We start from the raw sequence: 72,089 nt of genomic DNA, 5'->3' as shown, positions 1-72,089 counted from the left end.
AAAATAAATTTCTTTTATTTTCAAAAATAAAGTTCATCTATACAAAAGATTAAAACAAATATAGATTAATCAGAAAAACTTTCTCAAAAATTAAATGCATAATTAAAAAGTAATCATCATTTCAAATAGGTTTTTTAAATAACATAAAAAGGAAAAGGGATATTAATCTAAATAGAAACACAAAAAAAAAAAAAACAATATCATCCACATTAAAACTTGTAAGGTGAATCTGGACCACGAACTCAACCGAGTTTGATATTTTTTCCCTTTAAATTTATAGCAAACCTAAAAAAGAGAGTAAACAATGTCATCCACGATAAAACATGAGGGGGTGAATAGTGTAGCTGCACAATATTCACGTCACTCATTTCCCCTTAAATTTATAGCAAAACCTTAAAAAAAACAATAACTAGTGTCATCCACAGTAAAACATGAGGGGGTGAATAGTGTAGCTGCATAGTGTTCACCCCACACGCTTTAATTTATTTAGAGTGAACCCGGATCATGAACTCAGCTGAGTTTAATATTTTCCCCTCTTAAATTTATAGCAAACATAAAAAAAGTGAACAATGTCATCTATGGTAAACATGAGGGGGTGAATAGAGCGACTGCACATTGTTCACCTTACATATTTTCCCCTCTAAATTTATAGCACAAAAAAATTAAAAAAAATAAACAGTGCATCCACAATAAAACATGAGGGGGTGAGCAGTACAACTGCACAATGTTCACCCCTACGCGCTTTAGCTTATACTAGTTAGATTTCTCGCATTGCGTTGTGGCCATTCATAAATAATATCAATGAATAATAGTAAAAAAACAACATCTTCTAAGATTGAAGCAAATAGGTTTTGTTAATTCTAAAATAAGGTTTACCATTTTTACTATATGATGCAATGTTTGACATTATTAGAAGACAAAATACATAAAACAGCAATGCATGCTGCTGGAGCACACCAACAAACCTAACAATAAAAACACCAACACAAAAGCCTCATGATAAGCGTTTTCAATTTTTTTTAATACAAAAGTGAGGAAAAAGATGTAGTTTTTCCAACAGTTGCATTAACATGCATGTTTCCATAAGCCTAACAAGCATGCTAGACCCTTTTTGTTTGGGTTAGGCGAGCATGTCAGACTTACGATACTTTTCAATTTAATCCTTCTATTTTTGATTTCTTATTTTTTTTACCATGGTTTTTTTTCAAAGTTCTTATAGTTTTTAATTTTACCATTCAAATCAAATTTATTGTTTTTTTCCAATAACAATAATATTGTTTTTCAAATTTATTATTAATAACAACAAAAAACAACAATAACAATAATTTTCAATTTTATCCTTTAAATCAAATTTATGGTTTTTTTTGGGTAGTAGTAATGATTTTTTTTTCAAATTTATTAATAATTATATTAATAATATTAATACTAATATTATACATGCTTGACCCAAGTTTAAGAGGGTCTGGAAACCATGCCAAACCTAAGTTACTTGGGTCGGGCTTCCCTACCAGACCCTCAGACCTAAAGAACTTGGGTTTGGCGCCCCGGTTGAACTCAAGTGCCCCTGCCAAACCTAAGTAACTTAGGCCGGGTAAGAAGCCAAACCCAAGAGCATTGCGTTCAGCAGCAATGCCATACCCATGAGTTTTTGGTTTAGCTGCAAAGCCTGACCCAAGAGCCTTAGGTCTAACATTAGGTCTACTAGACCCAAGAGACTTGGGTCCGACTACACCTTCAGACCCAAGAGCATTGCAGCTGGACCCAAGAGCTTTAGGTTGTGCTGCAAAGCCATCATATTTATTTTATTTATTTCAATGATTAAGGTCTCTTTGCATGTCAATTTTTAGTGTCAAAACTAAATATTTTCTAATTGGATTTTATATAAATTGTATATATCTAGAATGGAATAATCTCAAAAGATTATTTATTTACAAAATTGGGTTTGACAGAGGCGCCACTGTCAGACCTAAGTTTCTTGGGTATGACATCCCCTCACAAATCCAAGGAACTTGAGTTTGACGCCCCTGCTAAACCCATGACGCTTGGGTCTGGTAGTTTTTCCAGACCCAAGGCGCTGAGGGAACTTGGGTATGACATCCCCTCCCAAACCCAAAGAACTTGGGTTTGGCACCCCTGCAAGACCTATTATGCCTGGGTCTGATAGTTTTTTCAGACCCAAGGCGCTGAGGTCTGGCTGCTAGCTATGCCTGGCCCGAGCGCCTTGGGTCTAACAACCATGCCAAACCCTAACGCCTAGGGTCTGGTAGCCATGCCACCAAGCTTAATATGTGTTTAACGAGCCACCAGACTCAATATTCTTGGGTTTAACTACATGATAAGCTTAAGGAGATATGGATCAAGAGAGTTGTTAAACCCAACATCCTTGGGTTTATCTGTGTGCTGACCTTGAGCGGACATGAGTCTAGCGAGTTGCTAGACCCAATGTCCTTGGGTCCAACTACTTGTTGGGCCCAAATAGGCATGTGTCTGGGTTAAGTTACTCGCTTAGCCTAAATAGACATGAGTCTGATGAGCTGCTAAATCCAACATCATCGGGTTTAGCCACGCGTTAAGCCTAAAAGGATATAATCTAACCAGCTGTTAGATCCAACATTCTTGGGTTTAGTTATGTGTCAAGCCCAAACAAACATGAGTCTGGTGAATTGCTAGATCCAACATCAATGGATTCAAATACGTTCCGTGCCCAAATGAATATGGGTCAAGTGAGTTGCCAGATCCAACATTCTTTGGTTTAACTACGCGCGGAGCCTAAATGAAAATGGGTCCGACGAGTTGCTAAACCCAATGTCATTGGATTCAACTACATGCTTTGCTTGAGTGGACATAAGTTTGACAAATTGCCAGACCCAACATTCTTTGGTTCAGCTACTTGTTGAGCCTAAATAGATATAGGTCTGGCAAGGTTTCATTTGTTTATTCTTATGACTTTTAATATAAAATGTTAATATTGGGTATATTCATCTCCATATCTCCATATACCTCTAGGTGTATAAAAATCTCTCAAAGGCCTACCATATTTCTAACTCATAAATATTATGTAAGATATATTTCTCCCTCATTAGTAAATGATATTTATTTTCCAATAATACTATCAGGAGGAAATTACTCTCCAGTCCCTCCACTCTAGTAAAATGACAAGGTTCACAAGCTATAATACCCTTGAACCACTCAAGTAAAGGTTTCACAATTTCTATTATCTAGAAATTAATACTTTTAAATCTTAGAGCATTTATCATACCTCATAAAATTTAATACTCATTCTCTTATTTATCAATAAATTTCTTAAAAGTTATTGATTTTATTATCTGAAATTATAAATATCTTTGAACCACTTAAGTAAAGGGTTTCACAATTTCTATTATCTAAACATTAATATTTTTAAATCTTAGAGCATTTATCATGCCTCCTAGAATTTATTACTCATTCTCTCTTTTATTTCAATAAATTTCTTAAAAGTTACTGATTTTATTATCTGAAGTTATAAATATCCTTGAACCATTTAAGTAAAGGGTTTCACAATTTCTATTATCTAGACATTAATATTTTTAAATCTTAGAGCATTTATCATGCCTCCTAGAATTTATTACTCATTCTCTCTCTTATTTCAATCAATTTCTTAAAAGTTATTGATTTTATTATCTGAAGGTCTCTAAACCTCACAAAAAAAACTGTTTAGCAAGTGTTAGGCCTTCTACCACCATTCGTCCACTTTCTAAGTTTTGAAAAATTAAATATTGACATGAACATATAATTACCTATTATCCAAACACAAAAAAATTGTATTTTCAAGCATACTATATTTTAAAATATCATCACCATATATGATTTATAAGTTCTAGGACACTAAGTTAAACTTTGTCCTCCTGAGTTGTAAGGAATTTACATTTCATAGAAGTCATTAAACCATTTGTTATAATCCTCTACATAAACACTTGTTTTTTTTAAAAAAAAAATATGAGACATCACAATTTCTTTTTTCTTGAGATAACCTAGTGTATAAAGAACAAAAGACCCATAAAGCAAAAGAAGAAAAATAAAACAAAAGAAAGTATAAAAAAACCTAAATAAAAGAGGGCAAAATAGTAAGTGAGTAGCTAAACTGATAATGATCGATTGATAAAGACTTAATTAGAAGGAGAAAGTATTCCTGATTTGAATCCTACCAATTATAATTTTCAATTTATATATAAATATGTGATTAAATAAGAACCTCAAATTGCCGAACTCTTTTTCATGATTTAGCTTTTAAGAGTGATCACCCATTTATTGATGGCATCCAATAGTATATCCATGATATAAAAAAAATAGGAAAAATGAATTTTTTTTAATAGTGGGATCTTACTTAGGCACCAACTATAATTGCGATTGCTCGTCATCTAGGGTAGGATTCATCCAAAATCTGCTTAAATGAAAATTATTCAGAGAATGGCTCTTGGCATTACTAAATTAATTGTTTTTTTTTTTTTATTATTGTAATCAGATTGATATTTAAACTACCATCTATACAGCTAAAACTCTACCCACACTTATGAGGTTTTCTCTAGGAATCCAATCCAAAATCGAAGCCATCATGATTTCAAAACCCACTTATTTGTTTAATGAAACACGCTTAGGGAGCACAAAGACTTTCCTGACTGTGAGAAAGAAAGCTAGGCAGACCGTAGGCCTCATTAGTTAATTCTCAAATCTACTCTACCTAGGTATAATAAGTTAATTGCCAAATCAATTTTGTGAGCACGTTTTCCAGTAAATTATAGTAGCTTGCTGCCGTCGGCTAATGCTATTTGAGAAGTTTTTTTTTTTTTTTTTTTTATTTAGTTTGAAAATAACAATGCTAATTAAATTCTATATTACCCTTATTTCTTTTAATAAGGATTCTTTCTACGTATTAGTATTAAAGTCTAGTGCAAGAGTAAGAAGACCTGTTTAATTTATTTTTTAAAATAATTAACAATTATTGACATTTATAATTTATTAAATCAAATCCACTGATACCGATATATACGCTCTAAAGACAAACAAGATGATAAGGATGCATGGCTGACGCGGGACCCGTTTATCACATATCGATCGAACATCTTATACACATCCACAATATCATAAGTGCTATATATAATTTTGAATATTTGATCAACCACCACATAGCTCCAAACCATGGATTTCCCCTTTCAGTTCTCAGCAACTGCTGTACTTATTCTGTTTGCCTTTATTACGCCCTCGATCTACTATTTGTTTCGGATTCCAGGAAAGGAGACAAGCAAGAAGAGAGCACCGCCGGAAGCTGCCGGTGCATGGCCCCTTATTGGCCATCTCCATCTACTAGGAGGCTCACAACCACCCCATATAACGTTGGGAAACTTGGCTGACAAGTATGGTCCGATATTCACCGTCAAGCTTGGAGTCCATCGAACTTTGATAGTGAGTAACTGGGAGATGGCCAAGGAGTGTCTAAGAACCAACGACAAAGCTTTCGCTACTCGACCTAAAACTCTTGCAATGGATATCTTGGGCTACAATTACAGCATTCTTAGTTTTAGCCCCTACGGAACTTATTGGCGTCTGATACGCAAGATAGTCACTCTTGAGGTTCTCTCTAATCATCGACTGGAGATGTTCAGACATGTTCGAGAGGATGAGGTAAGGGATGCTGTAGGAGCGTTATACCAGCAATGGACCGGGAACAAAAGTAATTCACAAAAGCTTTTGGTGGAGATGAAGAGATGGTTTAGTGACATAACTTTAAAGCAAGCGATATGTGGATTATGCAAGCCATGGAGAGGAAAAGCCGAGCGATGAATGGAGGGGTTCACTGAGGAAATTTTTAGAATTGTCAGGAATGTTTGTAGTGTCCGACGCACTTCCATTTTTAAGATGGTTGGATTTGGGAGGAGCTGAGAAGGCAATGAAAAGGATATCAAAAAATCTAGACCATGCGGTTGAAAAATGGTTAGAAGAGCACGAGCAGAAGAAAGCTTCCGGGACAGCTAAGGGAGAAGAAGATTTCATGGATTTGATGCTGTCCGTTTTGGATGATGGTAAAGAGCTTTCTAATCGCAGTGCTGATACCATCAATAAGGCTACATGTCTGGTATGCCATTTTTCTATAAACTTACGGTATAACATTAATCTATATATAAATTAATTTAATATTAAAAAAAATGAATAATGATTGTATGAAGAAACATTAGCTCATACCTTGTTTTGATGATGATACCATCCTCAGCTAAAGATAAACTTGCTAAAGATATACGTAGGTTGCCATGGTAACTAAAGGCCACAAGCTTTCTCAACACCTATTCCAGACGTTAAAACTTGCGGGCTTGCTGGCGCATAATTTTTATCCAGTGATAAACACTGACCTAGAAATTAATAAAAATTCAAAACTAAATAGAAAAAATAATTAAAATTCAAAATTAATTAGAAAAAAATATTAAAACAACAATTTCTAGTTCTAATTTGAGTGTCTTCTCAATTTTGGCTGGTATAGCCAACCAATACCCTATGGAAACGAACTTTTAGAATCTCCTGTCGGGTTGATGCATTTAGGCTTCTTCTTCTTCTTCTTTTTTTTTTTTTTTTTAACTTTAGCTTTGTTTACACAAATTGAGTTACTTACATTGGTAATCATTAAAACTCTTAATTAGTTAATTTAACTTGGACATTACTTTAAACAAGTAAATTTGCAAATAATTATTTTGTTGAATATTTCAGACTCTTATTCTAGCAGCATCAGACACTACATCTGTTACATTAACTTGGACTCTCTCTTTACTACTAAACAATCGCGAGGTCTTAAAGAAAGCACAAGATGAACTGGAAATCCATGTTGGTAGAGAAAGGCAAGTGAAGGAGTCTGACATGAAAAACTTGGTCTTCTTACAAGCTATTATCAAGGAAACCTTTCGTTTATATCCCGCTGCACCACTGTCTGTACCCCATGAATCCATGGAGGAATGTACCGTAGGTGGCTACCATATTCCTGCTGGCACGCGCCTATTCACAAATCTCTCAAAGATTCACCGAGATCCACAAGTGTGGTCGGACCCTGATGAGTTTCAACCAGAAAGGTTTCTGACTACTCACAAGGATTGTGATTTTCGAGGCCAACATTTTGAGTTGATTCCATTTGGTAGCGGAAGAAGAATGTGCCCTGGAGTCTCGTTTGCCCTTCAAGTCCTGAACCTTGCACTTGCTACTTTGCTGCATGGGTTCGACATAGAGACTCTGGATGATGCACCGATTGATATGACTGAAACCGGTGGAATAACCAACATCAAAGCCACACCTCTACAAGCCCTTCTCACTCCTCGTCTTTCTCCTGGCCTGTATGATCTGCAATAAATATAGAGTCCCGTCCTTCCCTGGCTTCTGCTGCATCTCACGTTTACAAGAGTAATCTGATAACTTTTATAATTATAATTTTAAAAAAATTATTTTATAAAAAGTATTTTTGTTTAAGGTTGGTTTGGTATTTATATATGTTTAGTTACAACTATAGTTAAAATTGAGGTTGAATAAAAAATAATTTCATGTGTTTGGTTAAACATGCTTTTTAAATTGAGGTTATAAAATAACTAAAAAAGATATATATTAATATTGATAGTTTTTAATTTAAATATTTTAGACTTAACTACCCCTATTACATCATTAAATAAATAATACTTTATATCAAATATTTTTTATTATTCCATTAACTTATTTACAATTTTATCACGTATAAAATTTATCCGATAAGGACTATAGTTTCCATGATTTTTTGAGCGTGTAACAAAATCAAGTAAAATATCATTAGAAACAAAATTAGAATTGCAATCAAATTTTGCAAATGCTACGTCATTATGAGATCTCCTTCTAATTTATGTAGTGTTATTGAATAATATTAAACACTAGTTTTTCAAGTCAAAACACAATAAAAAAAATATATTTTTTTTACTGGATCGAACGCAATCCAATGAACAATGGAGACACTGTTCATGTGTGTCATAACCCAAATTTTGACTCCTATTTTATTAAAAAAATGTGTGAAATGATAAAAATGAGGAATAAATTAAAATTTGGACCAAGACAATATAATTTAGAAGTTTGGTGACTTAATTGGACTTGAAATTATTTAATTAATGGAATCAGGAACCTAATTAATAAATGTCAGAGATTCAGGGACCAAAGTGAAAAATAGTCAAACTAGGGGAGAAAAACAAACACAGACGAAGAAAAAAGCAAAAAAAAAAAAAAAGACTGAGAGAGAGGAGACTGGTGACCGAAAAACGGGAGGAGAGGGACGAAAACCAGTTTTCATCCCCAGAAACTAAGCAAAAAAAAAAAGAAAAGGTTGGCCACTGTCTTAGCCATTTCCAACACAGGCGAAAGAATATACAGAAGAGAGAGAAAGAGCAGGAGATAAGAGGATCGGAAACAGAGGGTGAAGGGAGCAAAATCGGAGGAAGAAGGCAACGACCCGAAATCCTCCATCGCGTCTCTGCTTCTCTGCGCACAGGTGAGTCAGTTTTTGTTTTTTCCTTTTTGCCTCATTTTGTGAGGAATATTGCACTGCGCGAAGGTAAATTAATTACCTTCGCACAGTACATGCACGCGTGGAGAGTCTGGAGACACTCCACGTATGTCTCTGTTGGTTTGGGCCAGTCAAAATAATAATAAAAAAAAATAGAAAGTGTATAAATTTTTTTTTTTGCATGTCTTAGAAAAAACATTAAAAATAAAAAAATTATATTGATTTTTTTAGTTGATATATTTACTGATGCCAGAGTTGAAAGTATTCGAGATCGAATATTTATTGGCGTCAAAGTCAGAAATATTATAAACAAATCATCATAGCATAAGCTAATAAATATTTAACAATTTAAGACAACCAGCAATACAGTTGGTCTCAGGCAGAACGTTTAAGGGGTGATAATATCTTTCCTTTTACGTAACCAGTCCCGTACTATAAAATCTCTGTTGACCAGTTAGGGTTTCTAGTGACCATACTATTGAGTGACAACTCTTTAAACAAGATCTTTTTTCTAAAAGAACAAGATGCCAAATATCTAATTTTTTTCATAATTAAGATTATTTTAAGGCCGCCGCGATGTCGGGTGTGACAATGTGAACATTGCCAAATGAAATTCAGTTGGCACTGTTCAAGTGCCACGTGAATTAATTCACCTGGCACTGTTCACTTCTCATGCAAAACTAATATACAGATGCAAGACACAAGGAGAAAATACTAGAGAAAAACACTGGGTGAAAATACAGAGAAAAAAAGGGAAAAAAATAAAGAGAGAGAGGGAACAAGAAAAAAGAAGTAGAACAAGATCGCAGAGAGAATTAGAGGACCCAGAGAACACAAAAAGGGCAGGAGATAAACGAAAAACAGGATAGGACATCGTCTGGCCAGATCATCACCATCGTCTTGGTCTCCAGCCTTTAGCACCATGTAAGCCTTTTTTCCTCTGCTAACAATTTGAATTACACTCGCAGAGCGCGCATGCACAGATGAGGCAGGAAGGGAGAAGCATATAGATGTTGCCTTCAGCTAACCCGCGTTTGAAACGTTAATTGTGGTGAGTCCTGCACATAGTAAATAGCGTTTACCATTTTACCAAATGTTTTGTTTCAGTAGTTTACTTCAAACACAGAAGCAACCACGGAAACAAACACACTTATATATACTAGCTTGCTAATTAATGTAACCTCTCTATATAAATAAAAATCATTAGCACTCATCCATTCGTCCTTGTATCTACTCTCTCCCACTTGTACACACGAAATATAATTGGCAGCCTTAGGAGAAAAAAGAAAAAAAAACTCCAAATAGCTTAATTGACAGCTGTAAAATATTGAACTCTGAATTCAAATTTCCATCTTATAAATAGAATATCATATAATATATCACTTAGGCAGCTAAAGTCCCTAAAAAATTAAAGAAGCTTTATCGTTTCATAATTAAGTTTTTTTTAACTCAAAAACATGTTTTTCAATCCATTTTTTACCTAAAACACATAAAATATTTTAGAAACCGTGATAAATCTATCCATAGTATTGAAAAAACCAAAATCAATCTGAAACAAAAAATTTACTCGAGCTCGAATATGTTTTTTCATGAACTTTAAAGGTGAAAAAAAAACATCTAATATGAACTTTCCTCATTAAATGGAACCATTTGACACAAATATCAACCTTTTTGATGGCCTAAATCGGTGCCAACATATTTTTTCTCTCTACCACTAGAATCTGGCGTCCTCTCTCTCTCCTCTTTCAAATCAGGAACTAAAAAATAATAAAAATATACTTTTATACCAAAATTATAGTGAAAAAATATTAAGTTACCATATATGTATAATTTTTAAAGTATGAGGACTAAATTAATTTTTTTATATGAACTTTGAAACCATCACCTATTTATAGTATGTTTTCTACTTTGTTTCTATGTCTTTTAATTTTATTCTTAGTCAACAAGTTCAACTCAATTGCCTATGAATTTAGCTTAGAAAGAATGCAATCGCATAAAAAAATGTAAAGATTAAATTGAAGAAAAAGAAAATTTATGGATCTGCCTATCCATAATAAAATATGAGAGGATGCATAATGTTAACTTTGGAAAACAAATGCATTTTAATTTCTTACTTAATGATTGGTCACAAACAACGAAGACAAATCACAATATATGATCTTTAAATGGCCTTCCTTTTATGTCCACTTTCTTATATATATATATATATATATATTTGTTAATTACGGGCACAAGGAATAAAGACTTTTGTTGTATGCTTCAGATTCTAGTGTGTTTTAGGGAAAAGTTATTCTTACTGTTGTAAGTTTGATTAATACAATTACATCTTCTCATATTTCAGGTTTATCTCATTTTGAAAAGTTATATAGGTATGCCCCTGTTTATTCTTTCTTTAGAGTTTTTAGTTGTACTTGTTTTGTTCTTTGTCCTCATGTAGAATGCAGCAATGTATCCTCTTAATTTTCTATTTGTGTCTTTTTTGGTTATGGTGAAGGTAAAAAGAAGTATCGTTGTTTTAATCTAATAACTTAGAAGCTTTATGTATCACGTCATGTTATCTTTCTCGAGCATATACCTTTCTTTTTTATTCCATCCACTACTCATATCTTGACTAGATTTGATCTTATTCGTATAGATCCTTTTTCCGAGGATTCTAATAGTTTATTATCTCAGGTTTCTAGTGCCTCAATACCCCTCCTCATGTTCGATCAATTCAAAATAATTATTATGTAGGTACTAACACTTTACTCTTCGACACACCTGAAGATTTATTCTCCTTTATGGTCTATCTAGCTCTGTTTGAAATTATGGATCTACCTCTACATCAATCCATACATATTTGTAAGTCCACAAAGTTACCAGAATTTGCTTATACTTATTTCAAGGAGACCTCGTAAAGTGCTAATAATTGACAGAGAGAATACAGATGATGAGATTAAAACTTGTGATCTTCTAATCATCAAGACCATGATACTATGTCAAAGAACCATCTCACCTAAAAACTTAAGCATGGCTTGAAACTTGCACAGTTGCATACTATCTTGCATTAGTAATTAGATTTTAATTGGAAAAAAGAATGAGCGTGGTGAGATTCGAACTTATAACCATTTGGTGAACAAGACTATGATACTATATCAAAAAACAAATTCAATTCAATAGCTTAAGCTATTATGTGAAGTCCTAAGAATAGTTTGTATTACTCATTAACACACTCCCTCAAGTGAAAGCTCTTTGAGCTTGAAACTTGCTCAAACTTATATTACCTTATACTTAATTTTTATTAATTAGAATGAGAGTGTTGAGATTTGAACTCGTAACTATTTAATTATCAATGTTTTTTTTTTTCCAGAATGAAATGCATGGAAACCTCATAATCATATCGAGTGAGAACATTTGTGGAAGCTTACATTTAACATTTTCAACTTTCCAGGATCTACAAGACCTGATTATATGTTGGCAAAACTAAGCTCATATTTTACAAGAACAATTACAGTGCATGACAACTCGAGCACTAACAACACTACCTTTGCAAAAAAGCATGACTAGAAAAAAGGCAAAATGAGTCGAGAACAACTGATAACTAAGAAAATCAATGCTATTATGATGGAGATCCAAGATAAAAGGCCATTCGTAATACGTCGCTGAATATTCCACCAGCTGTTACTTGAGCCCCATCACCAGGCCCTCGGACAATCAGAGGCTTTTCTTTATACCTTGCAATTGTAGTTGTGAAAGCTAATTAAAATCTAATTAATAATATATTATAGTGTAACTATCTAGGTGATGGCTCAGTGGTAAAAACTTGGGACTAAGAGGTTTGCTCTCTCTGTGGTCTCAGGTTCAAGTCATGTGGTTGCTCATATGATGGCCACTGGAGGCTTACATGGTCGTTAACTTCAGGGCCCGTGGGATTAGTCGAGGTGCGCGTAAATTGGTCCGGACATCCATGTTAAACTAAAAAAAATAATATATTATAGTGTGGACATGTATAAATTTCAAGTTTAAGGAATTTTTATTTAAAAAAATTATATTAAATAATAATATAAATTATATTTTAAAAGATAAAATCAATTTATATTATTCTCGTATTTGATGCTTGTATGTAAAATGAGACATCACAATTTTTTTTCTTGGGATAACCTAGAGGAATGCATACCCAAAATGAAAACGAGATAATAATAAGGAACAAAAAAAACCCACAAAGAAAAAGAAAGAAAAATAAAAATAAAAAGTACAAAAATTTCAAAATACAACATGTAAAAATAGTAGTAAGTGAGTGCTCAACTGACAATAATTAATAGATAAAGATATCTTTAAAGGGAGAAGATATTCCTTATTCGAATATAACCATTTATATTTTTTAATTTATATGTAAGTGTGCGATTGAATAAGAATTTCAAATTGATAGACAGGGGCGGAAGCAAGGGGGGGCAAGCAGGGGCCCGGGCCCCCCCGCAATACGTAATTAAATAGGAAAAAGTGTTATATTTTTTATTTTAAAAAGGTGGCTCTCCTAAATTAAGTGTGATTTTATTTTTTATTTTCTTTGAATTTACTCTTGACCTACATGGAAAAGAAAAAAAATATAAAGGCATTATTTTGTGAAATAAAAAACAGAACCATTAATTTACCCTAATATCCTGCAGCCAATCAAAAACATAAATCACGAACAAAATTTTTCTACAAAAAGATTGAAGCAGAGCTACTAATTAATTTATGTTTCATCAAACAAAATAAGGTAACTTAAATTTAAAATATATTTTTGTTTTGTTTTGAGATGTTTGTTAATGATTTGATGAGGTTTTTTTAATAATTCTATCATTTTTGCTCTTTTTTTTCTTAGATCTTCTAGTTCTATCAATTGTTTTTTGAATTCTTGTTATATTGATTTTTTTAATTAATTAGATATATTTTATTGGTTTGTTTTGATTATGCTTGGATTTTTTTTATGTTCTGTTTTTAGCAAAACCGCCAAAATTATCAATTTTTTCTTATAATATATGTTTTGATTTTAGGTTGAACCATGAAAAAAATAAGAAGAATTAATTTTTTTTTTTAAAACAATATATTGATAACTCACAGCCTACTGAACGAGCTTTTTCAGCGATTAAAATTGTTAAAACAAGACTTCACAATCGGATGGAGGATGATTTTCTTGCAAATTATTTGATTATCTATATAGAAAAAGAAATTGCTGAAAGATTCACAATTGATATAACAATCGATAAATTCTATTATATGAAAGAACAACGAGCACAATTAAAATAAATATGTAAGAATCATTCTTTATTATTTTTTGCTTTATTTCAAAGTTTATCAAACATAAATAGTGTTTTGTTTTAGCTAATGTTTCTTATATACTTTGTATGTTTATATTTGATAGGTATAAAGACCAACAATATTAAAGTGATGGATATATTATGAATATGAAATTAATTTCATTACTTTGACTCAATTTGGTATTACTCAAAACCTTTTACCTTATACAAAGGTTATTATATATTTGTAATAAGTTATTTGAATAAAACTAAATTATGTAGGTTTTGTTTTACAACTCATGTATAATAAATTAAAAAAAATATTATATTTTATTATATTAATTTTGACCCCTCCTAACAAATAATCCTAGCTCCGCCCCTAGATAGACTCTTCTTTATAATTTGACTTTCAGAAGTGGCCACCTATTTATTTCTCGTGTCCACTAGTGTATCTATGATATAAAAAAAAACAGGGTAAAATAATTTTTTTTTTAAATAGTAAATCTTACTTTTAGTCACCAACTATGATTGCGATTGCTCGAAATCTTGGGTAGGCTATTGGCATTACTAAATTAATTGTTTTTCCACTGAAATGTCTAAAATAGCTTTATTAATTTTTTCTTCTCAGTTATCTCTCACTAAATTTAGGCAAGAGACAAGTTCGAACAAATGCAAGTCCAAATTCTTTTGCCGGCATTTATTGAACAACATTGCTCAAGAAAAGATTCTAAATAAATCCATGTGAAGATTTTCAATAATACCTGTCAAATCAAGGAATCCAATCCAAAATCGAAGCATCATGATTTCAAAACCCACTTATTTGTTTAATGGAACACGCTTAGGGAGCACAAAGACTTTCCTGACCGTGAGAAGGAAAGCTAGGCAGACCGTAGGCCTCATTAGTTAATTCTCAAATCTACTCTACCTAGGTATAATAAGTTAATTGCCAAATCAATTTTGTGAGCACGTTTTCCAGTAAATTATAGTAGCTTGCTGCTGCCGGCTAATGCTATTTGAGAAGTTTTCTTTTTTTATTTAGTTTGAAAATACCAATGCTAATTAAATTCTATATTACCCTTATTTCTTTTAATAAGGATACTTTCTACGTATTAGTATTAAAGTCTAGTGCAAGAATAAATAGACCTGTTTAATATAATTTTTAAAATAATTAACAATTATTGACATTTATAATTTATTAAATCAAGTCCACTGATACCGCATCTCTTCTTGAAATCCTAGATGATAAGGATGCATGGCTGACGTGGGACCCGTTTATCACATATCGATCGAACATCTTATACACATCCACAATATCACAAGTGCTATATATAATTTTGAATATTTGATCAATCACTACATAGCTCCAAACCAATTAATTCATGGATTTCCCCTTTCAGTTCTCAGCAACTGCTGTACTTGTTCTGTTTGCCTTTATTACGCCCTCGATCTACTATTTGTTTCGGATTCCAGGAAAGGAGATAAGCAAGAAGAGAGCACCGCCGGAAGCTGCCGGTGCATGGCCCCTTATTGGCCATCTCCATCTACTAGGAGGCTCACAACCACCCCATATAACGTTGGGAAACTTGGCTGACAAGTATGGTCCGATATTCACCGTCAAGCTTGGAGTCCATCGAACTTTGATAGTGAGTAACTGGGAGATGGCCAAGGAGTGTCTAAGGACCAATGACAAAGCTTTCGCAACTCGACCTAAAACTCTTGCAATGGATATCTTGGGCTACAATTACAGCATGCTTGGTTTTAGCCCCTACGGAACTTATTGGCGTCTGATACGCAAGATAGTCACTCTTGAGGTTCTCTCTAATCATCGACTGGAGATGTTCAAAAATGTTCGAGAGGATGAGGTAAGGGATGCTGTAGGAGCGTTATACCAGCAATGGATCAGGAACAAAAGTAATTCACAAAAGCTTTTGGTGGAGATGAAGAGATGGTTTAGTGACATAACTTTAAACGTTATATTGAAGATAATTGTTAGCAAGCGATATGTGGATTATGGAAGCCGTGGAGAGGAAAAGCCGAGCCATGAATGGGGAGATTCAATAAGAACATTTTTAGAATTGGCAGGTATGTTTGTAGTGTCCGACGCACTTCCATTTTTAAGATGGTTGGATTTGGGAGGAGTTGAGAAGGCAATGAAAAGGACATCAAAAAATCTAGACCATGCGGTTGAAAAATGGTTAGAAGAGCACAAGCAGAAGAAAGCTTCTGGGACAGCTAAGGGAGAAGAAGATTTCATGGATTTGATGCTGTCCGTTTTGGATGATGGTAAAGAGCTTTCTAATCGCAGTGCTGATACCATCAATAAGGCTACATGTCTGGTACGCTATTTTTCTACAAACTTATGGTATAATTTTAATTGACATATATAATTTAAAATTAAAAAATTGAATAATGATTGTATGAAGAAACATAATTAGCTCCTATCTTGTTTTGATGATGATGCCATATTAATTTATAATGAAACTCCGCTAACATAAACTGGAGTGCCATCCTCAGCATCCTATACTTTGATGGCTTAAATAGGTTTTATATTAATATGATAGATAAACTTTCTCAACACCCATTCCAGACGTTAAACTGAAATATAAAATTTTTAAAGATTATTTATTTATGAGTTACTTTTCTTTAGATAAATTAAACTTATTTTTCTTGCACTTACAAACCTGAAATTAAAAAGAATGGTCCAACAAAGTCAGATTTCCAGTTGACCAAGCCTGTGATCTGTTGAGATGAGTTAGGACTCATGGAATTCTTATAAAGTACTTATCTATTGTATCACATTGGTAATCATATAAAACTATTAACTAGTTCATAATCATCTATTAATCTCAAACGTAAAAAAAAATAAAAATAAAAGAGACTCTAAAGTGACAAGTTAGGCATCATTTTTAACTTGGACATGACTTTGAACGATTAAATTTGCATGTAATTATTTTTCTCAAATATTTCACAGACTCTTGTTCTAGCAGCAGCAGACACCACATCAGTTACATTAACTTGGACTCTCTCTTTACTACTAAACAATCGCGAGGTCTTAAAGAAAGCACAAGATGAACTAGACATCCATGTTGGTAGAGAAAGGCAAGTGAAGGAGTCTGACATGAAAAACTTGGTCTACTTACAAGCTATTATCAAGGAAACCTTTCGTTTATATCCCGCTGCACCACTGTCTGTACCCCATGAATCCATGGAGGAATGTACCGTAGGTGGCTATCATATTCCTGCTGGCACGCGCCTATTCACAAATCTCTCAAAGATTCACCGAGATCCACAAGTGTGGTCGGACCCTGATGAGTTTCAACCAGAAAGGTTTCTGACTACTCACAAGGATTGTGATTTTCGAGGCCAACATTTTGAGTTGATTCCATTTGGTAGCGGAAGAAGAATGTGCCCTGGAGTCTCGTTTGCCCTTCAAGTCCTGAACCTTGCACTGGCTACTTTGCTGCATGGGTTCGACATAGAGACTCTGGATGATGCACCGATTGATATGACTGAAACCGGTGGAATAACCAACGTCAAAGCCACACCTCTAAAAGCCCTTCTCACTCCTCGTCTTTCTCCTGGCTTGTATGATCTGTAATAAATATGGAGCACCCCGTGCTTCCCTGGCATCTGCTGCATCTAAATCCTTATTATATATACTAGCGTGCTAATTAATGTAACCTCTATATAAATAAAAATCATTAGCACTCATCCATTAGTCCATTTATCTGCTCTCTCCCATATCATTCCGTCACTCGTAATAATTGACAGCCCTAGGAGAAAAAAGAAAAAACTCCAAATAGCTTATTGACAACCGTAAAATATTGAAGTCTGAATTCAAATTTCACTTAGGCAGCTAAAGTCCCAAAAACAATTAAAGAAGCTTTGTTGTTTCATAATTATTTTATTTTTTTAATTCAAAAACCTGTTTTTCAATTGATTTTAAACCTAAAATACAAATAAAATATTTTAAAAACCATGATAAATCTATTCATAATATTGAAAAAACTAAAATCAATCTGAAACAAAAAAATCTACATGAGCTAAAATATATTTTTTCATAAACTTTAAAGGTGAAAAAAATACCTAATATCGCTTATTAAATGGAACTATTTGACACAAATATCGATTTTTTTATGGTCTAAATCGATGCCAATATATTTTTTTTCTCTATCACCGGAATCCGGCATCATTTCCCTCTTCTCCTTCAAATCAGAGATTAAAAAATAATAAAAATATATTTTTGTACCAAACTTATATTGGAAAAATATTGAGGTATTAGATATGTATAATTTTTAAAGTATGAGGACTAAATTAATTTTTGTAAATGAACTTTGAAATCATCATTTATTTTTGGTCTGTTTTTTACTTTATTCCTCTATATTTTAATTTTAATTTTAGTCAATAAATTTAACTGAATTGTCTTTGAATTTGTCTTAGAAAGTATGTAATCGTATAAAAAATAATGTGAGGATAAAATTAAAAAAATATATATTTATAAATTTACTTCTTCAATCTCACATCTCCACCTTCAATTGTTCACCCACTTAATCTTGGCCGTTCATCTCTACTACCATACCTCATTATTGAACGGAAAGTACTGCTACTAATGAAAAAAAAAATATACTAAAGCCCGTGACTAAATCACCATATAGCCACACTCGATAACACTACTATATGTATTGGGTATTTTAAAAAAAAAGTTATTTTTAGGTTTTTTTTTTAAATTATGATTTGTAATTTTATCTTGATTTTAATTTTTAATATTAGATTTAGATTTGTTGGAGTTTTTTTATATTTTTTTCATTTTATTTTTTTATTAATTTATCATGATCCAAGTTGCTAAAGTTAATTTAAGTTTTTTAAGCTGTTTTTTTTAATTTTATATTTTTTATATCTAGTTAATTAAAAATTAATATTTATGATTTATTTTAATTTTTTTAAAAATTATCCTAAGTTATAAATTTAATAGATTAAATTAGATTGATTAAATATATTATCATCTTAATATTTAAAAATAAATATCATTCAATATATTACCATATCAATATTTAAAAAAAATATTTTAAGTTTATTGCTTTTTTTATTAATTTTTTCTTAACAGTGCCTAATATTTTTCTTACATTAAAATAAAATTTATCCAATTCTTAGCGCACGAGCCAATAATCCAATGCAGTACTGTAGATTGAAAAATTTGTGTTCTCCTGTCCTTTATAGTAATTGTCAACTTGACTTGTCTCGCAGGTTAAGAATCTAATTTTTTAACAGCTGGGGTTTTACTCACTCACATGAGCTCACAAAGTGCGCTTTCTAGGAGGTGGGGTTTCCTCGAATTCAAAAAAAAAAAATCTAATTTTTTAAATATGATTTACATTAAGTTTTTAGTTTAATTAAATTATCGATATGGTAAATCTTAGTTAATCTATTCATTTTTAGTAAATTGATTGAATCTGTCAAAACCTATTAAAATAAAAACAATTTTAATACATGCAGGCAAGTTAACAGAATGATCTACTAAATTAATTATTTCTTCAGATAAATTCCTATATCCAGTTTTACAAACATGAAATTTCTGGTTGAAAATTTGACAGCGAAAACGCAAAAACGCTTTATATATATATATAAAATTAAAAAATATTAAATAAATAATTTTTTAAAATAAATATATTTTTAAAACACTTTTGAACATAATTAATCTAAGGAAACCAGGGCGAGAGTGCTCCACTGCTACTTCAAATTCAAGCTAGAGCAAGCTTCGTGGAAATCCAAGCTATGACGGGTCCCGCTTAAATTTTCCCAAATGTTACTGGTTGGAGCTCGACCGTTCAGCGGGCCCATTTGCTTACGTGTATGATAGAAATTGATATGCACGTACACTTGATGAGCACTGAATTGTATAGCATGCCTTGAATGAACAATCAATTGACTTTATATGTCCTTTAAGTACTGCAGGGTAACTAATAACTGCTGTTCATGTGATTTAAGAAATCAGTTATTGTTAGCTAAGAATTGAATACTAACAAACTTACCTAATTTAACTAATTGCCAGCTAGATTAACTAATTAACAACTTTAACAGACTTGTGAACAGTAATGCTGATAGTTATGGATTACTTGCCAACATTCTCTCCTTTAAACTAATTCTGTGTAACAATTAGTTTACGTTAGGCATCACACAAACTCCCAATTGTTCTCAAAGATTTTCAAATGTCTGCAATTTAACTGATTTTATCAGCAGGTCAGCTACTTGATCTTATGAGTCACAATGCACAAGTTCAATGACTTTATCTCGAGTTAAATCACGTAAGAAATGGAATCTCAAATCAATGTGTTTGCTGCGTCCATGCATAATGGGATTTCTTGAGAGCTTGATGGTTGAACTGTTATCACACATTAAGATGGTGCAACCCTTTTGTTTATGGTTTAACTTCTTCAGAATCCTTCTCATCTATACTGCCTGACAGGCACAAGCTGCCGCTGCCACGAATTCTGCTGCAATTGTTGACAGAGTGACTATAGGCTGCTTCTTTGATGACCATGAGACTGCTCCTCCACTCAGCATGAAGACATAGCGGATGTACTCTTTCTGTCTGTAAGATCTCCTGCATTGTCACTATCAGTGTATGCAATCAGTTGCTTGTTCTCATTTTTCTTGTAGAATATACCATAATTGATGGTGCCCTTCAAGTATCTTAATATTCTTTTAGTAGCTTGTAGATGCACTTCTGTTGGGTTAGACATAAACCTGCTAATAAAGCTCACCCCAAACATGATATCTGGCCTGGTAGCAGTGATATACATGAGACTTCCTATTATTTGTTTATAGTAAGTCTCATCGATTTTGTTTCCTTTTCTAATTTTGTCAGTTTTGAAGCCAGGGACTATGGGATCATTACTGCATTACTTTTTTCCATCCCAAACCGTTTCAGAACCTCTAATGTATATTTTCGCTGACAGATATAGGTCCCATTGGTCTGTTGCAATACTTTTATGCCTAAGAAGAACCTCATTCTTCCTAGATCAGTAATGTCAAATACCCTCATCATTGATTGTTTGAATTCCAGCATCATTTGCTCATCATCTCCAGTGAAAATCAAGTCATCCACATAGATACTCACAATAAGAATTCTGCCTTCACTGGTTTTAACAAACAAAGTTTGTTTACTGATGCCTTCTGAAATCCTTCATAACTGAAGTAAGCTTCAATGCGGCTAAATTAACCAGGCTCTAGGGTCTTGTTTTAGTCCATACAAAGCTTTGTGTAATTTGTAGACCTTGTATTCATTTCCTTTCTGCTCATACCCTTTTGGTTGTTCTACAAATAAATCCTCACTTAATTCTCCATGCAGGAAAGCCAACTTAACATCTAATTAATAGATGAGCCAACCTTTTTTAGCAGCTAGTGTAATGATCATCTGAATAGTGTCCATTCTTGCCACAGGAGCAAATACTTTTGTATAATCCACACCATGTTGTCTAGCATAACCCTTTGCAACTAACCTGGCTTTCAGCTTATCCACTTTACCGGACTCATTTAGCTTGGTCTTGTATATCCATTTCACCCCAATCTTCTTAGTTCCAGCTGGTAATTTAGTTAAACTCCATGTCTCATTCTTCTGAATTGACTCCATTTCAGCATCCATGGCTTCCCTCCACTTGTAACTTTTTACTGCCTCTTCATAACTCACGGGATCACCAAAAGTTACAATTGCCATATTCAATTCAGTTTCTTCTTCTGACAGTCCTTCACTAGAGACATAATCTCTCATCCAATTGGGCATAATTGTCTCCCTCCTTGTATGCTGATTAACATCTTTTTCATATATTGTATTAGCAGGAGCATTGCTGGATTCTCCAATGCCATTCCAATTTGAGTCTGCATCTGAGTCTGCAATATTTTGCTCAATTGCCTCTGCATCTTTACTACTGTTTGCTTCATTTGCATCAGTTTCACCTTCTTCTCCCCATTCTAAGTTCATTTGTAACTCCTCCTTGTAACTGATATCCCAGTCCCAACGTTTTTCTTCTTCAAAGATAATGTCCCTGCTGGTTACAATTTTCTTTGTTGTAGGGTTATACAATCTGTATCCTTTTGATTCTTCGCTTACTCCCAACAGTACACAGCACATACTCTTGTTTTCTAGTTTGGTTCGTCTTGCATTTGGTATATGCACATAAGCTACACATCCAAACACTCTAAAGTGTTCAACCGAGGGCTCCATTCCAGTCCACACTTCTTCTGGAGTCATGTCTTTTACAACATTTGTAGGGCATCTGTTCAAGACATATATGATCCAGTTTACTGCCTCAGCCCAGAAGCTTTTGGGAATCTTCTTTTCTGAAAGCATTGATCTTACCAAGTTCATTATTGTCCTATTCTTCCTCTCAGCCACTCCATTCTGCTGAAGGGTGTAGGTTGTAGTTAGTTGTCTTTTGATGCCATTCCGCTTACAGAACTCATTAAATTCCAGTGATTTGAATTCACCACCTCTATTTGTTCTTATACCCTTGATGAATTGTCTAGTTTCTTTTTCAACAAGCTTCTTAAAGTGCTGGAAATACTGAAGAGCTTCTGATTTGTCTGCTAGGAAATAAACCCAAGCTTTCCTGCTATAATCATCAAATAAGGCATAAGAAGTACCTTTTCTTGCTGTTCGAGGTTGGTGTGATTGGACCACATATGTCTGCATGGATGAGTTGTAGCCTTTGTGATACACACCATTGACTCTTCTTTGAAAAAGATTCTCTGTGCTCCTTGCCAGTAATACAAGCAGTGCATTCTGTAGTTGATGTAGGGAGTTGTGGTAGTCCTCGAACCATCTTCTTATATTGCAAGGTTCTAAATCCTTTATGGCTGAGATGACCATATCTGCAATGCCATAAATGTGACACATCCTGTGCATGTGTATGGAAACAAGAAACATCTTTGACTTGAGCCTTGGCTATTAGCATAAACATCCTATTGACTGTCATTTTTGTTTGAATGATCAGGCCTCTTATAGGATGGTAAATCTTGCATGTTCCTGATTTGATAAGAATTGCCAGACCCTTTTCTTGTAGCTGGCCTATGCTTAGGAGATTATTCTTCAGTTCAGGTACATAGAATACATCAGTAACCATGTGCTGCATGCCATCCAAAAATAGCTTGATTTTTCCTTTTCCAAGAATTGTCATTCGTGTATTATTCCCAAACTTTACCAATTGTCTAAATTCTTCATTCAATTCACAGAACATATCCTTGTCTTCACACATATGGTTTGAGCAGCCAGAGTCCAAAAGCAAGCATCCTCTTGATTGTTGCCATACAATTCTACATGAGACATTAATAGAATTTCTTCTTCATTGCTCAGTTTTGCATAATTTGCCTCCTTGCTTACTGTGGGACATTCATACTGAAAATGACCAAGTTTGTGACATCTATAACATTCCATAGTGGTTTTGTCAAAGTTATATCGTCCTCTACCTCTTCCTCCTCCTCTGAAGGCTTGTCTGCCTTGTCCTCTACCATATAATCTTTCTTCAGATGTCACCTTCAAAGCTTGTTCTTCCATGTTATGTTTCTGGAATTTTTGTTCATGTACAATCAATGAGCTTTGTAGCTCATCAATTGAGAGAACATCAATGTATTTAGATTCTTCGATTGAGCATACTATGTAATTGAATCTGTCAGTCAAGGATCAAAGAATATTCTCCACAATCGTTACATCTCGCATTTGCTCCCTATAGATCATTTTGCTTGCTATAGCCATAACCTTTGCAAAATAGTTAGTGATATTCTCACTTGTTTTCATCTCCAGCGTTTCAAACTCCTTCCTTAGTGTTTGAAGGATTGAACGCTTCACTCTTGCATTTCTTTCATATTTCCTCTTCATTGAGTCCCAAATTTGTTTAGAGATGTTCTTCTCTAGAATAGTTTCAAGTATGGTTTTGTCAATGACCTGAAATAGGTAGTTCTTCACCTTCAGATCTTTGAGTTTTAGCTCCTCTAATTTCTTTCATTGTGTTTCAGTCACACCTGCTCCTTCCTCTGGTTCTGTGTAGCCAGTTTCAACCAAGATCCAGAATTTCTTAGATCTCAAGAAATTCTTCATTAGCATGCTCCAGTGATCGTAATGACCATCAAAGCGCGGTATGTATGGTTGTATAAGATTGTTGTTACTGTCATTCTCCATCTCTTAGTTTGGCTCTTCTTTGTTTTGTATAGTTCAGTAGAAAAACAAAGAAACCAACTGCAACTTTCTTTTCCTCTCCCTGCAGCTTTCTCTTTCTCTTCTTTTGTTTTGCTCTGATACCAATTCATAGAAACTGATATGAAAGAACACTTGATGAATACTGAATTGTATAGCATGCCTTGAATGAACAATCGTTTGGCTTTATATACCCTTTACAATACTGTTGGGTAACTAATAACTGCTGCCCCCGTGATTCAAGGAATCAATTATTGTTAGCTAAGAATTGAACACTAACAAACTTACCTGACTTAACTAACTGCCAGCTAGATTAACTAATTAACAACTTTAACAGACTTGTTAACAGTAATGCTGACAGTTATGGGCTACTTCTTAACAGTGTACGCCCTTAGATTCCACCGAGAAGTTTTTAGTGACATAGTAAAAAGACAAAGACAACTACTTTTTTGTTTCTTTTGTTCTTGGTAAAGACTTGTGCTTTCTTCTATGTTGTTTCCTAGAAAATCCTTAATTTATAAAGAGAATATCATATAATATATCACTTGGGCAGCTAAAGTCCCTAAAAAATTTAAAGAAGCTTTGTCATTTCATAATTATTTTATTTTTTTAACTCAAAAATCTGTTTCTCAATCAATTTTTCACTTAAAACACAAAGAAAATATTTTAGGAATAGTAATAAACCTATATATAGTATTGAAAAAATCAAAATCAATCTAAAACAAAAAATTTACCTGAGCTCAAATATATTTTTTCATAAACTTTAAAGGCGAAAAAAATACATAATATGAACTTTGCTCATTAAATGGAACCATTTAATATAAATATCGATCTTTTTTATGGTCTAATTCGGTGTCAACATATTTTTTTTCTCTCTACCACTGGTATATGGCATCGTCTTCTTTTTTTCTTTCAAATCAGAAACTAAAAAATAATAAAAATATATTTTTATACCAAATTTATATTGGAAAAATATTAAGGTATCGGATATGTATAATTTTTAAAGTATGAGGACTAAAGTAATTTTTTGTATGTGAACTTTGAAATCATTACTTATTTATGGCGTGTTTTTTATTTTGTTTCTCTATATTTTAATTTTATTTTTAGTTAATAAATTTAATTCAATTATCTTTGAATTTGTCTTAGAAAGTATGTAATCACAACGTGAGGTTCAAATTAAAAAAGATATTTATAAATTTACTTAATAATAATAAAATATGAAAAAAAAAAGGATAGTGCTAGCTGTGGAAAGCATAAGCATTTTAATTTCTTACATGATGATCGGTCACAATCAACGAAGACAAATCACAATGTATGATCTTCAAGTGGCCTTCCTTTGACGTCCACTTTCTTCCTTTATATATATATATATATATATATATATATATATATATATATATATATATATATATGTTAATTACGGGCACAAGGAATAAAGACAAAGAAGTAAGATTAGTCTTCATCAATCGCGATATTACTTTCCAACACACAAATTCACAGACGAGTTTATTGTAAAATCCTTTTTATCGTACCTAACTATTATTATTGAAATCCTCAACGGTGGAGTGAATTCGAAGGGTATTTTATTATTATTATTATTATATAATTAATCCACAAATAAGCAGCTAGTTCGTCAACTTAAAATTTACAATTGATTGCATATTTTATATATGGATATATGGGTTAAGAAATATAAATGTTAAGATTCAAATTAGGAATATTTTGTCTTTTTAGTTAATTCCTTACAATTTAATTATTATTAGCTAAGATTTTAATTATTATTAGCTGAGTTACTAGTAGCGGACTTGTAGTGAATTTGAAGATTTGTTGTAAAATATAATCTTAATCTCAATCATTTAAGAATGGTTAAGTCCTTTTATTTCTTACAAGATATATACATCCATCACATAAGATAATTATTAGTCATTCTTAATTAAAATTTGATAAGATAATTAAAAAAACAGTAAAACCTTTTATTTTTAACAAGAAAATCCATCACTAAAGATAATTATCAATCATTGAGTTCGGTTTCAAGTAATGGCTGCTATAATTATGAAATTAAAATTAGTAGATATCTTTATACTATATTGATTTAGTTAGATTAGTCCTTGTAAAAAAAAAACTATAAATCAGTTTTTAATCATATAAATTAAAGTAGTTTAGAGTGAAGGATATCGATTAATCAATTATTGACCTATTACATATTGATCTGATATATGTTCAGCTTTTATTAAAAATATTATAGTTCGGATTATATAAGAATAAGTCTTAACATTTTTATATATATATATATATATATATATATATATATATATATATATATATAAAAAATTTTTAATACCTGCAGCGTTACATACACTTCTCATGGAAATGATGTTGCCAAGAGCTTGCATGGATAAAACAACCGAATAGATGTTAATGATGTTAAAAATAATTAAAATTAAACATAAAAAAAAAAGATTAGAATTTTACATCATCTATATATTATGAATGTTTATTTTTAATCTAAATATAAATAATATATATAAATTAAATAAAAATTAAAATATTATTGTTTTTAATAAATAAAATTACATAAATATTATTTAACAAACAAAATCAGAAAGAGAAAGCTGAGCAAATGAGTGATCTTTTTTATATCTTCGCAGCTCAACACGCTCTTCTTCACTCACTACATCGACCACCCCAACGTCTCTTAAGACATCCCCTACGTACATTCTCAGCCTCTTGTCTCTCCCTTGCCATTTCACTGTCAAATTGTGGCAGCTGCTACTGCATATACTCTTCAGCAGATGCACTAGCTCTCAGTACTGGTTGAGGGACGACTTTGAACAAGGATATCAGAAAGCTCCAACTTTAAATAGAAAGCTCCAACTTTAAACCAGATTCACGTGAAAGAATGATAACCTTTCTGGCAACATCTGTTCCAGATAGATCATCCCTTGTATTAGGCTCGGTATATACTGCCTACTTTGGATCTGCCATTACATTAATATGCTAATTAAAAATATAAGGTTATTTTATTTATTATTTATTAAAGATAGAATAATTTCTTCAATTTGTTTTTAATAATTCATTACGTTATACAACATCAGTAAAATACTAGCTTTCTCTTTCTTTCTTTTTGGATTATTTAACAAGTAAATGCTCGCGTGCTTATGAAATTGTTGAAAATATAACTCAAAGTTCCACTGAAAATCCCTTCAATGCTCAATATTTAATCCCGTTTCAAAGAGACCTCGTAAAGTGCTAATAATTAAAAGAAAGAATACGAGTAATGAGATTTAAATTCGTGTTTATTTGATCATCAAAATTATGATACTATATTAAAGAATCATCTTACCTAAAAACTAGCTTAAATAGGGCTTGAAACTTGCATAAATACACAGTACATTGCACTATTAATTAGATTTTAATTGTAAGAGAGAATAAGGGTAATGAGATTCAAATTCATGACTATTTGGTGAACAAAACTCTGATAGCATGTCAAATAATAAATTCAATTTAATAACTTAAGTTATTATGTGAAGTTACAAAAATAGTTTTATATTACTTATTAATAACTCCTCTCACGTAAAAACGTTTTGAATTTAAAACTTAAACATGTGCACAGTATTATATATTTAATTTTTATTAATTAAAATAAAAGTAATAAGATTTGAAATGATCATCCAAGTTTTTTTCCCAAAACGAAATGCATGGCAACCTCATAATCATATCGAGTGAGAACATTTGTGGAAGCTTACATTTAACATTTCCAACTTTCCGGGATCTACAAGACCTGAAGCAAGAAATTAAGGAAAGGCCAATCATATGTTTATATGTTGGCAAAACTAAGCTCACATATTAAGAGAGCAATTACAATGCATGACAACTCGAGCATTAATAGCACTTCCTCTGCAGAAAAGCATAACTAGAAAGAAGGCAAAATGAGTCAAGACCAACTGATAACTAGAAAATTGATGCTACTATGATGGAGCACCAAGATAAGAGGCCAGTGTCAATATGTCGCTGAATATTTCACCAGCTATTACTTGAGCCCGAGCGCCAGGCTCTTGGACAAATATCAGAGGCTGTTCTTTATACCTTGTAGTTGTGAAATGTAATTAAAATCTAATTAATAATATAACATAGAGTAAGATAGGTGGGTCCATATAAATTTTAAGTTTAAAGTGTTTTTTTTTTAAAATATATTAGAAAATAATATAAATTATATTATTAGAAGATAAAATTTTAAGATAAATTTTATATAATTTTTTAATAGTATTTTACAATATTACATGAAATGAGGCAAATTATTATAACAGAAATTTACCATCTTTGCTTGGAATGTAAAATTTACCATCTAGGCAATTGGAAGGTAAAATTTATTGCCCAATACATCAGCTTAAAGGTCACGATTACCCCCTTGACAATTCACTTTTTTTTAATTATTATTATAAATTTATTAAAACAGGCCCGGGGGTGGTTTTAAAGTCTAATGAGATCACAATCATGAGTGTTTCTTTCAAACTAGCACAATTAATAAATTTATTTAGAAAAACAAGATACTAAAAGAAAAAAAAAAAGAGCCTTGTTGTACTGTAGTTCGAATACCTAGAAAACTCTTGTTTTACAAGGATAATAATATACAACTAGTCCTAGGTTAAATATCTTTTTTATATGGAAAAAGTAGCCGTCTCGATTATAATTAAATGAATATGAAGACTTTCAAGTGGTATCACGATCATGAGGAGAAAATTAAGGATTTCTTTTTTGGAGATTTCTGCACAAAATATATATTTAAACGAAGAAATCAGCCGCCATCTCTTGCCAATTCTTTTAACCTTATCTACCAATTGAATTTTGATCTGGTGTCTTTTTTGCAAAGGAGAATTTTAAAGAAAAAGAAATATATTAAAATTTCTGCACATAAAAAATAATTTTAATATATTTCTAAAAAAAAATAATTTTTAAAATTAATTATTTTTATAATTCTATATACTAACTCGATTATTTTTTGTTCAATTTGATTTTTATCAAAAAAATAATAATAAAATTAATTTGTTTAAAAAAACTAAATCTTATTCAAACTAAACAGTTTCAATTTAATTATTTTAAAATAAAAACTGGTTTAAATTTAATTTTTCTAGCTTGGCTCTATTTGTAGTTTAGCTTGATTTTTGTGATTTCACTCGTTTTTTTCTTCAGCATCCCTTCTCGAAATCCTACATGTCAAGTTATCGATATCTACGCTCTAATTAAAGACAAAGAAGGTGAGAAGTCTGCACCACTGACGCGGGACCCGTTTATCACATATCGAATCGAACATCTTATACACCTCCACAGTATCATAATTAGTACTACATATAATTTTGAATATTTGATCGATCTCTACATAGCTCAAACCAATTCATGGATTTCCCATTTCAGTTCTCAGCAACTGCTGTACTTATTCTGTTTGCCTTTATTACGCCCTCGATCTACTATTTGTTTAGGATTCCAGGAAAGGAGAACAAGAAGAGAGCACCGCCGGAAGCTGCCGGTGCATGGCCCCTTATTGGCCATCTCCATCTACTAGGAGGCTCACAACCACCCCATATAACGTTGGGAAACTTGGCTGACAAGTATGGTCCGATATTCACCGTGAAGCTTGGAGTCCATCGAATTTTGATAGTGAGTAATTGGGAGATGGCTAAGGAGTGTCTAACAACAAATGACAAAGCTTTCGCTACTCGACCTAAAGCTCTTGCAACGGATATCTTGGGCTTCAATTACAGCATGCTTGGTTTTAGCCCCTACGGGACATATTGGCGCCAGATACGCAAGATAGTCACTCTTGAGGTTCTCTCTAATCATCGACTGGAGATGTTCAAAAGTGTTCGAGAGGATGAGGTAAGGGATGCTGTAGGAGCGTTATACCAGCAATGGATCGGGAACAAAAGTAATTCACAAAAGCTTTTGGTGGAGATGAAGAGATGGTTTAATGACATAACGTTAAACGTTATATTGAAGAGGAAAAGCTGAGCGATGAATGGAGGGATTCACTGAGGGCATTTTTAGAATTGTCAGGAATGTTTGTGGTGTCCGACGCACTTCCATTTTTAAGATGGTTGGATTTGGGAGGAGCTGAGAAGGCAATGAAAAGGACAGCAAAAAATCTAGACCATGCGGTTGAAAAATGGTTAGAAGAGCACAAGCAGAAGAAAGCTTCTGGGACAGCTAAGGGAGAAGAAGATTTCATGGATTTGATGCTGTCCGTTTTGGATGATGGTAAAGAGCTTTCTAATCGCAGTGCTGATACCATCAATAAGGCTACATGTCTGGTACGCTATTTTTCTACAAACTTATGGTATAACATTAATGGACATATATAATTTAATATTAAAAAATTGAATAATGATTGTATGAAGAAACATAATTAGCTCCTACCTTGTTTTGATGATGATGCCATATTAATTTATAATGAAACTCCGCTAACATAAACTGGAGTGCCATCCTCAGCATCCTATACTCTGATGGCTTAAATAGGTTTTATATTAATATGATAGATAAACTTTCTCAACACCCATTCCAGACGTTAAACTGAAATATAAAATTTTTAAAGATTATTTATTTATAAGTTACTTTTCTTTTGATAAATTAAAATTAATTTTCTTCCACTTGCAAACCTGAAAATTGAGAAAAATGGTCCAACAAAGTCAGATTTCCAGTTAACTCAAGAGTCTAAAATTGACCAAGCCCGTGATATATGTTGAGATGAGTTAGGACTCATGGAACTCTTGTAAAGTACCGTTACGCTGACATTGGTAATCATATAAAACTATTAATCTCAAACGTAAAAAAAAATTTAAAAATAAAAGAGGGACATGACTTTGAACAAGTAAATTTGCATGTAATTTTTTTTCTCAAATATTTTACAGGCTCTTATTCTAGCAGCATCCGACACTACATCAGTTACATTAACTTGGACTCTCTCTTTAATACTAAACAATCGGGAGATCTTAAAGAAAGCACAAGATGAACTAGACATGCATGTTGGTAGAGAAAGACAAGTGAAGGAGTCTGACATGAAAAACTTGGTCTACTTGCAAGCTATTATCAAGGAATCCTTTCGGTTATATCCCGCGGCACCACTGTCTATACCCCATGAATCCATGGAGGAATGTACCGTAGGTGGCTACCATATTCCTGCTGGCACGCGCCTATTCACAAATCTCTCAAAGATTCACCGAGATCCACAAGTGTGGTCGGACCCTGATGAGTTTCAACCAGAAAGGTTTCTGACTACTCACAAGGATTGTGATTTTCGAGGCCAACATTTTGAGTTGATTCCATTTGGTAGCGGAAGAAGAATGTGCCCTGGAGTCTCGTTTGCCCTTCAAGTCGTGAACCTTGCACTCGCTACTTTGCTGCATGGGTTCGACATAGAGACTCTGGATGATGCACCGATTGATATGACAGAAACCGGTGGAATAACCAACATCAAAGCCACACCACTAAAAGTTCTTCTCACTCCTCGTCTTTCTCCTGGCTTGTATGATCTGCAATGAATATGGAGAACCCCGTACTTCCCTGGCTTCTGCTGCATCTAAATCCTTAATTTATATACTAGCGTGCTAATTAATGTAACCTCGCTATATAAATAAAAATCATTAGCACTCATCCACTCGTCCTTGTATATGCTCTCTCCCATATCATTCCGTCACTCGTACACACGAAATATAATTAACAGCCCTAGGAGAAAAAAGAAAAAACTCCAAATAGCTTAATTGACAGCCGTAAAATATTGAACTCTGAATTCCCTAAAAAATTTGATTTATTCTTTGATGATGCATGACTACTTGAAAGCTTGAACGTGTTTTCAGATCTTGGAAGCCACTCGGCATCTGCTACAGATACAGGAAGGTACAGAGGTTGCTAAAACCTAAAGATATATATGAAGTCCTGTAAGACTTCTTCAATCTCACATCTCCACCTTCAATTGTTCACCCACTTAATCTTGGCCGTTCATCTCTACTGCCATACCTCGTTAATGAACGGAAAGTACTGCTACTAATTAAAAAAAAAAAATCTAAAGCCCGTGACTAAATCACCATATTGCCACACTCGATAACACTATATGTATTGGGTATTTTTTAAAAAAAAGTTATTTTTAGGTGTTTTTTTTTTAAATTATGATTTGTAATTTTATCTTGATTTGAATTTTTAATATTAGATTTAGATTTGTTGGAGTTTTTTTATATTTTTTTCCATTTTATTTTTTTATTAATTTATCATGATCCAAGTTGCCAAAGTTAATTTGAGTTTTTTAAGCTATTTTTTTTTCTATTTTTATTTTTTTATATCGAGTTAATTAAAAATTAATATTTATAATTTATTTTAAAATTATCCTAAGTTATAAATTTGATAGATTAAATTAGATTGATTAAATATATTGTCATCTTAATATTTAAAAATAAATATCATTCAATATATTATCATATCAATATTTAAAAAAATATTATTTAACATGCATTATATTTTAAGTTTATTGCTTTTTTTACTAATTTTTTCTTAACAGTGCCTAATATTTTTCTTACATTAAAATAAAATTTATCCAATTCTTAGCGCACGAGCCAATAATCCAACGCAGTACTATAGATTGAAAAATCTGCGTTCTCCTGTCCTTTTCAGTAATTGTCAACTTGACTTGTCCCGCAGGTTAAGAATCTAATTTTTTAAATATGATTTACGTTAAGGTCCGTTTGTTTGCTGGAAAGTAATTTTTTTTTTAAAGTGAATTCCGGAAAAAAAATTCCAGGAAAATATTTTCTAATGGAAAATAAGTTGGAAAACACTTTCCAGTGTTTGGTTATGTCATGGAAAATGAGTTAGAAAATAACTTATTAATGTTTTATTTTTCTCAAGTTTATTAAAATAATGAGGAACAAATCTTACAAATTAAAAAATTGAATGAGAATGAAATTGAAAAAAAATATAATTTCATAAATTATCTCAAATAAAATAAATAATAATCAAAATAATAGAAATCAAATCTAATTTTTTTTAAAAAATGAAAGGTGAATAAATTAAAATAATAATAATTAACATTTCATAAATTATTTCAAATAAAATAAGTAACAATCAAAAGAATAAGGATCAAATTTGATAATTAAAAATTTCAATAAAAAAATGATAAGGAAAAAGCAAATAGTAATTATAAAAATAAGAACCAAAATTAATATAAGAATTAAATTTTAAGAGATGGAATTGAAAAATAAATATTCAAAACAAATTATATATAGCAATCAAAAGTTTGAAGATCAAATTTGATATAATCAGCAAATAATGACATTTCTAAATTTTTCACAACTTCCGGAAAGTGTTTTCCGCCTAAATTTTTCATGAAAACACTTTCCTGAAAACAAGCCAAATTTTTCTTTGACTGGAAAGTGTTTTCCGTTGACCAACTTTTTTAATGGCAAACAAACACAGGAAAGTTTGGAAAGTGATTTCTGAGAAACCACTTTCCGAAAAACAAACACAGCAAAAAAGAAAAATACTTTCCTGAAAACCAAACCAAATTTTTCTTTGACTAGAAAGTGTTTTTCATTGACCGGAAAGTGTTTTCGTTGATCGGAAAGTGTTTTTCGTTGACCAAATTTTCTAATGGCAAACAAACACAGGAAAGTTTGGAAAGTGGTTTCCCAGAAAATGAATTTTAGGAAACAAACATGGCCTAAGTTTTTAGCTTAATTAAATTATTGATATGGTAAATCTTAGTTAATCTATTCATTTTTAGTAAATTGATTGAATCTGTCAAAACCTATTAAAAATAAAAACAATTTTAATACATGCAGGCAAGTTAACATAATGATCTACTAAATTAATTATTTCTTCAGATCAATTCCTATATCCAGTTTTACAAACATGAAATTGCTGGTTGAAAATTTGACAGCAAAAACGCAAAAACGCTTTATATATATATAAAATTAAAAAATATTAAATAAATAATTTTTTAAAATAAATATATTTTTAAAACACTTTCGAACATAATTAATATAAGGAAACCAGGGCGAGAGTGCTCCACTGCTCCTTCAAATTCAAGCTAGAGCAAGCTTCGTGGAAATCCAAGCTATGACGGGTCCCGCTTAAATTTTCCCAAATGTTACTGGTTGGAGCTCGACCGTTCAGCGGGCCCATTTGCTTACGTGTACGCCCCTAGATTCCACCGAGTAGTTTTTAGTGACATAGTAAAAAGGCAAAGACAACTACTTTTTTGTTTCTTTTGTTCTTGGTAAAGACTTGTGCTTTCTTCTCTGTTGTTTCCTAGAAAATCCTTAATTTATAAATAAAATATCATATAATATATCACTTAGGCAGCTAAAGTCCCTAAAAAATTTAAAGAAGCTTTGTCGTTTCATAATTATTTTATTTTTTTAATTCAAAAATCTGTTTCTCAATCAATTTTTAACCTAAAACATAAAGAAAATATATATTTGAGGAACTGTAATAAACTTATATATAGTATTGAAAAAATCAAAATCAATCTAAAACAAAAAATTTACTTACCCGAACTCAAATATATTTTTTCATAAACTTTAAAGGCGAAAAAAAAAACATAATATGAACTTTGCTCATTAAATAGAACCATTTAACATAAATATTGATATTTTTTATGGTCTAAATCGGTGTCAATATTTTTTTTTCTCTCTACCATCGGTATATGGCATCCTCTCTTTTTTGTCTTTCAAATCAGAAACTAAAAAATAATAAAAATATATTTTTATATCAAACTTATATTGGAAAAATATTGAGGTACCGAATATGTATAATTTTTAAAGGATGAAAACTAAATTAATTTTTTGTATGTGAATTTTAAAATCATCATTTATTTATAACATATTTTCTACTTTGTTTCTCTATATTTTAATTTTATTCTTAGTCGATAAGTTTAAGTCAATTGTCTTTGAATTTGTCTTAGAAAGTATATAATCGCATAAATAATAATGTGAGGATAAAATTAAAAAAGATATTTATAAATTTACTTATTTATAATAAAATATAAAAAAAATGGATAGCGCTAGCTGTGGAAAGCACATGCATTTTAATTTCTTACATAATGATTGGTCACAATCAACGAAGAGAAATCACAATGTATGATCTTCAAGTGGCCTTCCTTTGACATCCACTTTCTTCCTTTATATATATATATATATATATATATATATATATATATATATATATATATATATATATATATATATATATATATATATATATATATATATATATATTACGGGCACAAGGAATAAAGACAATGAAGTAAGATTAGTCTTCATCAATCTCGCGATATTACTTTCCAACACAAATTCACAGCAAGTTTATTGTAAAATCTTTATCGTACCTAACTATTATTTTATTATTATTATTATATCATTAATCCACAAATAAGCAGGTACTTTCAAAAGCTAAATCATAAAAGAGAGTTCGTCAACTTAAAATTTACAATTGATTGCATATTTTATAAATGGGTTAGGAAATATAATTGTTAAGATTCATATAAGGAATATCTTGTCCTTTTATTTAATTCCTTACAATTTAATTATTATTAGCAGCTGAGTTACTAGTAGCTAACTTGTAACACTCCACCTCACTAGCAAGATATTGTCTGCTTTGGTCCTCCCAGTCCACCCATGTCCAGGACTTCCACCCAGGTCTCCCTCACGGGTTTATTTTTGGCAGCCACGCATGACCCCAAAACACGTCTTTCAGAGTAGTGCAGCACACACTGACCCTGTCAGATATTGTCCCCTCTAGTCCACTCATTCCCAGGACTTCCACCCAGGTCCCCTTCAAGGTTTTAAACGCGTCTTACTAGTCAAGGTGAACATGCACTTATAAGGCCCTGGCTCTGGACGCTCGCTTCTGATGTGGGATATCACAATCCCCCCACCTTAAGACAAGTTGTCCTCGGCTCTGATACCAAATGTAACACCCAACCTCACTAGCAAGATATTATCCGCTTTGGGCCTCCTAGTCCACCCATGTCCAGGGCTTCCACCCAGGTCCCCCTCACGGGTTTATTCTTGGCAGCCACCCATGGCCCCAAAACGCGTTTTTCAGAGTAGCGCGGCACACACACTGACCCAGTCAGATACTGTCCTCTCTGGGCCTCCTAGTCCACCCATTCCCAAGGCTTCCACCCAAGTCCCCCTCGGGGTTTTAAAAGCGTCTTACTAGTCAAGGTGAGCATGCACTTATAAGGGCCTGGCTCTGGACGCTCGTTTCCAATGTGGAATATCACATGACTTGTAGTTAATTTGAAGGATTGTTGTAAAATATAATCTTAATCTTAATCATTTAAGAAATGGTTAAGTCCCTTTGTTTCTTATGAGATATATACATCCACCACAATATAATTATCAGTCATTCTTAATTAGAGTTTGGTAAGATAATTGAAAAAATGGTAAAGCCCTTTATTTTTGACGAGAAAATTCACCACTGAAGATAATTATCAGTCATTGAATTCGGTTTTACGTAATGGCTGCTACAATTATGAAATTAAAATTAGCAGACATCTTTATACTGTATTGATTTAGTTAGATTAGTCCTTCTATGTAAAAAAAAAACTATAATTCAGTTTTTAATCATATAAATTAAAGCAGTTTAGAGTGAAGGACATCGATTAATCAATTATTGACCTATTACATATTGACATGTGTTCAGCTTTTATTAAAAATATAGTTCGAATGATATAAGAATAAGTTTTAGCATTTTTTTTATATATAAAAAAGCTAATTTAACCAAATCAATATAACATATAAATATATATACAAGATTTTTAATCCCTGCAGCGTTACATACGCTTCTTATGAAAATGACATTGCCAAGAGCTTATTGCATGGATAAAGTAAGGTGGTCTTTGTCAAAAAACCAGCACAACCGAATAGATATTAACAGTGTTAAGTTGTCAGTTATTTCTAAGTTGTCAGTTATTTCTAATTAATGTTTTGTTAAATCCATATTGATTAGGTAGTGTATGTTATGTTGATCTATTTATTAGCTTGTAACCACATTCATAAAGTTTGCTTTGATGTGGGTTGTTTTATTTCAGTTTTACGTTACTTGTAAGACTATATATATAGCCAACTCTTGGTTTCAATTCAATAAGATTACTTCTCCCAAAACTTACTTATTCTTCATAAAGGTTACTCTGTTTTAACATTTGGTATCATAGCCTATCACTAAGCCTGATTGAAATACAAGAAGCAGCAGTCTTCTAAAGTGTGTCGCAGTGAGAACATGGCGTCAGCAAGCAGCAACTTTGTACAACCAGCGATTCCAAAATTTGATGGGTATTATGAACATTGGGCTATGCTCATGGAGAACTTTCTGAGATCGAAGGAGTTTTGGAACTTGGTGGAGCATGGTATTCCTACAACAGCCGCAGGAGTAGTGCTTACAAACGAACAACAAAAGGCCATTAAAGATTAGACATTGAAGGACCTAAAGGCAAAGAATTACCTCTTTCAAGCAATTGCTCGCTCCATTCTGGAGACCATCCTGAACAAAGACACAACAAAGAATATTTAGGACTCATTGAAGTAGAAATATCAAGGTACCACACGAGTCAAACGTGCACAACTACAGGCTCTCCAGAAGGAGTTTGAAGTTCTTCACATGAAGGTAGGAGAAACTATGAATGAATATTTTGCTCGAACCCTTACCATAGCCAATAAGATGAAGGCAAATAGTGAAACCTTGGGAGATGTTACTATCATTGAGAAAATTTTGAGATCCTTGACTCTCAAATTTGACTACGTGGTGTGTTCTATTAAGGAATCTAAGGATATAGATACTCTCACCATTGATGAGTTGCAAAGCAGCTTGCTTATGCATGAACAACACATATTAAAAAAGAACAAGCTCTGAAAGCTATTCATGAAAGTCCATCTAGAGGAAGGGGTCGAGGCCATGGAAGCTTTAGAGGAAGAGGAAGAGGATGAGGGAGACAAAACTTTAACAAGGCCACTGTGGAGTGTTATTACTGTCATAAGCTATGACATTTTCAATATGAATGTCCTGAGCTAAAGAAGGAGGCTAACTATGTGAAAGCTGATGAGGAGATGTTGTTGATGGCCGATGTAAATCAAAATGCTAACCGAGAGAGTGTGTGGTTTCTTGATTCAGGATGTAGTAATCACATGTGTGGGAAAAAGGAAATTTTCTCTGATCTTGATACAAAGTTTAGAGAATCTGTGAAGCTAGGAAATAATTCAAGCATGGCAGTGATGGGAAAAGGCAACATAAGGCTTCTTGTAAATGGGATTGTTCATATTATCACTAGGGTATTTTATGTACCTGATCTGAAAAACAATTTATTAAGCATTGGGCAGTTACAAGAAAAAGGACTTTCCATTTTCATTTAACGTGGAAAGTTGAAGATTTATCATCGTGAACGTGGCTTGATCATAGAGACTATGATGTTTTCAAACAGAATGTTTATGTTACTTACTGCATCTCAGCCACAAGAGTCCACCTATTTCAACACAATCACAGAAGATTCAATGCAACTTTAGCATTGCCAATATAGATATTTGGGGTTCACAGGTTTAAAAACACTTCAACACAAGGAGATGGTACATGGTTTACCATAATTAAAGACTCTTACAAAGCTGTGCAGAGATTGTTTGGTGGGTAAACAACATAGAGATTCATTTTCACAGAAGAGCACATGGAGAGCTTCTCATATTCTTCAACTAATGCATGCCAATATTTGCGGGCTGATCAAACCTATCTCAAACAACAAGAAAAGGTATATGATTATCTTTATTGATGATTTTAATCGCAAGGTGTGGGTCTACTTTTTTACTGAAAAATCAGAAGCTTTTGTCAGTTTAAAAAACTTTAAGAGTTTGGTTGAAAAGGCAACAGGTTCAAACATAATTGGTCTACGTACTGATCATGGAGAGGAATTCACATCAAACAAGTTCACCAGTTTTTGTCGTGAAAATGGCATACGTAAACAGTTGACAGCTGCATATACTCCACAGCAAAACGGAGTTGCGAAAAGAAAGAATATAACCATTATGAATATAGTGTCAAAGAACCATCTCAACCCAAAAGCTTAGGCTGTTAAGTGAAGCTCTAAGATATGATTTATATTATTCTCTAACACATCCCCTCAAGTGAAAGCCCTTTGGGCTTGAAACTTGCACAGACCCACATTACCTTGTGCTTAATTTTTATCAAATAAATGGGGATGGTGAGTTTCGAACTCGTGACCGCTTGGTCATTAAGGCTCTGATACCATGCCAAAGAACCATCTCAACCCAAAAGCTTTAAGCTGTTAGGTGAGGCTTTAAGATATGATTTATATTATTTTCAATAGTTCGTAGCATGCTGTCAGAAAAGAAAGTGCCAAATACGTTATGGCCTGAAGCAGTCAATTAGGCTATACATATTCTAAATCGTAGTCCAACTTTTGCAGTAAAAGATAAGACCCCAGAAGAAGCATGGAGTGGAGTTAAACCTTCAGTTGAGTATTTTAAGATTTTTGGATGTCTTTCTCATGTTCATGTCTCTGATAATAACATAACAAAGCTTGATGACAAAAGCAGGGGTTGTGTGTTACTTGGAGTTAGTGCAAAATCAAAGGCATACAGGTTATATGATCCCATGTCTCAAAGGATCATAGTGAGCAGAGACGTTGTATTTGAAGAAGATAAGAGTTGGGATTGAGACAAGAGTCATAAAGGAGCAATTAACGCTGACTTGGAATGGGGTGATAATGAAGATGAAACAGCTATAATTGATGTCAATGAAGAAGACAATGCTGCTGATCCTACAGATGAAGGGAATGACGAAGACAGTGTTGCTGCTCCTACAGATGAAGGAATAAAGGATTTTTCTTCAAATGAATTAATAGAAGAAAACTCACCCAACTCCGATGCAGAAAGACACAGGACACCTCTAGTTTGGATGAGAGATTATGTCAATGGAGAAGATCTTTCTAATGATGAAAAAACAACAAACTTTGCTACTTTGTTGACTGATGATCCGTTTTATTATAAAGATGCAGTGAAATATGAAATGTGGAGAAAAGCTATGGATTCAGAAATAGAGGCAATCGAGAAGAATAATACATGGCAGTTAATGGAGTTACCGGCTGGAGGAAAAGTGATTGGAGTAAAGTGGGTGTATAAAACTAAGCTCAACGAGAATGGAGAAATCGATAAACACAAGGCACGACTAGTAGCCAAAGGTTATGCTTAGCAGCATGGAATAGACTACACTGAAGTATTTGCACCTGTGGCACGATTAGATACAATTCGCTTGGTGGTTGCACTTGCAGCTCAAAAGAAATGGACTATTTACCAGTTAGATTTAGAATCTGCATTATTACATGGTGAATTGAATGAGGAAGTCTTTGTGGAACAACCTTGTGGATACGTGAAAAAGAGTCGTGAGCAGATGGTGTACAAGTTGAAAAAAGCTTTATATGGACTTAAATAAACTCCACGAGCTTGGTATAGTCGTATAAAGTCTTATTTTGTGAAGGAAGGATTTAAAAGATGTCAATATGAACATACTTTGTTCATCAAAAACAAGGCAGGAGGTAAAATTCTGATTATAAATCTATATGTTGATGATTTTATATTCACTGGGAATGACGAGTCTATATTTATTAAGTTTAAAAGTTTTATGATCCATGAATTTGACATGACTGACTTTAAATATATGAGATTTTTTATTGATATTGAGGTGGTGCCAAGGGCAGATAAAATATTTATTAATCAAAAGAAATATACAATGTAGGTATTGAAGAGGTGTAAAATTTACCATCTAGGCAATTGAAAGGTGAAATTTCTTGCTCAATGCATCAGCTTAAAGGTTAGGATTACCCCCTTGACAATTCACTTTTTTTTAATTATTATTATAAATTTATTAAAACAGGCCCGGGGGAGGTTTTAAAGTCTAATGAGATCACAATCACGAGTGTTTCTTTCAAACTAGCACAATTAATAAATTTATTTAGAAAAACAAGATACTAAAAGGAAAAAAAAAAAGCATTGTTGTACTGTAGTTCGAATACCTAGAAAACTCTTGTTTTACAAGGATAATAATATACAACTATTCCTAGGTTAAATATCTTTTTTATATGGAAAAAGTAGCCGTCTCGATTATAATTAAATGAATATGAAGACTTTCAAGTGGTATCACGATCATGAGGAGAAAATTAAGGATTTCTTTTTTTGAGATTTCTGCACAAAATATATATTTAAACGAAGAAATCAGCCGCCATCTCTTACCAATTCTTTCATCCTTATCTACCAATTGAATCTTGACCTGGAGTCCTTTTGCAAAGGAGAATTCCCCGTTATAGTTTCTGCTTTCCGAATAATTTTTCATTTAAAACAATATTAAGTTAATTTCTTTAGACGTTTTTATAATTTTGATTTATTAATATTAGAAATAAAAAAACTATTTTAATTAAAAAATATTTTTAAAGAACATGATGTAACACATTACTGTAGTCTCGTGATCTGCAGATCGGGTGAAAAGCAAGGAGAATTTTGGTCAAATCTTACTAGTGGCGATTGGATAAGATTTCAGGCAACTTTTTGCTGTAACTTTTGCTTTGTTTTTCTCTTCCTCGAAAATAAATATTGATATGGGTGATCACTGCCCAAATCCTAAAAGCTGAAACTAATCCTGCAGTTCATCCTAAAAGCTGAATAAAATTATTAGATTATAAAAATTAATCCTGCAGTTCATTCTAAAAGCTGAATAAAATTATGATGACTGGAAAAAAAGAAAAAGAAAAAAAAACATGATGTGTGATATAAGAGCTCAAACTATAGTATTATTTTTTAAAAATAATTTATTTATTTATAGTCCAACCAACCGTTATGATTTAGTTTTTTTTAACAATAAAAAATTATTTTAATTAAAATCTTACTAGTATTAAAACATTATTATTAGTGTACAAAAAAAAATCAACTTGATATTTTAATATTCTTACAAAAACAATCATTTTTTTTAGCTACTCCATTAACTACTCCATTATCGATCACTGCCATTTAACTACTCTCTCTCTCTCTCTCCTCTATCAGTGTGCTTGTACCTAGTCAAAAGAGAGGTGTGTATTTATGCTTCATCACGAAATATTCCACCATTGATAGATTGATTAGACAAACCACTATGGATATCCTTCTCCCATACCTAAGCACTATCATACCGACTGCTATAGTACTCTTTTCATGCTACCTGCTAAGGAGGTCCAAATCTTCCAAGACCAAATTAGCACCAGAAGCTAGCGGTGCTTGGCCTATTATAGGTCACCTTCCCTTGTTAGCAGGAGCTGAGCTTCCCCACTTAAGATTAGGAGCCTTAGCTGACAAATATGGACCTATTTTTACCATTAGGATAGGGATGTACCCAGCTTTGGTGGTTAGTAGCTGGGAGTTGGCTAAGGAACTATTCACCACCAACGATGCAATTGTAAGTTCTCGCCCCAAACTCACAGCTTCAAAAATTTTGGGCTACAACTTTGCCAGTTTTGGGTTCTCTCCATATGGAGAATTCTTTCGGGGAATTCGTAAAATAGTTGCGTCAGAACTACTCTCCAACCGCAGACTTGAGCTACTAAAACATGTTAGGGCCTCTGAGGTTGAGGTCTCAGTTAAAGAGCTATACAAGCTATGGTACTCAAAGGATAAAAATGAGGAAAGCCAAATTCTGGTTAACATCAAGCAGTGGACTGCTGACATGAATTTAAACCTGATGCTCAGGATGATTGCAGGGAAACGATACGATGATGCTGGCATTGTTACTGAGGAAAATGAGGCGCGCCGATGCCAGAGAGCGATGAGGGAATTCTTTCACTTGACGGGGTTGTTTGTATTAAGGGACGCAGTTCCATTTTTGGGGTGGTTGGATTGGGGTGGATATGAGAAAGCCATGAAGAGAAATGCTGAGGAATTGGACAATATTTTTGACGAATGGCTAGCGGAGCATCGCAGGAAGAGAGATTCAGGTGAATCAGCTAACAAAGAGCAAGACTTTATGGACGTGATGCTATATGCTCTTGATGGTATCAACTTGGCTGGTTATGACGCTGATACAGTTCGCAAAGCCACATCCCTGGTATACAATTAATGCCTTACGTTTGATTTAGAGAAAAATTTCCCCGTATTTTAGTAACTAATATTTCAATTCCCTCATTTTGCACTTAATATGATGTTATATGCTTTTATCAGTTCAAACACACACATATCTGATTATAGGAGATGTATATTGCAGTCTCTCATTATAGGGGGCACTGATACTGTAACTGTCACTATAACTTGGGCACTGTCGTTATTGCTGAACAATACCGTTGCATTGAAGAGTGCTCAAGAAGAACTGGATGTTCATGTTGGCAAGGAAAGACTAGTGAATGAATTGGACATCGAGAAGCTAACATATCTCCAAGCTTGTGTCAAAGAAGCACTCAGGTTATACCCTGCAGGTCCACTTGGAGGATTCCGCGAATTCACTGCAGACTGCACTATAGGTGGTTACTATGTCCCTGCAGGCACTCGGTTACTATTGAACATTCATAAGATCCAAAGGGATCCACGAGTGTGGCCCAACCCAACAGAGTTCAAGCCAGAGAGGTTGCTTGGTTCGCACAAGGCTGTTGATGTCATGGGTCAACATTTTGAGCTCATCCCATTTGGTGCCGGTAGAAGAGCTTGTCCTGGGGCGACTTTGGGACTCCGAATGAGTCATTTAGTGCTGGCGAGTATCCTCCAAGCTTTTGAAATCTCACCTCCATCAAATGCACCGATTGATATGACTGGAACTGCTGGGCTAACATGCAGCCAGGCTACCCCCCTTCAAGTTCTAGTCAAACCACGCTTGCCTGCTTCTGTTTATGAATAGATTTTGAGAAATAGAATGCTTGTCACATATAAATCTGTCTCACTTCTATATGCTGTCCAACCCCTTGGCTGTTCTTGTAAGAAAAATAAGTCTCTTAATATAATAAGGCCATCATATTGACAGGTGATTTTGCTTTGGAAATTTTTCTCCTAGTTGCGTCTGATTCTTTCAGCAGCGTGTCACAAGTATTGGATTAGAGTTTTCCCTACATATGGATATGCTTCGATTTCAGTGGAGACACATTTCTACTCGTCCTTTCTTGTAGTGTGATGGTTTAAAAATCCCACTTCCCCAATGAAATCTGGAAACGATCGAGTTAAGGAAACCAAGCAATGGCGGCAGGCATAGATTACCCACTTTTAATCCTCGTGATGGGCTCTGATTGCCCATTCTAAATACTGGCATGATTAACAAGGCTAAAACTCCGACCCAAAGAGCTGTGATCTGTCATCTATATGGCGATGCTATACTGTTATTGTTATGGTGCTGCAGTGGTGATCTGTCGTTGTTCAGGGGCAAGGAAATTAGTCGAATCATTCCGAATATTTATAAAAGTTGATTTACAATTAATCGAATTAAACAGTTTTTTGAATAATTCTGATTAGATTTTTATTTTATTTTCTATACTTAATTTTTATGAAATTAATAAGAATGATGAGATTTAAACTTGTAATTACTTGGTTATTAAAGTTTTGATATCATGTTAATAAATTAATTAAACAAAAAAATTTAAATAGTTAAGTATAAGATATAATTTATATTATTTTTTAATAAAAAAAGATACTTCTGTCATTGCAGCTTGCAGGAGAGGAATGCAAAACTCGTGATCTAAGTCATGAGACTAAGATAAACCCATAAAAAATTGAAGAAAATCACAAAACTAATATTTTTTTTAAAAAAAATAATGCAAAACGATAAAATCGCACAAAGTCAAATCCCTAACAAATCAAATGTTAGGGCAAGCAAAAATTTTCAACTGGAGGCTTAAATTGAATTGAAAAAATAGCTTTAACAAAAAAAAAAGAGGGTTAAACTGGAAAAAAAATAAAACAACAAAAAATTTGATTGGAGGATGAAATTCAAAGCCAAAAAAGTTTTAACGAAAGGGCCAAGGAAAAAAATCAAAATCAAAATAATAAGGACCAAATTGAAAAACAAAACATATGAGAAATTGTAATTAAAGGACTAAATTGAAAAAAATTAAAACTTTTATAAAAGGAATAAAAATCAAATAAGAAAATAAAAGAATGAGAACTGAAACTGAAAAACAAAAAAAAAAGGACAGTCATATACTTTTCCTTGAAGGAAAGAGAAAAGAAGAAGAAAAATGACTCTAGACAATAATCTAATCATCATACATAGTTATGCGCTCCACCATGTGGAAGAGGACATGATGGCGCATCCGAAGAGATGGCGGAATATCAAGTTTGGTCACTAAGTAGTGTCACACATGTTGTCATAATAGGGTGGACATCACCTACTCACTTAACACACGCCAATAGTTTTTTTTTATTAAGAAATTAAAAGTTAATATGAAAATACCAAAATATCACCCTAACCTTGGTAATTATCCAAAAAATCCATGTAAAAAAATCCATGTAAAAGTATAAAAATACTCTCAAATGTAAACTTGAATTATTTTTTTCTTTTCTAAGGCCAAAAACATACTGTAATTATACATAAATAATGGAAAAAACCATAAAAGCCCTTGTTCAAAGGCCCAACATTTTTTTGACCCTGGAAATAAATAAGTATTTTTTTATTTAAAAGTTTATGAAAAGTCAGAAAATTTCTTGACCAACAGCTCTAAGTTTTGTTGATTCTAAGATAAAAGAATATTTTTATGGTGAGAAAAATAAAAAAAAACCTAGATATTCCTGAACAATTTTTTGATCATCAATAGACAGTAAAAAACACCGAAGCACCCTCACCATAGAGATCATTTTTTTTCTCCACTCATGGGCAAATAAATAATTTTACTGTAGGTAAACTGTGTTTATGGCTATAGTGAAAAACTTACGCAATGGTTTGGTTATTTTCATAAGATTTTAATAAATTAATTCATATTTTTTTAATTTTAATTTATTGAAGTCGTATTAAATTCAGGAAACTAAACTTGGGCTTGAGCACCATTTACATCGTGGGCGTGCACTTGCAGCATTTAACCATATCCTCGGTGTTAGAGCTCAAAAGTTGAAATTAGAAGGCCAATCTGGTGCTTCATCACATGGGCAACGAAATGTTCAGGCGCTTCTAGCACCTTTGACACAGAGTGAAGAGGCTGTTCTTTCAATATCGGTAAGGATTAACTGAGTAGAATTGTATTTTTTTTTCAAATTAGCTATTTTTGGGGCTATTGTTTGGTGCAATATTAGAAATCTTGGACTTGCAACTGTTAGTGTATGTGTTCACATGGTTATAGTAATGATTAAGTTGTAGTGATGCTCTGAGCTAAGCGAGGATTTTCCAGTGATAATCTTCCTGGTTTTTGGCAGCGCATTTCCCTTGTTATACTGATATATCCTCTAGCTGAAAGCGTAGGCTTTCTTTTTCAACCGAGACTGATTTTTCACTACTGTTGGAGTGGATCCAAACTTTCTTTGCTGGAAGTTAAAGATTATAGACTGTCTATAACTGTTTAAAGCATATCACAAGCCCTGACGACCCCGAGAAGGTTCTTCAACAAAGCAATCTGCCAAGGCTTCTTTAAAATCAGAACCTGCTTATCAAAATTCCAGGGGAGGGGCCTTCTCAAATACTTTGTGTTTGTCTTCGATCCCTTGAAAGAATTGGAAGTGAAATAATCTTGCCAATCTTATCAATATCTAAACCTCTCAAAGGCTTCCACTTATGCCTCATTATTGCCTTCAAATGTTGGAAAATTGGACAGTCTCTCTGTCGATAGTTTCCCAATGCTCTCTACCTGTTTTAACATCCTTCTATTTCTCTTTCATGCCTCGAAGCGAATTAAAACCCTATCTACTAGCGACTAGGGCAAAGCAGGGGATGGTGGTTTGCATAAATTAATTCAACGTATTTAATTATAAATAACTTTTAAATTAAATCAGAATTTTGTTATAGAAATGAATTGAAACTTTAATTTAATCAAGACTTGAAATTTATAACTTTTAGTTTATGGATTATAATTTACTCCATATTTTCTTCTTTAACAAGGTTGATTTGAGTGATTCTTACAGAATATATTTTTTATATAAAGTTATTTTTATTTATTTTTTTCATTAATTATTCAAAAAATTTAATTCAAAAGTCCTATCGTACCAAATGAATTCTTTTTTTCTTATTCAATTTGGTAATGTGGGCGTGAACCAACAAAGTTTGTGGTTTATCATAATATGGAATCTTATCTTGACCAATAAAAGATTGATTTCAAGGTGTCAATTTGTTAACTCTTTATCCCTTCCGTGACACATTGAGAGAGAGGGGAAGAGATATAATTTAGTGCTGGTCCCCTGTCGTTCAGTTGACACTTGAAATAGGAAGATCCCAGTCAAAAAATCCTTTCTTTTCCTTCTTTCTTTCTTTAATGCTCATCATCTCTTTTAGCCGAGAGTGGGAAGAGAAAATTTCTAGTGTTGTATATTGACTTTGCCTCTATCGAACAGGAAAAAGGTTTTGTTTTTTTTTTTTATATCAGGTTAGAGTGTGGCTATAAAAGCCGAGTTACTCTTTCTTTTTCCTTTTACTAGCCGTCCAGAATTGATCACCAGGCAGCCAGTCCTAGCAGATACGCAACTCTCTATTTTTTTTCAATAACTAATCAAACTAGTTTTGGATTTAATGTTTAGTTTGGAAAATACAAGATGACGACTTCAGTTAATTACACTTATTGTTTAATTTTCTTCATCTTCTTCTTCTTCTAAACATCATTGGACTTGAATGATGTTACCTATACTTTTAAGATATGATTGTGTTATTAGGTTACTTTTTTTTCACCATACGAATAAACAAATTATTCGAGATAGTTTCAAGGGGTGTGTGATTGTATTTATAATAATTTCTAACTTGTATATGTATTTTTTTTATAAAGCATGCATCAAGTCACATCGTAGTTCAAAATATTTTTTTTAATTAATTTTATTAAGATATATGACTAGATATAATCTTTATTTGAAATATCCTTACAAAAGAATAAAATATTTCTGATTTTCTTATTGAATTTGATATATCGTGACTTGATTTATATGTGCAATCAAGTCAAGATCTGTGTTTTACAATAACTTGGTTTTAGACATGTATTGTATACCGAGATTTGATAATTTGATACTTTAAAGAGTACTTTTAATTTATCTTCAAAGTATTATCAAAAAATTTTTATGAGATGTTTATATTTGATCCAGCAGAGCTTTATTTTTTATAAACTTTAAACGTAAATGAAAAAGATTTTAGAGCTTTTATGCTTAAAAAAGTTGTCTTGAAAAAAAAAATCTCTTCAAGAAATTTTTTTTCCCCTCTATCTAGGATAAGCTTTATTTATAGAAAATTATAAGGGCACTCAAGTTTTTTGCCGATGTCTCGTGATATTATTTTATTGATTATTTTTATTTATGAGATATTATATTTATAATAAAATATTTTAAATATCATCTCATATGTGAATTGTAAGACTTGTTTATTTTTTATGTTATTTAATTTATTTTAGTTTTGATTTATCATTTTATGTAAAAGTAAAATGAAAATGATATATAAGAAAAATTGATACATATAAATTTATTTATTTTTGTTTCTACGGTATGCGGAGAAAATCTCGATCGTAAAAAAACAAAGGCCATATGAAAGCAACAGCAAGCTTTGGACTCATCCGAACAGTTCTCAACATTGTAAAAAGCTGATATTATTATAGGAAGGCGTTACATCCCAAATCTCCAGAACGAGCTATGGAGTTTTTTAATCTTCCATTCCTCACCAATAACATGACCTCCAATCCCATGTGTTTAATTTTTATTTTAATCTGTTCAATCTTCTGGATTTCAAGAAAATTTTTAGCAGGCACAGGCAAGAAGAAAGCAGCACCAAAAGCTGGTGGAGCATGGCCTGTGATTGGCCACCTCCATCTGTTAGGAGGGGCGGAACCTCCCCATAAAGTACTGGGCATTATGGCTGAAAAATATGGACCCATCTTCACAATCAAGATGGGCGTGCACCGAGCTTTGGTAGTAAGCAATTGGGAGACCGCCAGGGAGTGTTTCACCACCCATGATAAAGCCTTTTCCGGTCGTCCGAGAACACTTGCCTCTGAGCTTTTGACCTACGATGGTGCAATGATGGGTTTTAGCCCATATGGGCCTTATTGGCGTCAAGTCCGCAAAATAACCACGGTTGAGCTTCTATCAAACTACCGGCTAGAGAAGCTGAAAGATGTACGAGAGAGCGAGGTAAGGGCATTTCTGAAAGAGTTGTACAAGTTATGGGACGAGAATAGAGGTAGTGCATCAAAATCAAAAAGTAATCTGGTATTGGTGGAAATGAAAAGATGGTTTGGAGATCTAACATTAAACATCGTTCTTAGAACAATTGTTGGAAAAACAGTGGGATATATCACAAACGTTGAGGATGAGGAGAGTGTGAAAGGATGGAAAAAGGGATTGAAGGATTTTTTTCATTGGACAAGGGTGTTTTCGGTGTCTGATGCGCTACCATTTTTAAGGTTTTTGGATCTTGGGGGGCATGGGGAGGCTATGAAGAAGACTGCAAAAGAACTGGACCTTGTTGTTGAAGATTGGCTCCAAGAACACAAGCGAAAAAGAGCTGCTGGAATTGTTAAGGGTAAGGAGGACTTCATGGATTTGATGCTAGATGTTTTCGATAATGATGCAGAAGCAGTTCAAGGCGGAGATTCTGATACCATCAACAAAGCTACATCCCTGGTAATTAATCTTCCACACCAATTAACCCATGCTATAGTTCATACCCAATTCAATTAATTATTACCCTCTATGCTTAGTCTTTTAAGGATTAAGTCAACTCCCTATAACATTAATTAGACTATAAATAAACTATAGATTGATAAATGTAGAAGGCTCTGCAATTCTTATTTTAACATTGAAAAGAAAAAAAAAAGTTGCATAATTTAAACAATAATTTGTGCATTGCAACAATGATGCCAGGAGGCAACATTTTAACAAGTTTTATGTTCATTGCAAAAAAACAAAATCATGAATAAGAGAATATTTTAGGAGAATATACATCTTTTTTGTTGAACATCTTAAGGGGTAAAATACGCTAACATCTCCTAAACTATTAGTTAAATATATTATGTCAAATTTATTCAGCTTAAATAATCATTAAAAAAACTAACAAAAAAGAAATATTCATATTAAGTTAACTTTTCATTCAAATTGAGGTTAGTATTTGTCATGTGACTAGCATAACTTAACAAAAAAAAAATCTAATTTTTAATTATCTACATTAAATAAATTAGATAAAAACTATTGACACTTTGACCTATTTAAAGTTCGAGACATTTTACCTTCTTTTAAGTTAGTAATAATTATTAGTTTATTTGAATGAAATAGAAAAAGATATAGATATATTTTTCAAGATGAGGCTGAAATTATAAATTATAAATTAAAAAAAATGTAAATAATTATTAGTCTATGGACGTTGCTTGAGTTAATGGGCTACAGCTTGCGGAATATCACTCTTGCAGGCACTTATTCTGGCAGCCTCAGACACGACAGCAGTGACTTTGTCATGGGCTCTCTCTTTACTAGTCAATAATCCTAATGTGCTAAAGAAGGCACAGCTTGAATTAGACACCCACGTTGGTAAGGAAAGACAAGTGGAAGAATCGGATGTGCAAAATTTGGTCTATCTTAAAGCTGTGCTCAAGGAAACGCTGCGTTTATACCCAGCTGCACCACTCTCGTTACCGCATGAGGCCATTGAGGATTGCACCATAGATGGCTACCATGTTCCGAGAGGGACAAGACTTCTTGTTAATGTTTCGAAGATTCATCGTGATGAAAGGGTGTGGTCCAATCCTAACGAGTTTGATCCGGAAAGATTTCTAACAACTCACAGAGGTTTTGATGTTAGAGGGAAAAACTTCGAGTTTTTTCCATTTGGAAGTGGCAGAAGAATGTGCCCTGGAGTATCTTTTGCCCTTCATGTCATGGATCTAGCACTGGCTACATTGCTACATGGGTTTGATTTTGCAACCCCGTCAGGTGAACCAGTTGACATGCACGAGAGCAGTGGATTAACCAACCTCCGAGCAACGCCCCTCGAAGTTCTTCTCAGTCCACGCCTTTCTTCTCGTCTATATGGACATTAAAACATACCTCTAAATCGTCTATTTGCTTTTGTTAAATTTCCAATAATTATGAACTATACTCTTAAATTCGGTTCAAGAGGGATATACGCCATCTCCATTAGCAAGTTGTGAGAAACAACATTATCATTTTAATTATTTTAGATACAAGCATTTATTTTTTCTTGTTCAGAATTATGTTATTGATTGTTATTCAAGATTATTGAATTGTTTTGAGATGACATGTATGCTTTCTAGTTTCTTTTAATCCGTAATTGTTATTAGAGACTAGTGTAAGAAGCAAAAAAATTAATTTAATTGTTGTAACTCTCATCTTGATTTATTAGGGAAAAATAAACTAAATTAAATTGACAAGCTTTTGAACGTTTACTTAAAATAAATGCATAAATTTTATTCCTAAGACTACTGTCAATGAAAATTACTTTACATTCGCTTGATAGTAAGAAATTAATTAGAAAGCTTTTTCTAATTAATGTTTTCGTAATCTCATCGATTTCCCTCAGTTTTAAGTGATATCAAATTTATTTGTTTGACGTGAAAGAATATTTATTTTACTTCGATGATCAGCAAATTTATAGGAATGGATGTGTGGACCCTTGAACTAATTTAGCAACATATCAATTTATTATTTTCAGAATTATTGTTTCTTGAATTTTTCATTCAAATCTCTCATTCTTTTTCATTTCAGTATATTGTAGGAAGATTAAACGAAATTTCTCTTGGGTTCAACCTGGTTTTCACGATCATATTATAAATTTATTTTATTTGTGATAATTAAGTCATAATTATATTTTAGTGGTTCCAACGACTGACCAAATTTTGGAGCTGTTGCTGAGGAAGTTTTTATCTAATTTTTTTTTAATAGTAAACTGATTTATGTCAAGATCTTCTCGTACAGGTGAACTAGTTTTTGATCCAAAAGTTGAGAGAACTACAAGAGAAAATAGAAAGGTAAAAATACGAGAGGAGAACCTGCCAACTTTAACGCTTTCAACCAGCAATTCTAAAAGCAAAAGAGAAGCAGAAGTTTCTGAAAAGATGGTAAAACATAGAACATTAAGCAACTCTCAACGTGAACCAGCACCCACTATGCATTGAATTTCCAAATATTGAAGTAGCTTTTGAGTTAAAATCTAATTTGATTCATTTACTACTTATTTTTTGAGGCTTCGCAGGTGAAGACCTCCATTAGCACTTAAAGGAATTCCATGTGATTTGTTCAACCATGAAGCCATAAGAAGTGATAGAGGAACAAATTAAATTGAGGGCTTGAGTTCTTAAATAGTCACCTTGAGTGCTTAAAAAAAAAACAGTCCACGCCCCATTTAACTTTTATGGTAGGGTTACTTGTAGTTTTAAAGTGACTGATTAAAATCTCACTATATATTATATCCTTTAGAAACAATAATAGAGTAGCAATCATCATCCATTTATTGACGATCAAAAAGCCTATAGGCAATGAATGATTTGGGAACGACATTAGTGGATGCTTTAGAAAAATTAATATTGACTATATATCAAGTTCTTGGGCCAATGTTTTTCTACAGCACTCTTTTTTTTTGGTTTTGTGTTTAAGAAATTCCTTCATCATTCTTCAATGCTTAAAAATTATGGAAGGTGGTCTTAATAGTTTTTTAAATTCATGAGAAACCAATTCTTTTTTTCTTTTTTTTTTTGTATAATTTGAATAATCACTTTGGATCTTAATTAATTAATGTGTTGAATTCTACATCTCGGATTAAATGATTGTGGACTCCATAAATTCAAGAAGCAAGCATTTGGACGGATGAAAACATAAAGAAGGAACCAGCCTCCATGCATGTCCATTCAATGGATATGATTTGGATATATTCAAATGACCCTTTATTATATATGTAATTTAAAGTTTTATGGGTTAATGTTTTTCCACATCCCTCTATTTGTTTATGTTTAAAATTAAAGTCTCTCTACTATTATGTATTAATATTTAAAATAATGTATTTTCCTACAACACCTCTAATTATGACTCATTTTCTAAGAGATTTCTAATTGAAGATGGGGTGTTTTTAAAAGTACGAATAAAAAATAAAAATATAACATATCAATTAATGACATTCTTACTCCATGTAATTTATACCAATTTTCTTAAGATAGAGAGGGTGATATATATACCATATACATACACATGATAATATTAAGACTTAGCTTCTGTGCAAACCTTTGGATTTGTCAATAAAATTGTCTTTTCCCATTTAATATAAGTTTTCAGCACACATTAATGAGGAATCAAGGGAATTATATAAGACCCTTAAATTTCCTAAAGTCTCTTATATTACTATTTCAATTCCAAATTAATTTTCAAGTTCTCCATGGATATACGAAGACGGCCGCATTAATTAATTCATAGATGGTGTCATTCAAGAAATTCCAAGCCTTGAAGGAAGCCATTCATGGCCAGAGCCGCCTAGAGAAACCTTGGACTCACTGTGTAGCTTCTATTTGTGAGATTTATTTTAAAAAAGTATTAAATTAATATTTTTTATTTTTTAGAGTTTTAACATGTTAATATTAAAAAATTATTTTATAAAAATTAATTAAAAAAATAATTTTAAAAAACACTTTCACTTAACAAACACACGTTCAAGTGGTCCTCTAACTAACAGCACGACCAGCTAGAAATTCAAGATCATAACTATCAGCACATGGTGCTTTTGCGACATGTCATTGAATATGGCGGCCCACATGGTCGGTCGTCATCACAAACTCTTGGTCGTCCAATAATAATCATAAATCAGTGTCATCACTTCAAAGATAGCAGTCATGTACTCCTACTCACAATTGATTGTAATTTTTTTGAAAAATGAAATAGTTTGATAAAAATTCTTGAAGAATAACATAGGTTTTCATACTTTGAATAATATCAATTATGTACAAAACCGTCACTAATAATAGCGATTGAACATAATCGTGTTTTTTAATATCAATTTTGTAGTCCACCGCTACTGAGAATAGATGTTATGTAGTAATATTTTATCTTCTTCAAAAATAATTAATCTTATCAAAAATTTAACTCAAAATTTTATAAAGATTAAGTGGTTAAAAAAAAAAATTTAAGATTCAATGGCTAAAAAGATAAGGTGATGGAGGGAGGGAGAGGGAGAGGGAGAGAGAGAGAGAGAGAGAGAGAGAGAGAGAGGAGGAAAGAAAAAATAGATCAATGAGGACACATTAGGATCTATTGTTGACACGCTCGGCACGGTTACAAAGATCTCGACGGGACAATTTTAACTACATTTTAAAAGACTATTAAACAAGTTCGTACTTAACTATAAATTAATCTTGAACAAAACCCCTAACAAATTAGAACCATGTTTGATGATCTTTTAAGGCGTGGTTAGAATTGTCTCATTGATATCTTTCAATGATAATGGGTGTGTCAAAAACGCAACTCTAGCGTGTCTCGAGTGACCCATTCTTTCTTTGTCATAAAATCTTGAATTTTATTTTTTGACCATTGGATTTTCATAAAAATTTAAATTGAGTTTTGTAGATGTTAATTAATTTGGTTTATAAATGATTTTTGAAACAACCGCTATTTTTTTAACTTTTATTTTCAATAGCAGTTATGTTTAAATTAGTTATTTTTCAAATATAGATATGATTTTTAAGTTTAAAAAAAAAAATTGATCTTGTAAGTTTTAGTTTGTTCTACTAAATTGTATCAAATTGCTAATGACATAGTCAAACCTCATTTAAATTTAATGAGGTAATTTTTTTTAAAAAAATAAAGATATATAGCGCGAAACAACACTATTTAATTAAAAATAGTTGATTTGATGACTTTCAAGTTGATTTAAATACTTAATAATTCAGATTTTTTTTAGTTACTTCTCGAATCGGGCGGGTCAGACAACTATGTTTTGAAGGTTACATTTCAAGCTGGTCCCGTACCTAGACCTTACAAATCAACGATGGTTACAACACATTCATGAAAGGAAATTTCCATTAGACAAAACATGCAATGGCACTGCATTTGTAGTAAAACTAGCGTCCCTGTTCCTTTGTCTTTAACTTATAGTAATCCGAACCACCCTGAGTTCAGCCTCTGTTGGACAGGTTTCGAGCATCTTCAATCAGCCATGCCTCGAATTTTGTCTCTTTTAGCAAATCTTAATATCCAAGGCTTTAAAAAGGAAAAATGCTGCCGTTGACATGTAAAATCAGGTGGTCCACGTAAGAGTCCATTACAGGCTTTTCTCATGCACGTAGGGACATGCATCAGCCAACATGCATTTCGTCGAATAATTAAAAAAATCTGCTATCAAAACATAGAATTTTGCTACGACCATGCCTTTGATGATTCGTTTGAACCACTTTGTCGATTAATCTTTTTTTAAAAAAGATAATATTGTTTACGTTTAAAAAATATATTGATATTATTTACGTTTGGATATTGTAATAAATATCAATATATTTCTTAATATATCATACTGATTTAAAATTAAAAATATATATATATATATATTTAATTATATTTTAATACCAAATATATTATTGAAGATTAATGGTATTTCTGGGCTTATTATGTTTGGATTTATTTTCTAAATTTTAAATTTTTTAAAAATTTTATATCAATACTATGATATATTAAGAAATAGATTGATATTTATTTCAAAACCCAAACATAATAAGTCGAGAAATACCTTTACTACCGAACCAACAACTTGAATTAAGATATAATTAAGAGATTTACACTACTAATTTATTATCTAATTTATTCAATTAAGACTTCAAGTTCGGTTTTACAAGAAAAAAAAATAAATCCTGGTCGTACGTCTTAACCACCTTTTCTGAACACTGAAATCCTGGTCTTAACCACTTGCTAACCACAGTCAACTAACCATGGTTTTTAAATTCCAAAACTGCCCTTCATTTTTTATTTTTTTTTAATGAATAAACTGCCCTTCACTTTAGACCTTTAAGAAGCCACTTCCTTCTTACGCGAACGTCACCTATAAAAGCTAAGCGGGCCAAAATTTCCTCGTCAAATTCACGATAAAAGGTTTCTAAATTTTCCCGGAATCTTCAACTTGACGGCAAGATGTTTCCGGAGAAAATTGAACAGCAACAGAGTGTTAACCACCAACAACGCACCACCAACACGGTGCCGGCAGACAAAGTGGTGATCGCAGTGAAAGCAGAGAAAGTGATATCCAAGACAGCATTAGCTTGGGCTCTCACTCACGTTGTCCATCCTGGCGATGGCATAACGTTGCTTGCTGTCTTCACTAAGGAAAAATCCGGTAATCCAGGATTTTCAAATGCTGACACTCTCTTTAGTCTTTTGTTACTATCAACTTTCTTTTTTCGGTCTGATAAAGTGTGGATGTTTGTATTTTGATGTGCGTAGGTAAAAGGTTTTGGAACTTTCCGAGGTTGGCTGGAGATTGTGGGAGTGATCAACGTAAGAGGTTGCCGGATTGTGTTTCTGAAATCTCCGAGAATTGTTCTCAGATGATGCTTCAGTTTCATAACCTGATTGAGGTTAGCTTGAATTTACCCATTTGCCATCTTGTTTCCTTGCTTGCTTGCTTTCTTTCTCGTTTTAATGTGAGACGGTATAAAAGAAAATCCAGTTTGTTTTTTTTATTTATTTAGAAAGTTGACTTTATTAAATGTAGAAAACTGTTAATCTATGACTCAATTTACCCAATTAAATAATTTTAATGATTGTTTTTTTTTACTCAAAATATTATCTTTTTTATTTTTTTTATTTTTTTTTATCTAAATTAATATTATTTTAAAATAAATCTAGATTAACTCATCAATCCATAAATCAACTTAACCAATTTACAACCTCGAATCTTGTACCGAGTGAGACCATGACCGGTAACTATGATCCATACTCTCATTCTTATAGCAAGATTTATTCCTTGTTGAATGTTAGAAATTTTTAACTTTTTTTTTTTTGTCTTTTGGGTATATTTCTCTCTTAAACGGTTAAAGACTTTCTTGCTTGCTTGTCAAAATTTGTAATTTTTTTTTGCCTCCTTGGCTGTTAATTAAGGTTAATAATGCCAACGTATTAAGCCAATATTCAATGGATCTAGGGCCTATAAAAAAAAGCCCTTTCCTTATAAATATTTATAATTTTAATAAAAATAATTGAAATTTTTTCTTAGTCTTCTAATTTATAATTTTGCCCCTTCTAATTTTTTTTTTCTCCGTCCCTGAATGGATCTCTTATAAAGAATAAAATAAAAGAATGCATGTATTAGAAGCATTTGGGGCATAAGGTGACCTAAAAGGGGGGCCAATTATGCTGCGATCATGTTTCTAGGAATTTTGTGTGGTGTGTAGAAGCTTGGTGTGGATCCAAACAGACATGAGGTGCGTTGTCAAATGCAAACAAATTGAGTCGATGATGGGAATAGCATGTGCTTCTAATTTGCTAGTTTTGAAGATCAATTAGGGACCCTTCATGTGCTTTATTTGGACATTTGGGTGCATAATTACTTCATGGCGCCATGGTGCCCCACATCATCATACTTTGGGGAACATTTTGTTACACTCCATGTGAGAATTGAAGGTACTTAAAGCAAAGAGTTAGTGACAAACATGGCGTACTTTATTTTGGATTCATCGATTCAAAATGCTACTGATTGTTACGGCGATGTAAAAATGGTGAAAACAAGCCAAAATGGATAAAGAAAACATCAAGGGTTTGATTAGAGGATAGAACAACTTTGAACCTTATTTAGATATTATTTGTCATTGTGGTCTAATTATTTTTTTTGAAAGTTTTTAAATTTTTTTAACTTTAAATTTTTATTTTTTTTGTGATCTTAGATCGTTTTGAAATGTTGATTATATCAAAAATAAATTTTCAAATATAAAAAAAATATTATTTCGATATATTTTCAAGTGAAAAGTACTTAAAAAAACAACTTATATCACACTTTCAAATAGATCCTTGTGTTTGGTATTGTTATATTTTTTGCGATTGTGGTTTTAAAAAAATATTTTTAGCTTTAATTTTTAAAAAATAAATTAAAAAAATAGATATTTGATTAATATGTTATGATATGATCGCGACATAATTAAAATTTAAAATATAATTATATATATAAGATCTAATATATATATATAAAAAATTATTTGACTACCTCAATCATTGTTTCCTACTAGCTTCACCACACGGTCTCGCAGTGGTGCCATGCTTGGCATTGTAGTTTTATGCATAAACTCAACAAGGTAACTAAGCTAAGCTAACGTTGCTTTATTGATTGAAGGTTGGAGTGAGGATCAAGGTGGTGTCAAGTACACCGGGCAGTGTTGTGGTGGCTGAAGCAAGGCGCAATGGAGCCAACTGGGTTGTCCTGGACAAGTAATTACACGTAAAAAAAAAGTATTTTCTTATTTCTGAGCTATTAATATCGTAATTAGTTGGGCAGTGGTTAATTGTCCTCTGCTCCTTTGGTCAGTAGTTTTAATTATAGCCATGATTCATAAAATTGGCAGTTTTAGGAAATGACACTGCTAGGTTATTTTTTCCTCGTGGTTCCTGGCTAATCCCACTTAAAATTTGTTGGCTTTTGGTTTTGATTCTTCAATCCCATTTCTAATGGGATTGAATCCGTATTATTAAATCCAATCTAGAATGAAATCGTTTCAAGATTTTTTAAGAAGATAAAACAACATCGTGTATGCTATGCTAGTAGGAGCTCGAATCATTTCCAACTGTATATTGATAAAATGAAGGTGTCGAGAACAAGTTATTTTGTTTTCAAATTTAGCATATGGTAACAGCAAAGAGTGTTATATACCAAGAACTTTTATAACCTCCAAGTTACATCAATCTTCCTCCTTTGTTGGACTTGGGACTACATGCTTGATGAATTTCTTTTCTGTTGTTGGCATGCTGCTGGCATTATATATCGACAGCCATGTAAACTTCCGCTCAGGTAAATATTTGTGGTTTAACAGCTCATGTAAAATTACTATTTGTGTACCGTGATGATGATGATGATAAATAAGACGTTAATGTTGTTTTGTTATTCGCCTCCGAGCATACTGAGAAACTTAAAGTTTGGTTTATATCGTGTCTTGTTCTGCTAGAACAGAAAACTGAAGCAAGAGCTGAAGCACTGCATTGAGGAACTTCGATGCAACATTGTTGTAATGAAAGGCTCTCAGGCAAAAGTTCTCAGGCTTAACTTGGGATGCTCGAATGAAGTCCAAAACCCATACTATTCTGCTGCTGCTTCTCCAGAAAAAGATGTTGGGATGCTGCTTGGACACAGGATGAAGCATTCTACTCCTGTGAGCAGCCCTGAAGAACCAAGTACTCCCTACTCGAGAACCGGAGAAGGTTCGTCATCGTCAAGCTATGATACGGAGATGCCTCTTTTTCTTGTTTATGAGCAAAATCCTCTTTTTCAAGGACTGAATAAAATAAAACACACATTAAAAGATGACCAAAACAACTACGATGACCAACTTAGAGCTATGTACTCAGATGGGGAAAGAATTGTCCCTCTGTCAACAAACCCAATATCAGCCGTAAGCAGTGGTCAGAAGAGTGTATTTTGGATTCCCCAAAAACACATTGTTGATGGGAAGGTCTCCAAAACCCTGAATTGCAGAAATACTTGCAAAATTAAATCTCCAACTTCCAGAACTCTACTTGATAAGTTTGTGCAATATGATCACGATGCTCTGGCTAGTAGGCTCATCCAGAGCCATCAAAAAGAGATTGTAAGCTCAGGTATCAGACATGCAGTTTCTCTAGGTAGAACTTCTTCAATGCCCCCTCCTTTATGTTCTTTATGCCAACACAAGACACCAACTTTTGGAAAACCTCCAAGACAGTTCTCTTATGAAGAGCTGGAAGAAGCTACAGAAGGATTCTCGGATATGAATTTCTTGGCAGAAGGTGGTTTTAGCAAAGTTTATAGAGGGGTGTTAAGGGATGGACAGGTAGTTGCAGTGAAGCTCTTAAAGTATGGTGGTTCTCAAGCAGATGCTGATTTCTGCAGGGAAGTGAGGGTATTGAGCTGTGCGCTACACAGGAACGTTGTGTTGTTGATTGGATTTTGCATTGATGGCAAGAAGAGAGTATTGGTTTATGAGTACATATGCAATGGGTCCCTGGACTTCCATTTGCACGGTAGTCCCTATTCTTGTCCTTGTTTGCATCAAGGACGGTGCCCTTCCTTTTATGGTTTCTAAATTTTTGTGCTCTCAATATCCTCTGCTGGCATGTATCCTTCTGGCTTGTAAATTTTGCCCAGTAAAAAAAATCAGCTCTTTGATTGAACTTCTGTGATTACAGGAAACAAAAGAGCACCTCTAGATTGGAACTCAAGACTGAAAATAGCAATTGGGACAGCAAGAGGTTTACGATATCTTCATGAAGACTGCAGAGTGGGTTGTGTGGTGCACAGAGACATGAGGCCTCATAATATCCTCGTAACCCATAATTTTGAACCTCTGGTACTAAATTTAATCTTTATTTGTTTTAGAAGCATGACCTTTCATTCTTTAAGCTAGTAAGATCACGATTCCATCTTCTTCAAATGTTCCTTAATATCATTTGTACGATTCATGCCTTGCTTGTACTAAAAAAAAGGATCCATGCCCAAAACCTTGACTTTTGTTTCTCTATTCCAGGACAGGTTATGCTTAAAAACAAGAACTTAATTTCCATGGAGACTCTTTCTTATTGCAAATCTATTTTGTTTTTAAAGAAAGATTAGATCTCATTTATGTTCAATGCCTTATCACATAACAGACTGATTATCATGAGGATGCCAGCACTGATGGAATATGCACCTTACTGTTTTGTTTTAGGTTGCTGATTTTGGGCTTGCTAGGTGGCACGCTGAATGTACTATCGGTATCGAAGAGCGAGTCATTGGAACTTCAGGGTACTTCTTACATAACCTCCTTTCTTCTTATGTTCAATTCTGTTGAGTTTTGAATTTATGCTTAAACTGCAAAGATTTCATCCTAAATCCAGGTATGTTGCACCAGAGTACACCAGTGGTGGAAAAATCACGCAGAAAGCTGACGTATTTTCATTTGGATTGGTTTTATTAGAGCTAATGACAGGTCAAAGAATCAGCATGCTGCAATTTTACAGGGGACGGAATTTTTTGTCCGACTGTTTCCATCCTGTTACTGCATTAGAACCAAGTCATGTCATGGAAAGTATTTATCAATTACTGGATCCATGTTTGGCCTCAGAGCAACTCCCTGAATTTGCCTGTCAACTACAAGCTATGGGCCTTGCCGCTTCCTTGTGCCTCCGTCAAGATCCAGAAACCAGACCTCCAATGTCAAAGGTACGCTACCTTACCATTATTTCTTAACTATTTACGAATTACGACATATATGGTACCTTTCGCTTTTAACTGCACCTATAGCATTCTCTGAAGCGAAGGATGACTACATTTTTCTCATATTTGCGAAATACCAGGTCCTTGGAATACTTGAGGGGGGTGACCTGGCCGTTCCTCTGAGTTTAGACGTGAATTCAGTTGGTAATAGAAGTGGCCGTCTGCGTGGTCTGAGCTCAGGCACACAGCCTGACAGAAGGAGGGGTCATTCTCGTAAGCTTTCTCATTGAAAATTGATTTTGTAGTAGTTAGCACCAACCAATATGTATAATGATATCGGCTCCGCGTGAGATGATCTTCTGTTAAATGTATATATAGTTCAGAACGGTTCAGTTCTTCCATAGGTGAGTTGCTTTCCCAGTTTCAAACATGTTAATGGTGACATGATTCGTTTTCTTTTCCCCGTCGATCCAAACTTCTGGTTGTAAAGTGTGCTCCGTTAATGGTAGGACTGTGGATCCGGATTTTACCCGAACTTCTCCAACTCATTTATAAAGGGAACTTCACCGCTGATCTTACGCCTTGTATGGTGTGACATTTGGGGCAACAGGTTTCACTATTAAAGTTGTTTTTGAATAGCAAACGCAAGTTAAGGCAAATTGATTTACTGTATCGTACCAAAGAAAACAAAAAACCTGCAGTGGGCAAAATCTCTATCTTGGCTGCCTTTGGGAAAAGGAGAAAAAGTGTCTAATTATCTTTGAGGATGCATTTTGAGCAGATGGTTAAAAGCATGATAGAAGAATCATGGCTCATTTGGAGATTCGATATGGAAAAAAAAAAAAAAGACCCACTCTCTCCAACCATGTAAAGCAGGTACATCCACCATGCCTAGTCTGCCTTGCCAACTCCGTATAAGCTGTCTTTCATGGTTGTTGTTACCTGAGGCAGTATAACCAGAGGAGATGTCATCTATGATCCCTTCCGTTCTCTTCTTGAAATATACTTCAACAAACAACTTTCGGCCTGTGGCATCATGGAAGGACTAAAGTCATGTAGCAGGGAACTAAACAAACTTGAGCATTCATTACAAATCATGTAGCAGAACAAGTTTATGCCGTATCGATTTCTCTCTCACGAGATGATTACAGATTGTGTGGCCTGCTTAAATAGAGCATCATGTAGTTAGAACCTTTTATACAATGCATAGTAGGACTTGAAGTTCGATTTGCCTGGTAGTTAACCTACCAAATTATGAACCACTTCAACCCTTATTTGACCAGACAAAGTAGTAAATTATTGTTGCAATGTTGCATGAATTCTAATCCTAATTGTATAAGAACTTGGTAATAGAATCCTTATGAGCTTAGGATTAGTTTGCTCGAGCAATTAAAACTTCGTAGAATAAGAAATCCTCTGCTATTCTTTAAATGTGTGATTAGACTTATTTTTTTCTTTTCTAGTATGTCAAATTGTGAGCTGTTGTGAGCTATTGCATGATATGAGAATTGAGTGTTTCTGGGAAGTAAAATTTCGCTTCTTTGCTTATGGGCGTAGGCACAGCCGAATCATTTAAAATCATTGTCTTGTGTTTTTTTGTTCTTTCTTTTTGTTGTGATATTCCCAACATCTGTGTGTATGATCACTCTTAACAATTATGATGCCTGCAAGCATCCCCACTTGCATAATGTCTGCAGATTTTCAATTTGAGAATACATATAGGAAGAATAACTTCATAGCATAAAATTTACTAGTTAATAGACATCCATTCATTCTAATCCACAATAGGCTTACAAGGTACAATACTACTGGAAAAATAATCCACACTCGTCAAACTCCTCTTCCCTCTCTGATGGCAAACCGCAAACCCCAATATGACTATCCCCAGCCCAGACCTCCATTGTCAATCAAACCCGGAAAGGAAAGAATGGAATTCGTTCCTTGTTTAACTAACTCACAATGTTTAACAATTAGATTAATCTTGAGTACATCTTGCAATTAAAGTTCAAGGTTCTGGAGATTAGTTCGCCCTGTTTTCACTAGCTAAGCTGCTCCCATCAGATGGCAATGAATCTGCATCAGAACCCATATGTCGCTGATATTGCTGCTGTTGTTGCATCATGGCCATTTGAAACATATCAGGTGCCATCTCAGCCACACTCCAAACCTTGACAGACTTATCCAGACTCCCACTATACACCACCCACCGCTGATCACCATCTTTGGATTTCTCATGATCCTCCTCCACCGCCAGGCACTTGACAGGTCCATTATGCCCTGTTAGCACAGACATGCACGCGTGAATCTTGTCATCCCTTCTCCACACGCATATGGTCTTGTCAGCTGATCCGCTAAAGACCAGATTCCCTGCAGAAGCGAGGCACAAAACCGCAAGCTTGTGGCCCTTGAGTACCCCACCATGAATTAACTGCTTCTCGCATTCCCAGTAATTCACCATTCCATCACTGGATCCACAGTACACAACCGAACCAGAGGTGTTCACAGCCAAAGCTGTAACCGCACTCTCTTGTTTCAACAACGTTTGAACCGGAGAATGCTTTGTCCTTTTGCCTTGTTGCTCTCGTTTCCACACTTTCACCGTTCCATCAGCTGAGCCTGTGAACACCAAGCCATCTAGACTCGCTACTACTGAATTAACAGCATCATCGTGAGCATTGATTGATTCGAGACACTTGGAGTCTGAGATTCTCCATACCTTGAAAGTCCGATCCCAGGAAGCAGAATACAAAAGGGTTTTGTCCTCGTTGAGGGTTAAACATGAAATGGCATCAGAATGCTTGATCCACAGTGCAGAACGGTTCCGAACTTGGACATATGCGCTTGGTCTGATAGAGCTCTTAAATACTTCCTTTAGGGTAGGCAAGGTTCCTGATCTCTTATGCACGGTTGGATTCTTTGGAATAACCTTCCAGACTCGTATCTTGCCATCCTGGTGGCCCGTGAAAATCTTCTCACCTGCAATTATTATGGCTTTCACCAAACCGCTGCTCGATTTGAATCCAGAGAACTCCTTCAAATTCTTCCACACACGAATATTCTTGCTATCAGAACCTGTATAAAGAAGATCCTTGGTTGCGGCCAAGGAATAAATATGACCTTCTTCGCGAACAAGCGAGCCAATTAGACCATTTTGAGGAAGATTTTCTTCAATTGACCACGGAAAATTGGAGCCAGCACCGGTTTGGTTCCATGGTGACATGGTCATAGGAGACCCCTCACAGCTCATCCTGTTAGGATCATAACTGGCAGGACTTGTAAAGGAAGCACTGCTATTTCGATGGGCAAAAACCTCATCACGGGGTATTGCCGCAACTGTTGCTGAAAGATTTGGATCAGAATGCACACTGTTGCCGAATTTCGATCTCGGTATGCTGCTTCCCGTGTCCACAAACTTTGTGCCTATTTCTTCTCCATCTCCCATTCGTGTGCCTATTCCTCCTCCCCGGTTCATCATGTCTCCTCAATCTAAAGAGGGTCAAAAACAGAGGAGAAATGAGGAAATCGATAGGAAAATTAAAAAAAAATGGTGGTGAGAGAATATTTGTTAACAATATTAAAGAAACTAAGGCGGGAGAGAAGGCAGGGAGTATTATAGATGCATAAATAGCTGAGAAGGCAACGGTAGACAAGATTAGGGACGTGGGGTTGTGACACCTGTTCATGTTCAACATTTTGATTGCTTGTAGAGAGAGATTTGGGATCCTTTACTAATAATAAACAAGGATGTTGGTTCCATTAGTTGGGATTGGCTGTTTTCTTTCTGTGGTTGATGCTTTAATTCCTATTTCTGGTCTCTGGACAACATTTTGATTACTTTTTTCATCATGTTGTTAGGTTATTTGGATAGGAAGACTTGAAAATTTGACTACTATAAACGTTTTCATGGTTGCTATATCAGGCAGAGCATGATGAGGTGCGATGATTTTTATTTGAAAAAAAAATATATATTGGACCAGTTTAATTTGCTTCATTTCTGCCATTAATCGCTTTCCCAAGGTGGCAATTACCTCCAAAGCAGACATTGATTAAGGAATGGGTCTACAGTAAGGACTCTCAATGTGCTACATTGTATGACGTAGAAGTTTACTTATCAAATCTAGCTTAGCGGGTTAATTCAATGGTTCATTGATTTGAAGTTTGATTCAAGTACATTTTTTTTTAATTAAATTAGTGAGTTGAATTAGTAAAATTTAAATAATTATATAAATTAATTTATAAATCGGTTAACCTAAGCAAACTTGAATGAGATTCACAGTCATGTTAATTACAATAATTTTTTTTATAACTATTTAAAATGATATTGTTTAAGTGTTTTTTAACTTTTTATCCAAAAAAAACATCGTTTTATTTATATATAAAAAAATGATGTTGTTTTATGATAAACTTGGGTTGACTTGTTGATTCGAAGGTTGACCTGGCCAACGATAGTCAGTTTTTTTTTTTACATTTCAAAAGTGTTTTTTATAATTATTTTTATTTTTTATTTGTTTCAAATTAAATTTTTTTATGTTTTTAGATCATTTTGATATATCAAAAATAAATTTTAAAAAATAAAACAGTATTATTTTGATATATTTCCAAACAAAAATAATTTTAAAAAATAATCATTACCACAACATCAAACAAACTTAAATCTTATAGAAATGAATCCGATTAGTAATTTCCTAGGATAAAATCACATAACCTATACAACGTCATTTGGGGATAGAATTGGGTTAATTCGTTGATACGAGAGTTAATCAGCTAACCCACAACTCGCGTCATCTCTCTCTCTCTCTCATTAATATTTTTTGTTCGGTTTATTGTTTTTATTGAACATGAAATCACCTCTTCTTTAGCAGCTTTAAGGTTTAGGGATTCCTCCTGCCAACTGCAGATACATCACAGCGACAGGGGTGATCTGGGGCCCAAGAGTTTTGTGTTCTCCATTTTAGTTTGGACAAAATCCAATAATTCTTTCTCTCTCAGTTCATTAAAGGCAAAGTAACATTGTTTGTTTTTCTAATGATTTGTCCAACTGTCTTTGGGTTAGGACCAGTTCTGGATCTCTGAATTGGGATAGCAACAGGGCATCTTGACAGTGTTTCATCTTTACCGGGTTTTTTTTCTGGTGTTGCTGGTTTTTTAAGTACATAAATCGAACTAAAATCAATCGTTCGAACGGTTTTATTTCAGTTTTGATTTTGAATTAAAAAATAATAATTTAACTATTTTTTAAAATAAAAACTAAATCGATTCCGAAAATAGTTATCCCTACTGTAAATTGTTACCTTCTTCTAGTTGAGAAGTTGTGTAGCCACTAACTAGTACAGTCCTTAATTACCCTATCGTTACAATGTTGTTGATTTAAAACGGCAGTACTCGAAGCAAGCATGCTCATCGATCACAGGCTAGCTACCTAATTACAAAAAGTCAAAAGCATCTCTAACTTAGCTACATCGGTGCCCAATATGTTAGGGTTCTAACCTTCACCTTGAAAATAAATATTTTAATGTAGTATAGAGAAAGCCATGGCTGACAGGAATCTTCGTCATTAAAATCAACATTGGCTGGGTTAGATCTTGAAGAGGAGCTAGCGGGCTTGTTTTGCAATAGAGGCTAGCTCGAGCAAATTTTCCATTATATTTATTTTTCAAAACCACTGTCCTGGCACCTCTACCCCCCTTCCCCATCTGTCAATATATAATATAAAATCATTACTGTAATCTCATCTAATAATTTCATATTTTTTTTTTGAAATTGTTTTTGAACGTGATATTGATTGTAGTCTTACTATTTTTATTTTATTTTATAAAATCAAGTAATTAATTTTTACTTCACGGAATGTGTTATGGTTCTTTAGCAATAATTAATTAATTAACTCTACCACCTTGTTGAATTGCTAAGGAAAAAAGAAGAAATGTAATCCTACTTGTTAATTGGGAAATAGTTTCATTTTAAAAAATAGTTTTTATGTAAAGTTGTTTGATATTTGATAATGTCATGAAAAATAAGTTAAAAAATAATTTTTATTGTTTGGCTATATCATGAAAAATAAACTAGAAAATAATTTATTGATGTTTTAATTTTTTAAAAGTTTATTAAAAAAATAAGGATCAAATCTTATAGATAAAAAAGTTAAAGGATGATGAAATTGAAAAAAAAATCTAATTTCATAAATTATTTTAAATAAAATAAATAACAATTAAAATAATAAATACCAAATTTGACAGATAAAAATGTTGAAAGATAGTGAAACTTAAAAAAATATAATTTTATAAATTATTTCAAATAAAATATTAAAGAATGAGACCAAATTTAATAGATAAAAAATTTCAATTAAAAAAATAATTAAAAAAAGCAAATAACAATTAAAAAGTGATGATCAAAGTTGATATAAAAATCAAATTAAATCAAATTCTAAATGATGAAATTATATATATATATATATATATATAAATAAAAAAATTAAGGATTAATTTTGATATAATCAATAAATAACAAGAAATTTATTGATTTTTTTATAACTTTTAAAAAGTACAAAAATATTTTCCACACAAATATTTGTCTAGAAATCAAGTTTTTTTTTCATTAAAAAATATTGTTTTTGTGAATAATTTTTTCTAGTAATTAAACAAACACCAAAAAAAAATAAAAATAATTTTTAGTAAATTACTTTTGATGGAACAACGATAACATACAAAAATGAGATCGTAACATCAAACTGAAAAGATGTAATTAAGACATAAAGAAGTGGAAGATGATGGTCGATCGAGGAGAAACAAGATCCGATGCTTTTGCTTTCTTTCTTGAATGTGCTTGCTTTTTAACAAAGCTGCAAGTGCATTATCCAGCTGAAAGTACGAGATTCTCCGAGAATAGTCAAGTCTGTACTTCTAAAATGTAATTTTACAATGAGTTAAAGTTTTAATTTAATTATTCTTATATCTTTAATTAGATTCCATTGAGTTTCCAATCTTTATTCAAAAAAAAAAATTGTTTAAATTAATTGAATCAACATGACTTAATAATTTATTAAAAATAGCCTTGAGTTTTATGGAAATATTTAATTGTGATATTTTCATATGTTCCAAAGACATATGTCAAAGAAGTGTTGAAAATGGAAATAAATGAAAAAATAAACATTAGAAACTTTAATTTTATAATTTCTCATATATTATCATGCAAACACTTTTTTTCATAAATAAATAGCCAATGTCATCATTATAATGATAAATATTTATCTCTTTATTAGAAAAAATGAGAAAATAACTAAAATTTAATAATGGTGGAAAGTATAAAAGATAAACTTAATATTAAAGGTGTCATGAGACCTACATCTCATGTGTAGGTTGATTTCTAAATATAAATCAATAAAATTTAGCAATATAAACACAACTTGTAAATACCTATAATATTTATATAAAAAATTTAGTTTAGTCCTATATATCCAACCCAATTGAACTAAAAAAATAATTTCAAGTTTATAATTTATAATTATAATAAAATAAAATAATTATAATTACAAAATCAAATATAATTATAATCACAAAATCAAATTTACTGTATCCATAAATTATTAGGGGGGGTGGCTCATGAAGTTTGCAAGATGTTAAAGAGTATTATTATCATACATTTCAATTATGGATTATTTTTTAAATTCAATGAATCTGTAGGGACAAAGTTCAGTCACGGCTGCTCCCAAAAACAGGAAGAATCTTTGTTGGGCACAAAGGCAATGGCCCTTGAGACATGACAAGTGTAACAGTACAGCAGCCACGTACTAGGATTGAGGAGTGGTGATTTCTCTGTCTCTTTCATTGAAGCAGCCCCATCAGCTCACTGCTTACATCTGCACATTACTGGTTCGAGGACCATATAACAGACCACTGCTCCTCTACCACGTGTCCGACGGCAACAAAAGATATGATAGCGTAATGATGCTTGAAATCACAAAAGCTGAGTAAAGTACAGTAACTCAAGTACGGGCAACTATGACAAAATTCCTCATTCATCAAAACCTGTATACGTTGATAAAAATAAAAATAAAAAATTCACAGTTCATAATATAGCACAAACTAATGTTAATCCAATAAATAAAAACTTGATTTATTTGTTTGAGTTATCAACAACCCCGCTAAAATTAGACAAGTTGATATCATGATTTCTTTATATAAAAAAACAAAACATTGTTATTTAAGTAGAAATATTGAATCATGTTGATCCAACTATCCACTAATTTACTCGATATATATATATATATATTGGTTTTCTTCGTCAATGATTGTATTGCATTTACATGATCAATGGGTGGATGCCAACCACGTCTCTCCATTGATATTAAAATTAGTCACCTGCACGTATGAGTCTTGAATGCCATGATCCTTGTAATATTTATGTGCACGTCTTCGGAGGAGGTCGCGAACAGGTTTGTGGAACAAGATCATCGAGGAATCGGTCGATCGGTAGGTGAGTTTTAATTAATGTTCACTTGGCGATACACGATAATTCTTGGATTTTATTTCTATTTCATCCGAATCTTCAACCTGCACTGCAGCTGGGCTAGAATACTTCGTTGCTGCGTTGCTATTTTTGCCATTTTTCTTTTGATAAATATATTAAAATAGAGGGGGGATTAAAATACTAGGTTAGCCCAATCTCAACCATAAATGGTTGAAGCCTAGTTTTAGGTGACGTTAAAAAAAATTAAAAAAAATATTATTTTAATATATTTTTAAACGAAAAGTATATTAAAAAAAATTATTATCCCAAATGTTTTTGCAAGAGAGGTCATTTGTGTTTCCATAGTGTATATCAATCCACTTTTTAAACAATTTTTCTTAGTCTTATGGGAGCTATTAATTATTATATACAAAAAAGAAAAAAAAACTTTTAAAAGATAAAAAAATATTATTTTAATGCATTTCTAAGCAAAAAAATATTTTGAAAAGCAACCACTACTGCACTCTCAAATACCCTCTAAGTATTCTTGCAAGAGAGGTCATTGTGCTTCCATGGTCTTTATCAATCCCTTTTTTAATCAATTTTTTTAGTCTTATGGGAGCTATTATTTACCATATACAAAAGGAAGAAGAAACTCTTAAAAAATAAAATAAAAATATTATTTTAATGCATTTCCAAGCAAAAACTTTGAAAAATAATCGTTACCACATTTCTAAACACTTCTAAATATTTTTGCCAAAGAAGCCATTTGTGCTTCCATATTCTTTATCAACCCCCTTTTTAATCAATTTTTTTTTCTCATAGGAGCTATTAATTATCATATAAAAAAACAAAAAAAAAACAACTTGCATTTTACCTTTTCAAAAATTAAAAAGTTGTAGTTGATAACCTTTTTTCCATCTAGAAGAAGAAGGATGGAATGATGTAATGATATGGCAAGAGATAATCAATCACAAACATAACATGATCAAGACAACCACTTCTAGAAAAGATAAAAACATGATTTGTTCAGAATCTTTGTGTTTCTTAACATGAAGATTATAATCAAAGACTTTGTCGTGGGAATCAGGTTCCTATAAAGTGGCACCAAAACTTTACATTCCACACCAAAAACAGAAGCATCCAATTCCATGTAGATCTTTGCTTTCGGGATGAGGCCCAAAGGGAGATACTGTCACTGTATAAGCTCCAAGGCGACTACCCTATGCTGATCTCAATATTTATTAGCAGTCAACTAAGGGAAAGCAACAGAGCCCAATATTCACATGACATGGAAGGAATATAAAAAAAGCCCAATCCAATAAAAAAATCCTATCTATTTTAAGCATAATTGTCAGACCAGTTTTCAGTAATTAACTAGAAAAAAAATACTTGGGTTGCTGTATCAATAGGTTAATTTGTGAATTACTGGATCAATTATTTTTATTAAAATAATTTTGTTTTGATTTTTGTTTTGAAGTTGATTTGATTTTGTTTTGGATTAAACCCGCTAAACTGACCAAAACTAAACCCCCTCCTTGCCTTTTTTTTATATATATTTAGGGTTAGCTTGCATGCATCAAATATATACCCTAAATAAGGCTTATAAAACAGAAATTACACTTTGCCTTCAATATTAATGGGCAGAGATAATCGAATTGGATACCGTCGAGGAAGCATAACTCTTATAAGTCCTCGTATACTTTACCACCCGAGTCACCCACGTATCTCTTGTATTCTACTGACCAAGATTGGGCCGAGCAAGAGTCTCTTCTATAAATAGACCGCACCAGATGGTCCACTACTCTGTCACACACTTCCATCTTTCTCTCTATCCTGATAAGATTCTTTCTAGAATTCTACCGGCAAACAATTTATTTATTTATTTATTTTTGTTATTTTGCTCTACCAGGTAGTAATGTCTTCTACGTTCTCAAAATCTGAAAAAATCACAAGCAACACCAGCACGGCCACTAAAGATCAAGAAGACCCAGAAATCTTCAACTCCGTGACTAGCTATGTCTACATAAAACCAGCACACTCCACTAAAACACGAGATAAGGAGGAGGTTTTGCAGAGGATACGACAACGCAAGCGCGCGAACAAGGTGCGAGGTAGTCTGCAAGGTTTTCTTGGATGGTTGTTTTCGTCGAAAAGTGAGAATAAGGTC

At 33.0% G+C, this 72,089-nt stretch overlaps 5 protein-coding genes and 2 pseudogenes across 7 annotated transcripts; 6 read left to right on the top strand and 1 right to left on the bottom strand.

The window, feature by feature from the left end:
• The first annotated feature begins 5,175 nt into the window (after positions 1 to 5,175).
• LOC133683033 (cytochrome P450 CYP82D47-like) lies at positions 5,176 to 7,362 on the top strand (annotated as a pseudogene).
• A 7,805-nt stretch (positions 7,363 to 15,167) lies between these two features.
• LOC133682128 (cytochrome P450 CYP82D47-like) lies at positions 15,168 to 17,511 on the top strand. The gene is made up of 2 exons (XM_062105388.1): positions 15,168 to 16,124; positions 16,760 to 17,511. Exons 1-2 carry the CDS (start codon positions 15,168 to 15,170, stop codon positions 17,384 to 17,386), a joined length of 1,584 nt encoding a protein of 527 aa, XP_061961372.1. The 3' UTR covers positions 17,387 to 17,511.
• An 11,648-nt stretch (positions 17,512 to 29,159) lies between these two features.
• Positions 29,160 to 31,618, top strand: LOC133681773 (cytochrome P450 CYP82D47-like; annotated as a pseudogene).
• Positions 31,619 to 42,021: 10,403 nt separating this feature from the next.
• LOC133681532 (cytochrome P450 CYP82D47-like) lies at positions 42,022 to 44,008 on the top strand. Its single transcript, XM_062104594.1, has 2 exons — positions 42,022 to 43,087; positions 43,244 to 44,008. The coding sequence occupies exons 1-2, from the start codon at positions 42,143 to 42,145 to the stop codon at positions 43,865 to 43,867; spliced, it is 1,569 nt and encodes a 522-aa protein (XP_061960578.1). The 5' UTR covers positions 42,022 to 42,142; the 3' UTR covers positions 43,868 to 44,008.
• A 4,688-nt stretch (positions 44,009 to 48,696) lies between these two features.
• On the top strand, positions 48,697 to 51,379 carry LOC133681531 (cytochrome P450 CYP82D47-like). Its single transcript, XM_062104593.1, has 2 exons — positions 48,697 to 49,752; positions 50,535 to 51,379. Exons 1-2 carry the CDS (start codon positions 48,763 to 48,765, stop codon positions 51,159 to 51,161), a joined length of 1,617 nt encoding a protein of 538 aa, XP_061960577.1. The 5' UTR covers positions 48,697 to 48,762; the 3' UTR covers positions 51,162 to 51,379.
• A 4,743-nt stretch (positions 51,380 to 56,122) lies between these two features.
• LOC133682531 (cysteine-rich receptor-like protein kinase 42) lies at positions 56,123 to 62,048 on the top strand. 3 transcript variants are annotated; one of them, XR_009836701.1, is made up of 8 exons: positions 56,123 to 56,440; positions 56,548 to 56,681; positions 58,430 to 58,524; positions 59,261 to 60,306; positions 60,472 to 60,632; positions 60,990 to 61,066; positions 61,239 to 61,483; positions 61,618 to 61,757. XR_009836701.1 is itself a non-coding variant. In XM_062105904.1 (8 exons), exons 1-8 carry the CDS (start codon positions 56,239 to 56,241, stop codon positions 61,765 to 61,767), a joined length of 1,392 nt encoding a protein of 463 aa, XP_061961888.1. In that variant the 5' UTR covers positions 56,123 to 56,238; the 3' UTR covers positions 61,768 to 62,048. The 3 variants fall into 3 exon arrangements, 2 of the variants coding, with proteins under 2 accessions (XP_061961888.1, XP_061961886.1); XM_062105904.1 differs by having other exon boundaries at positions 59,261 to 59,508; positions 61,159 to 61,483; positions 61,618 to 62,048; XM_062105902.1 differs by having other exon boundaries at positions 56,124 to 56,440; positions 61,159 to 61,483; positions 61,618 to 62,048.
• Positions 62,049 to 63,223: 1,175 nt separating this feature from the next.
• On the bottom strand, positions 63,224 to 65,450 carry LOC133682532 (protein JINGUBANG-like). The gene has a single exon (XM_062105905.1). The coding sequence runs from the start codon at positions 64,950 to 64,952 to the stop codon at positions 63,498 to 63,500; it is 1,455 nt and encodes a 484-aa protein (XP_061961889.1). The 5' UTR covers positions 64,953 to 65,450; the 3' UTR covers positions 63,224 to 63,497.
• Between the last annotated feature and the right edge of the window lie 6,639 nt (positions 65,451 to 72,089).

The sequence above is a fragment of the Populus nigra genome, chromosome 2 (genome assembly GCF_951802175.1).
Source record: "Populus nigra chromosome 2, ddPopNigr1.1, whole genome shotgun sequence".
Taxonomy (NCBI): Eukaryota; Viridiplantae; Streptophyta; class Magnoliopsida; order Malpighiales; family Salicaceae; genus Populus; species Populus nigra.
The sequence above is the reverse complement of the archived record's forward strand: the minus strand, read 5'-3'. Positions and strand labels throughout refer to the sequence as shown.

Excerpts from the sequence above, each read along its gene's own strand:
- LOC133682128 (XM_062105388.1), top strand. The coding sequence starts at position 15,168 with ATGGATTTCCCCTTTCAGTTCTCAGCAACTGCTGTACTTGTTCTGTTT. Across the intron at positions 16,125-16,759 it reads TCAATAAGGCTACATGTCTG|ACTCTTGTTCTAGCAGCAGC; the intron begins GTACGCTATTTT and ends AATATTTCACAG.
- LOC133681531 (XM_062104593.1), top strand. The coding sequence starts at position 48,763 with ATGGAGTTTTTTAATCTTCCATTCCTCACCAATAACATGACCTCCAAT. Across the intron at positions 49,753-50,534 it reads TCAACAAAGCTACATCCCTG|GCACTTATTCTGGCAGCCTC; the intron begins GTAATTAATCTT and ends TCACTCTTGCAG.
- LOC133682531 (XM_062105902.1), top strand. The coding sequence starts at position 56,239 with ATGTTTCCGGAGAAAATTGAACAGCAACAGAGTGTTAACCACCAACAA. Across the intron at positions 56,682-58,429 it reads AGTTTCATAACCTGATTGAG|GTTGGAGTGAGGATCAAGGT; the intron begins GTTAGCTTGAAT and ends TATTGATTGAAG. Across the intron at positions 60,307-60,471 it reads CCTGGACTTCCATTTGCACG|GAAACAAAAGAGCACCTCTA; the intron begins GTAGTCCCTATT and ends CTGTGATTACAG.
- LOC133681532 (XM_062104594.1), top strand. The coding sequence starts at position 42,143 with ATGGATATCCTTCTCCCATACCTAAGCACTATCATACCGACTGCTATA. Across the intron at positions 43,088-43,243 it reads TTCGCAAAGCCACATCCCTG|TCTCTCATTATAGGGGGCAC; the intron begins GTATACAATTAA and ends TGTATATTGCAG.
- LOC133682532 (XM_062105905.1), bottom strand. The coding sequence starts at position 64,952 with ATGATGAACCGGGGAGGAGGAATAGGCACACGAATGGGAGATGGAGAA.